A 60,948-nucleotide genomic window follows, 5' to 3' on the forward strand; every position below is an offset into this window, starting at 1 on the left:
GCCAGGAATTGAACCGACAACTTTCAGGCTACTGCACGCTAGCCCAGCTCCTTAACCACTACACTACCACCGCCCACTAGAAAAAGACTTGAGTGCCAGGTGGTAATATGGGTACAGTGTCAGGACCACCATGCCTATGTGGCAAGTGGTAGGTTAGCTCTCTATTTACGAATTGTTGACTACGCCATCTGAGGCCCTGCCCCTCAGAATCTTCAATGAATTGGACTATAATTAGTGATCTGAAGCCCAACCAGGCAACACAGGTTCGTGATCACAGGAAAACCAGAGGCGTGGTTCCAAAAATAAACTCTTTATTTACAAATAATAAAAAACATACATCAGACTTTTGCCACTACGACACTGAGACAAATGGCCTACAAAGCCTGGACACACATATACACACAGACAGTTACACACACATACACCAGAATATGCTTATTAGATTAATGGCTGAAGAAAGCTGGGGAAAGCCAGGGACAGGACTGAAGCTTACCCAGGGCTGGGAAGTATATCGAAGGAGAGGGTCTAAGACACACCACACGTGAACATGTCAAACCAAATGCTCAGATGCACCACAGCAGGAAAAGTGAAGGGACGCCACCACCTTGAGATAGCCCGCCACCCCAGTTGGCCTGCAGCTCCTGTCTCGCAAGAGAGAAAGATCATTGAATGAGCCACTAATCATAATACACAAAATACACAATGGGAAGAACATCTGCTCATACAGCAATAATGTCTTCTCGCACGTTGGCATGACTTCTGGTTAATGTCCATTTACAATTAGAAACAGGCATTCAGTGCACAATTACAGCTTCAATTGGCATTGAACCCGCAGGGCGTTCAAGGCCACTTTAACAGACATAACGCTGGATGGGAGCGTCCGTTGTACAGTTCTTCTCCCGTGTGTAAGTTAAAAGATATACAAACATACAATAAACAAAACATGTAAAAATCGACCATCACAACTTAGGTGAAAACAAAACAGCAGCGTTCGGAAACCCGGACCAAAGTAGCCTTGATGTTGCCGCTCCTTGTGTTACCACCAAGCTCTGCTACATGAAAAGATACAATTAAAACCCACGCAAGCTACATATTATTTTAAAGACAGTTAAAATTACATACCGATCAGATGAGGTTGGTTATGAGGCCCATGTTCTGCGATCGACAGCAGTCCTAAAACCCGAAAGTTTGTATTAACTATACTAGCCTACATCATACAGGGAAAGCTACTACGAATGCAATGCCACGATAACCTACAAGGAATGTCACTGGATGCATGCACAGCGGGCAGGAGGCCAAAAGAGCACAAGGGATCCCGCGGTGAAGACAGGAGTCAGGTGGACAACCAAAAGTATGCAGCTATGACGTCTCAATGCAAAGAGCCACTCGCAATGGCACTACAGGGTTAGGCAAGGGGCATGGACCTTGTCCTGTTACACCTACGATATGCCGCAGCCTCTTCTAAGTGTCTCCTAGCACTAGCATAGACAGAAGTCAGGTACTCTTGATGTTGCACCACCCAATCAGTCGGTGGACTGTCCATGTGGTCACCTCCAGTATTTCCAAGTAGGTGGTCGACTGGTAACTGTGGTTTCTGACCGAACATCAGCTCGTATGGGGAGTGCTGTGTGGACTGGTACACGGTGGTAGTATAGGCGAACAGGAGCTGAGGGAGCAACTGGGGCCATTTACGCTTCTTTTCAGGGGGTAAGGTCCTGAGCAAGTCATGAAGTGTCCTGTTGAAACATTCACATTGACCGTTACCCTCTGGATGATAAGTGGTGGCTCTAGTCTTCGTTATGCTGTAGATGTCACACCGGTGCTTCAACAGCTCCCCCTCAAAGCTGTGCGATCAGAGTTGATTCTCCTTGGCACGCCATACACATAGAACCATCTCTCAGTTAGAATCTTAGCTACGGTGGAAGCTCTCTGATCAGGGGTGGGAAAGGCCTGGGTAAACTTTGAGAAAACATTTGTGACTACCAGAACATTCTCTTGTCCTGTGCTAGCCCAATCCAAGAGAGTAAAGTCAATGGAGATTATCTACAAAGGCTTAGTGGCTAACCGATTTCCCAAGAAGGTTCTGGCTTGGGTTGTCTTGCTTTAACCACACAGTGCTCACACTCAGAACACTACTTTTGCACCTCATGCCACATCTGGGGCCAGTAGCACCTCTGGCATATCAAATCTGTGGTCCTGTCCACCCCCAGATGGCCATGGTTGTTGTGTAGGCTAGTGAGCACTTCGACTCGCAACACCTTTGGCAGTAAAAGCTGCAGCACTGGATCCCTGGAAGGAGGAGCCTGGATCGCTCGGTACAAGGTCCCATCCACTTCCTGTACCTGGGACCACTGCTTTTTCCACTGCGGACTTCCCTTGGTTCACTCCACTTGTCTTAATGGGTAGGTGGTCGTCCCTGTCACCAAAACCACAGTTATCTGGAAATATAGGGATCAGTCCCTTGCAGGACTTTCAGGTCTCTTTTGGTTCGACCAGGGATGGTGTCTACTTAACCAGATGTCTACTTAAGTCAAAGTACTGAAGTACTTAAGTTTTTAAAAGTACTTGAGTATCAAGAGTACAAGAGTAACCTACATTTTCTAAATATTGCATTACCACTGCCACAGTGCTTTCATTTATGTACAGAAACGTCCTACATGGAGTTATGAAAAATGTTAATGTTAACACCTTGGAGAATGTAAAATGAATTGGAAGTAAAATCAAGTCATTTTCATCTTTTTACCATGTTGCCAGGGATGGGCAGTATTTCTAATACATGTATTTAAAATATGTATTTCAAATACAAAATACTATTTTGTAATTGAAACACTTGAAGCGAAAACTATCATTAACTTGTTCAGAAAATTGAAATAGTCTGGCGAGGTGGGGCCACAGGTTGGCACATTCCCGGGATGGACCTGCTGCGTCTTCATCCATTGTTTCGTCCATGGTTTCGTCTCTTATCTAAATCTGACCATGGAGTTGACTTTGGGGGAAAGCTGAAGGTGATTGCTGATTGGCTGTCCCAATCAGTGGCGCCTGCACAATCCAATCACGTTTGAGAAGGAAACAACAAATTATGGGTTTCCGAGATTTTTCTTTTTTCCTTTTTTTTAGAAGAAGTAACGGGTAGAGGTGGAAAAAGTACGAAAATATTGTACTCAAGTAAAAGTACCAATACTTTGATGAAATATTACTCAAGTACAAGTTAAAATACCGATCTGAAAATGCACTCAAGTAAAAGTAAAAAGTAGTTTATTTAAAATGTACTTTAACAAAAATAAAAGTTTTTTTTTTTTTTTTTTTTTGGGGGGGGGGGGGGGGGGGCGTACCAGAACAACCAGTTTTACCAGAGACTTTCTAATGAGGAGATGCAGCACTCAAAAAATCCTCCATAGTAATGCATGGGGTTGGTTTGTCTACACATATCACAACCCTTCCGCGGCCAAACGTCGACATGTGAATACATTGAGCCAATCATGTGGTGTGTTGTGAATACATTGAGCCAATCATGTGGTGTGCTGTGAAGACATCGTGACAATCATCTGTTGTGATCTCGCCGCTGGAGCAAGATTGGTGTTGTGAAGCCTTACGCACACGCATTTCTGCCGAAATAGATGCCTGATAAGTGCTCAAAAAGCGGTGCAATATGGCCGCCGAGTGGAAGTACTTGCCTAAAAGGACTTTGGTCCTAGCTCAAGTTGCTGCAGCCAGCAGCTACGGCAGCCATGTTCATGCTCCCAGTGTGTAGCGCTGTAGCTGCAACAACTCCAGCTAGGTAAAACCGATTGTTTCAGTTTTGTTCATACCGACAGTACTCGGTGACGTTGAAAAATGTCAAAAATGTGAAAAATCACCGGAATTCTCCTTTAAGTTTGAGCAGTAATTGATTTTCAAAGTTAGTTGCAGTCATCCTTGGTCACTTTGCAGTGAACAGTAATCCAGCACAACTGAAAAGCCCCTCACAGGCAGCTGAGGCAGGCAGGCCAATGTTGAGTTGAGTTTTTTTATATTTGGAAACGAGCAGAAGGTTCAGCAGATTAAAGGCCATCCAACTGGCGGGGAAAGTGGGAAGTATAGGGCCCCAATAATAGGTAATCCACACATAAAAAATCCAAACAACTCCATAAGTAGAGTCATGTGTAATGAAGTGGAATAACACAGGGAAAAAGTATTGAACACACTAAGAAAAAGCACTAAGGCAAGGAAAGGGAAGGAATGAGCTGGAATCTGTAAGTAGTTAGAGAGTAGTTATCCTTTCTATCTGTGCAAATTAATATAAGCTTGGTTAGTAGCTTACATATTGATGGGCTATAAAAAGGTTTTTCATTACCAAGGTGTCACACAAGAAACATTTCATGATGGATAAAAGCAAAAAGCTCTCCCAAGACCTTTGCAACCTTATTGTTGCAAAACATATCAAGGAAACTGGTTACAGATGCATTTCAAAACTTCAGAATCTTCCAGTAAGCAGCATGGGAGCCATTATCTGCAAGTGGAAGGAACATCATTGCATCATCAACCGGCCATGCATAGGATCTCCTCGCAATATTTCTGACCAGGGAGTCAGAAGGATAGTCAATTCCAAGAGCCAAGGACCACTCAGAGAAAGCTCCAGAAAGACTTGAAGGCAGCCAATTCAATTCAATTCAATTAAACAGTTCTGGAAAAAACTAAAGATCAGGATTCACAAGAGGGACCCCTGGAATCTGTTTAGAACAATGGGCCAAAATCACACCTGATACTGCGACTAATACGTTTTGTCATACAGGAAATGTCTTGAAGCTGTCATTACAAGCAAAGGCTTTTCCACAAAGTATTGAAGAAATTTCACTAGGCATGTTCAATACTTTTTTCCTGTGTCATTCCACTTTTATTACACATAACTCTTATGTTTGGATTTTTTATATGTGTTGATATAATGTGTGGTGAAAATTTCAAATAGACTCACTGGAAGTTTAGGCTAATTACTGAAAAAACATTTAAGCGTTCAATACTTATTTCCACCTATATTTATTTTACCTGAATATTTTAACTTCCAAATTAAATGTCAAAATGAATGTCAGACGAAATTTAAAGTTTGACTGACTGGATTTTGAATACAACATAGTGAAAACTGTCTAAGGTCACTCACTCTTCCTTGCTAAAGAGCTAAATGGTTTAGTCCGCCTGCACGATTCATAAGGTAGTCTATCTTTTGTTTATTAAGTTGAGCATCGCTAGTAGGCCTAGTGGACCGCTAATTGTTGTGCTGCTGGTGCAATGCCTTTCTCCAAGAAAGCCAAGTCAGGTTACCAAAAACAAAGGCCATAACAGGAAAAAGAGAGAGACATTAAAATGAGGGGAAACAACTGGTAATAAACTTATTTCCAAAGAAAGGTGAGCACAAACGTCAAAACACGAAATTCCATGGTGTTTGCTTGAATATCTCCGCAATCATTAGTGCTAAAACGAACTGAGACAACTCATTGAAATAGCGGAAAATACATACACATGTAATCTGATGCATCTCGTGATCCAGCTCCATCTCCATCACTTTCAGAAAGACTGCATGGCGCCAGCTTGATTCATGTCCTGTTGTAGGCTAGCCTACATGCTGATCATTATCACTAGGCTAGTGGTTTAGGGAACAATTTCTTTTCTCTCCCTTTCTATTTTCGTTAGTCTTAACTTTTTTTTTTTTACTCAAGTAACGGATGCGATTTTTGATGTAGCGAAGTACAATACTTCACTCAAAATGTAATCAAGTAAAATTTAAAATACCGATTTTATAAACTACGTAAAAAATACAAAATACACAGAAAAACTACTCAATACAGTACCGTGAGTAAATGTATTTCGTTACTTTCCACCTCTGGTAACGGGTACTCACGGTTATGGATAGAAATGTAGTGGAGTAAAGAGTACAATATTTGCCTCTCAAATGTACTTGAGTAAAGTCATGAGTACTCCCCAAAAATGATACTCGAGTAAAGTACAGATCCCTCAAAATTATACTCAAGTACTGTACTCAAGTAAATGTACTCCGTTACTGTCCGGCTCTGACTGTTCCAAAGCGCCCAGTTTCGCTGACTGCAGGTATTGGAGGGAATTGTTGCCAGTGTACAGGGTGAACTTGTTGCCCAGGAGATACTCGCATTTTTTTTCCGTGATTGCCCACTTGACTGCAAGGAGTTTGAGTTTCATGGCACTATAATTTGACATGTTCCTCTCACTTGGCCGCTAGCAAAGGCTATTGGTCGCCGTAACCCATCCTTCTCCTGTGACAGAACTGCCCCCAATCCTGCATGGCTTGCATCCGTCTCTAGGATAAAGGGACGACTGAAATCGAAATAACCTAGGCCTGGCGCTTGAACAAGCCATTCTTTTAATGCTCTGAATCCAGAAAAAGTTCTGAAGGCAAACCTGAACGTGACTACATTCAATGTTAACTACCCAATATTCAGATGTCTGTAATTGAAATATGCAAATTAGTGTATAATTAATTAGACATTGTTAAATTACATCCATAAACATATATTTTCAGAAAACTTATTGTCTCTACATAAATAATCAACTAGTAAAGTTTCATAAGAATATCAAGGAGTTACATTTTTTACCCTATTCACCCGTTCTATGTTGCCTATGGAGGCCAGTTTTAGGCCGCAAATGCTAACTAGCAGGTTTAAAACTAAAAAATCAGCTAAGTAAATATGATATTCAGAATCAGCACCCAAACATTAGGCAAAATACCCTCTTTACCAGTGTTTTCTCACATTTGACCCCCAAGTGATAGTAGTCCCAGTCTTCATTATGCATTATATAAATGATGATGTCATCTAAGTGTGAAAATGGATCGTGAAAATTTGAAGACAAAAAAAATCTTGTTCCTTAGACTCTATACTAGCAAAATATGCAAAAAAAACATTTTTACAAGAAAATCCGACGGGATTACACAAGACACCGTATTACTTGTGCATTCTCCTCTTTGACTCACCCCACTGTTTTCCTGAGTTTAGATCAGTGGACTGAGATGGCAATGTCCAAAGCTTGTTTTTGTGTTCAGCAAACAATATTTATTTTGATCTGGACATTTGTTTTGGTTCATTGACCTGATGAATGATCCAATCATGACCAGCTTTTAGTAGCTTGACAGAGACTGACAGATTTCCATTGAAAATGTTCAGGTTTATCTTGGTGTTCATGATACCATGCACCGTAATTAGGTTCCTAAGGCCTTTGGGAATAAAAACAGCCCCACAATAGCACAGCCCCTCCACCATAATTCTCATTAGGCATGGGGTTCTTTTCAGTATAGCCATTCTTCTATGTACGCCAAACACACCTAAAGTGTTTCTAGCCAAAGAGTGCAATTTTCATTTCATCTGACAATAGACCATTGTCAGATGAAATGAAGGATTACTAGGGAGAAAAGGGAGAAATTTTGGATTACTAAACAAATCTGATTACATAGAGGCGATTAATAATACATTTTCATATATTATGTGTATGCTTTTCTATACATTCAATACTGTGCATCAACTTTGCTTTGTCTGTCATTTGCTCTCTCCATGTCACGACCTTCTAATAACTTTTGTCACGAGTTAAGGGTATTCTGCCTGAGGCAGTAATATTAGGAGTATCCGACAGGAAATGGACTATATGGCAAGAAAATGCTGAAGGATGTATATGTATTGTATTGACCAATTGTCTTACTTACTTGGAGAAGCCACATGACTTGCGTATGGCGTATGGATAACATGCTATGTCCAAGAAGTGTACATGCATTGTATTTCTGCATGTATGAGGAGTTTTGGAAAAGAACATTGTACTCATGTGATTTGTATTACAACAATGTAACTAACGTGTATAAGATAGGGCCTTGCCCTAGAGAACTTTGAGTAGTGTTACTGGAGCGTGCTGTTGCCAGTGACTTTGCTTCCGGTATCATGAATAAACCTGCAGCATATTCTCACACCTGAGTGTGCCTGGAGATTTTTGACCACACCATACTTCCAGACAAAGTCACTGTACCATTCAGTAACTCCTGCTGTTTACATTGGTAATTAAATGACAGTGAGGTCATTTGCAGTGAGGTCACTTTTAAAGATTTTTTGGGGTGACCCCAAGATGATACCTTGGTCTGTAACTACAGTGGTTCTTATGGAATTTTTACCATCCTACATACTGTACGTGAGGGCAAGATAAAAATGGGTCCTTGTCCAAGCATGTTTGCCCCATTTCCAGATAATTACAACCTTTTAATCATTGTTTTAACTGTAAATATAGGCATTTTCAACAAAGTACCTAGTTGTCATAGACATTCTCTGAATTACAAATGTCAACACACTTTCTTTTTATTTAAATGTAGTGCATTCTCTTGTCTTTCTGATGTTGAAAAATGACTAGAGGATTTAGCCTCTGTGCGACTTTATTTTCATACCATAGTGAGAAAGAAAGTCATGAAAGTTCACAGACACTCTGATTAACTTAAATAAATTGAAATTGCTTCTGGAAAATAGGAAAATGCTTCTGTTAGGTTTTGTATATAAGATTTTTCAGGGGTGCCAATAATTGTGAGCAACGTGTTTTAGGCCTAGTTAAAAATACTTATTTCTTTATGAGACTTTATGTCCTTTTTCTCAAAATAAATTTGCTTCCCTTCAAGGTTGGATTTTTCCTATTTTTTTTCATTGTGAGATTACAATAAATCACCAACAGATTGTTTTTTATACCGGATTTTAGTCAACTTTAGCAGAGGTGCCAATAATTCTGGAGGGTACTGTAGATGCACCATGTCAAATATTACTCCAATACAAGTGAAAGTTGCTAGATTTTTACTTAAGTTAAGTACAGAAGTACTTGCTTTTAAAAAAATACTTAAGTATTTTTCCTTTTTAATGTATTGAAATCTAATGTTTATTTGGTCATTAATAGGGTATCCATCCGTTGATTGGTCATGAGGTTCCTTACAACCAAAAAGACATTTTACCTATTTTCAGAACTTTGCAACTGTTCAAATGGATACAATAATATAATTTAAAATAATTACTCATTCTCTGTTCACAAATCTAAAACATTTTCACTGCCAAATACAAAACCAGATAACTCAATTATATTATTTATTGTTTAATAATGTAGGCTAAAGATGTATGGTGAATGTCAGGTGATTGTTTAATTTCATTCCAATTTAGCAATGATCATAGAGGATAGCCTGGTTAAGACCAGACCATTTCTCAAATCTTAATTGCTAATAGGTTCGTCTGGGTTCTCCCAGGCTACATGGAGGATGTTCTGATGAAGAACCTGTTGTCACCATCATTCCCACAGCCAATTCAGCCAAGTTCAAATTGAACTATTGTAAAAATGAACTTCAAGAAGGTGTATCGCATTATTGCATGTAAAGAAGCAAATATGGTTAAAAGTAACGTGTAGCCTACTTCATGCTCATATTTCAAATGTAGTGGAGTCAAAAGTAGAGTATTTGTCTTTCAAATGTAATGGAGTCAAAACCAGGGCCGGCTCTTGCCCATTGGCTGCCCTATGTGATGCTGAGATTTGACACATCCACAACCACATACATTCAATGTAATCATTCTAATATACATTATAGGTACTGTCACGCCCGGCTTTGCCGTGCTGGGTGTGCTCACTCCACCTTTGACAGAATATGTTTGGGCGGTCTCTCTCCCCCCAATCTGAAGGGGGAGCTGTCTGTGTTCAGTCCATCTGGTCTAGACAGCAGCTGATTGGCGGGACTGTTTTAAAACCATCTCCTGCCAGTAGTTCGCTCTCTGCCATGCACTCTGCCATGCACAGCTCTGCTTGGCTCTGCTCTGCGCAGTGCGTTTTCTGTCTGACTTGATGCACGTATTTATGTAAATTATGTTTTCATGGTATAAGTTAATGTTTTAATAAATTATTTTGGATTTACTGTAACTTGTCATTGCTACTGTGAGCCAGGTAGTCATGACAGTACACTATGTTGTATGTAGCCTATTATACTGTACATTTATATTTGATACATGAAGAGTTCAGATGCAAAACCCTCTAAATCCGTCTGACCACATTTCTTTTAAATGAGCATTTAAAATCCGGTTCCTATAGGTTTTTGCATAGAAATCGATATTTCAGACCAGGAAGAGAGTGTTATTTGGTGTGTTTTGAAGTTAAATTATTTGAATAACGTATACTATGTGAGGAGAGCATTCACTCACCATCTTTATCTCATTTTTGACGTAGGTGGCATTTAGAGGCTTTTGCATCTGAACCCTTCACATGAACTACAGGCAATAGAATGGTCTCAGAATTTTTTTTTCTGTAACTACCACATTAGAACATTGTACAAATAGTTAGACCATATGCATTTATAGCCCACTAACTACTTCTACTACTTACATTTCTGAAGTGCGGGCGGGCGCCTTGGTGGCCTATAGGTGGTCAGCCCCAGAGCCATATAAAGGTACCTTTATATGGCTCTGGTCGGCCCTAAGTAAAAGTCACAAGTTTCCATAAATATAAATAGGCTACTATAAAGTAGGGCCTACAGATAGGCCTACTCAAAAATCAATCAAGTAAATCAAATGTGCAGCAGAATATCAAAAGGATCATCAATATCAATCAGAATACTAGGCCTAAATAAATTTCCATTAACATTATGCCTGTGAGGCTACTAGTAACTAATCTACCGTAGCATTGTCGACTTGGATTGATATATCGTAGTCTACATAACATTATCTAGGCTAATATTAATTTTGCTTTTGACGTTTCATCACAACTTCAGCATCTGCCCTATTTCATTACAGAGAAACTCCTGTAGATGGCGTGCTAAACCTACCGGTATGTGTGCTTTGAATAAGAGAAGCCCGCTCTGTCTGCAGCTTGCAGATACTGCAGGACTGCAAAATTGTTATAACTTTCGGTTTCGGTTGCCCCATCGTCGTATGTGCGGCTTAGCTTCTTCGTAGATTTTGCATCTTTTCTCGGATTCTCAGTGTCATTTTTACAAGGTAAGTTGTAGCCTAGTCCTTGACCTTCTCATAATAGAACCTTTTGGAACCATCAGAATTAGAACTTTTGTCAAACGTGACGTGTTTCAGAGGCTTCTCTTCACAAAATGTTTGGGCAGCTAGCCCCACGACCTTGCTATCGAGCTAGGCTACCAAACCCCGTTTTGCCTGTGACATTTCTTTCTTTTTTGCTGCCACTTTTGTTCTAATAATTGTAAGTTAGGTCTATCTATACCCTTTTCAAAAGGGATTGAAAGTAGAAAACTAGCTATAGTCTATTTATGGCTATTTGAGCTACAGGGTTGTTTAAAAGGGGGGAACAATGAACGACAAAATGGTAACGCTAACGTTAGCCCTTAATGTTGTTGGGCTCTAATTTACAGGATAGATGCTAGCTTCTAGGCCTATGGCTGATTTCCTGTAGCTTAAAGTAGTTTGAGCCCAAGACGGGCAATGGTCTGTTATAGCTAAATCACCTGAACAACATTATTTTGTCAGACAAGAATTTATGACGTATTTAAACTTAATAACCTATATGTGACTTATTTTCATTACATATTAATTGAATAGCTTAGTCTTAGTGGGGTCTCAACGTTTGACTATAGTCACGTACACAGTGGCGTACATTATTTGAACATGGCATGAAAGTCAAACAAAGTTGAGGTGTTCCATGAATCATTTAATGGAAAGATGTGTTACCTGCAACAGCCTATCACATTCACAAACTTTTCAGACCGCAACCGCCATAACAGTGATTTGGGATCCCCCACTATCCCCGGATGTGGTAGAAGTAGCCTATATGTTACAAACGTTGCGCGCTATATTGCACACGGACTATTACGCCTATCACAACAAGCATAATACCACGTAGGCTGTTTTATTTATAAGTTTGCCGTTAATTTACACCCAGAATCCAACATTTTAGAGCAGCCGTAGCCTTCAAGAATCTTTTTTTTAGAGCGGAATATGAATAAATGGCCATTGCTTAAACAAAGTGGGCTTAACCATCGCCACTCAAACAAGCAGTAAAGCTAATTGTTCCATCAACACTTCAAGAGTCAATTTTAATCATGTGTAAAATACTAGAGTAGATGCCACTTTACTCTGAAGACAATAACAATCTTGGTAACCACGCCTCCACTCCAAATCTCTATTTTGGGTGCAATGTAACATTGATTACTTTCTCAATAAAAAAAATGTAATATAGTTGACATATGTAAAATGTAAGTACCTTTGGACCATTGTGTCTGCTAAATGTGAATATGGTTGCACTATCAAAGTTTTTATTTTGCTGTTTGCTGCCCATAGGATGAGATTTACCATCTTTTGAAGGAGATCTCCGTTTTCAACTTAGGGCCCTGTTGTTTGTGGTTACCGAGTACTATCAGTTGGAGAAAAAAAAAGGATTGGATAAAAACTCCCTCTCCCCACTTGTTATCATGCTGTCAATCAAACCGCTTAGTGGTAAATGGAAGTGAGGAGCAATAATAGAGCGGGAAAATAGAAGCAGGCAAGGTATATTGTGTGTGTGTGTGTTTGGGGGTGATTTGCCATCAGTTTGAAAATTGTTAGGTTACCTTCAGCATGTCTGAATTATGGTTTCATGTCTGTGACCATACTGTATTAGCCCAATACATGCTAGCTGCCCAATCCACTCGGCACATGGACAAAAGTGCTTACTTTGACATCTTATTAGTGTCAATAAGTTTTTTTTCTGCAGGGAAAGACAGGTAGCCTAAACGGCATTGCAACTCAATGGTAATAAACAAGCAACAAATCAGATGAGCAGTACGGCAGTACTCTTACTCAGAATTACAGTGTAATCACACTTCATTTACACCACACATGCTGTGTACAAAGTTGTGAAGATTTGAAGATTTGATAGCGGCTAACCAACTTCTAACCAACTTCTGGCAGTTATCAAATCTTTACATCTTCACACAGGTAAATCAAGCAAGAATACACTGTGATTGTTAGTAAGCATAGAAGTCCATGAGCTGAACAGATCGGCTAAGGATATTTCCCTCCCCAGACCTTTGAAAATACAGTAAGATGAAGAATCTTAAGATTAGGTATTTAGCATGTGTCTACAGGAAGCTTTAGCCTAGCCTAATCTTAGTGCTGGGCGGTATGACCAAAAATGTATATTACGGTATTTTTCAAAATTCTAACGGTTTCACGGTATATGACGGTATTTTTTTTCCATGCATAATCAGATGTTCACAGCATTTTCTACAGGTTGAGAGAGGAATTGCTGCAGTAGATTGACTAAGGATGGTCTATTTTACTGTCATGATGTAGAATAACTCCACACTAGTGGTAATGCAGGTTTGCATGGCTCCAGAAAATGATGCTGTTTACAAAGACCCACTCATGATTCTAATGAAGTGAGGAATCAGAATGCAGACAATTGCAGTCAAAATACAGAACTTTTACTGTGCAAATTTCACAAACATCTTGTATAAAACCAATAGAAAAAGTAGTGCAACTTGCAATAATTATACTTTTTTGAAAATTATACAATTGAAAATAAAACCTCTCTGCTAATATGCTTACTCTGTCAAATAGGCCTATCAGAAACATGCATTATTGTTATTGTGTGGTTTACATGATGTTAGTGGTAGGCTAACGTTAACTTTATGTAGATGTCTTGTTAGTCTGCCATGAGCTTCGGTTCGGTTTGCTAGGTAAAACATTACAAAAAAGTTTGTTTTGGTGCACTGATGACAGTCAGGATAATTTCTAACTAGCCAGCTAGTATTGTTCAGTTCATGTCTATAACATGCTTTACTTGCTACCTGAATAATTTCAGCGAATATTCTTAAGGTTAGATGAATGATAAACACATGAAGATAAACTTCAATGTGTTCAGTGGGTTGGTAACTAACGACATTGCCTACTAGCCAGCTAGTAACAGCTGTTGAACAATCTCAATAGAATTTTCGTGATGGTAAATCCCTTTCAATGCAGTATCCTAGTAACATTTTTCCTTAACTAAAGAAACAATTTAAGGTATTCTGTGCAACACCCTTAAATAAACCCCTTACCTAAGGAGAAATTAAGCCTTAAGGGTCATACTTCAGGGGAAAAACTTAAGGTGTTTTGTGCTTACCCTCACTACGCCTCGCAGTCGCACCATGCGTGCCTATCAAAAAAGTCCCGTCTGAAACACTGCCGCGCGGCATAGCGTTCCAAACGTTGTGTAATCAAATACAGCGGTATATTAAAAATTCATATCATAACGGAAATATACACCAGTATACGGTGTGAACCGGTATACCGCCCAGCACTACCTAATCTCTCTTTCATATTCTTGTAAGCCCTCTTGTGATTTTCACCTGCACAGCTGAGACCCTATACCTTGTTTTCCCATCAGCACAAGACTCAAGAAGGAGGTTGGCTAAGGACAGTGCAACACCTGTCAGATATCCAGTCTAACCTACAGCATCTGTCACGGTACCTACCTGCTTCATCTGTTTTGCATAACACACAGAATGTAGCCATCACTGTTATTAATGATTGCAGTGTTACATACACCACTATGGGTAGAGACTGCATTTTGTGTCCAGCAACCAAGTTTTTTGCGCTGACAGCGCCTTTGACCTGATTTTCAGTGCGCTTCAGTTAAGTGTTTATTGTTGCTAGGTCAAAAAGTTTTGATTGGTTTATCAAGAGAGAAGTGACATTGAAGAGCCCAGCGCTGTTCTAAAAGTTGAACAGATTTCAACTTTCAGCTTCCTGAGCACTGTGGGAAAAACACTGTTAGCGCCGAGGGCTTTTTTCCACCGAGTGTGCTGCGCAGTGTGAACACTGATAGATAGATAGATAGATAGATAGATAGATAGATAGATACTTTATTGATCCCCAAGGGGAAATTCAAGGTCTCAGTAGCATACAGACATCACACACAACATGCACTTACAGCAGAAATGATAAATATAAGTATAAACATATAACAAAACTCCACTGTACAATACAATACTGAGACAGTAGAAGATAAGTAGAAGAAAAACTAACAAAACTAAATACTAAATATACTATATAAATTAAATTAAAAAATCCCCAGTTTGCTTGAGGGTGATCAAGCATGAGACACTTGCAGTGACAGGGCCTGGTCTGTAGTTCTGTGTGCATGGTAGGGTGCTCAAGAGAGTGAGTGTCATGGTGAAGGTGCAAAAAGTAGTCCAACAGTAGTCCAACAATCCTTTATAGGATTTGTATAGAAAATAGCTGCCGTCGGCGCAAAAAAATGTGATTGGTGAATTCAATACAATACAATAAAAGTGTGAGTGATCAGTAGAAAATGGGTTTTCTCTCTAAAGAATATTATATTTTTAGCAATGACGTTGTGGATCTGAGATGTGTTGAATTATATAGTGGATGGTAGACACAGATGTGGTTTTAAAACCATAAGAAACTACACTACACTTCTCCAGCCCCAAAGAAGTGGCTGCAGGGAGTGAGGCTGTGATTAATCTCTTTGCATGTGTTTCTTTTCTCTTTTCACAGTATCACTGCTGGGCATGCAGGGATTTTGGCAGAATCATGCTGTGTCTTAAAGTGTTAGCGATTAATTTGTTACTGATCTTGATCAACCCATCATCTACAGGTAATTAAATATCTTAATGTTGTTTCTTGAATCCTTGGAGGCAATGCTATATAGTATGCTCTCCAACCTAGTTCAGTAGGCTGACCACAAAACAGCTATGCTCTTTACTCCTAAAGGAGAACTCCAGCCGTTTTCAACATAAGACCCTGTTGTTCAAGGTTACTTTAAGATTTCTTTAAGATTTGCTTTAGTTTCTTAAGGCATCTCAATATGTACCAGTGTTTCCGCTAGAAACACTGAAAAAAAAGGTTAGTATGAAAAAACAGGTCGGGTGTCACTCCCTGTTTTTTTTTTTTTAAATTCTAGTTGCTAATCACACCATTTAGCCTAACGTGACTTGAGAGGGACAGGATTCAGAAACTAAGACAGGCCCATCTTCTGTCTGACTCGCGTCACGCTAACCCATGCATTAATTACCACATGTCACTTGAACGCTTGAACATACCGGTAGTTCACGTTGACAATGGAGAAACGCTTAGCTTACTTCGTTTATGACAGAAATTAAGTTTTGTGCCAACATGTTGTAGAAACACAACCCACAACACTGCCTTTATTTGGTGCAAATCTCCTTTACTTTATAGTCTGCAATTCACATTAGGCCTACTGGGCCATCACCGCGAGTGCATACAAAATGTTTTGCAATTTACCTTCGTTACTACCAGCAGTCGTTGCTTTTTTACTGCGTCGATTCGCGATTGAGTGCGCATCTAATGTAACAGCGGTGTCTTCGCGGAGACATCCTCTCTCCAGTTTCATTTTTGCTGTTGTTGCAAGCGAGCTTAGGCCTATAGACTACGATACGGGAAATACTTTATACGATCAGTTTCAGAAATTAATGGGTTTTCCTTGGCCTGTGCTACACCTTTCCACCAAGTTGTGCGAAAATTTTAGTTTTTGCGATGTTGACAAACATGCATAGCACATGGAAGCTCTTGATAGTGCTATTTATGGAATAGAACTAGACAGGTACCTCGGATTAGCATTGCTGTTTATTCTTAAACTGCAATTTTCAGCAGCCAGTGGAGGGCATTTAGCCTACTATGCTTCCGGACAATATTTTGCGTCTCCCCTAATTCTTAAGCAGTGGCATGAAGAGGAAACACTGAGAAGAATGTTAATGTTTTAAATAGGCTACATCAATACAATATATAAGATGTGAAGTGAAACTGGACGGGCCATAATAACCTCTGACTAGTTTAGGCTACTTATTGTTAAATTGCATTGTGAGCGGCAGCCAGCAGGGGAGGATACGTCGCAGGATTATTTAAAAAGCAAATGTGCGTCTGCCCTGATTCTTATATGGTGGTATTAATTAAACCGTGGGGGGCCGTCATGCTGAAATAAACGTAGAGGAAACACTGTGTACACCCTAATATATGTCTCCAGAGAAAAGCCTAATAATTAGGGGTGGGCGATATGGCCAAAAATAATATCTCGATATTTTTTGTGATTTTGACGATAACGATAATTAGTCGATATCCTTTAAAATTGTAGAAGTCTGAATTACTTTACAGCTCATTATTTATTAATAGCATCAATGCAATAATAACCAATAACCTATCCTGTGACTTTTTAACCAAATCAACCAATGCATTGTCACTCTATGACACATTTCCAATTTTGCCCACTTGTGTGTGTGGCAATGACATGGTCTAGCCAGCTACATTAAAGAAGATGACTAGACCTAACAGTTTCCCAAGAGAAAGTCTGAAGCTGAAGTTCCTTTCAAAAACCTTTACTTAGGATTCACTGTAAAACTAAGCAGACCAACAGAGTACATCTAAGTTATTTCCTTCGATGTTTTGTTTAAAAGAAATCATGTAGGCTAGCATTCCAAGTTACAAAATAGAAACTTATGCGTTAGCTTATGGCTAATGTATATGAGAAATCCCATAGAGATGCTAACGGTTAGCATAATCGATACACGTAGATATTTAGAGCGAACTTCAGTCCATTTACAAAAGGGTTACATGAGAAGAGTTCTTTGTTTACAACTGACTATTAAAATACTCAAAGGCAAATGTTTTCTCTCCATATAATACCATGTAGGAAAAAATGTGACTGTCTCATTAATGCTACGTGAACAGAAGTAGCTGCACAAAATCCCAAGTAGGCTACGTCTGGATCTCGCTACACAAAATAAACATTAGGCCTGCATGTGACAACGTGGACCCACTAGCGATCATGTGACACTTGCTCTGCTGCAACGGGGCTTCTCTTGCATACACCTCCTGGATTTAGTGAATGTATGGGGTTTCAATGCGTAATTTTGAGTGTTTTTTCCCCATAAGTAATTTAAATACTCGATAATGTAAATTTGCACATCGTTAAAACAACAATCACGATATTATCGCAGACGATATATATCGCCCACCCCTACTAATAATTATTCCAAAATATATTCTTACAATATACTTATATTGCGCACACACACACACACACACACATCCATACACACACACATACACACACACAAACACACACATAAACACACCATAGGATGGCTCTGAACATGACCCCTGACCGTATTATTGCCACGCTGTATAAAAATATGGGTAAACCTAAATGTGCTGATGCACTTAAATGAAAAAAGTTAGACATGTCAGTGCTACCAAAGTAAAAAGTTAGTCTGGAAGCCGGTATTGGGGAAAGCATTGTAACGGGGTCTGCCTGTCCGTCTGTGTGTGTCACCGCTCACATAATAAGATGTGGTGTACCATTGTTTTTAAGGCCACCATAAAGGTTACCAGCAACATTAATTAACACAGGCTATTTCAATATGGAGAAGTAAACCGGTTACGGTGGGGCAGAGAAAACTATTTAGACTTTAGACTAGTTATGTTTGCCGTATATTTGCATGGTGCAGAAACTGTTTTGGTGACACACAGTTTGTGCTGCTGAGAGACTTTGTTCAGAATGCTAGAGCAGTGGTCCCCAAACTTTTTCTTCCGAGGGCCAGCTCACTATGCCTTGCTCTAAGAGAGGGCCAGAGACTCGGAGTATATCAGTAACCATAAATAGATTAGTGCTGTGAACAACAGCAGTCTACCTTAGTTGAATATTCCATTTAATCATAGGCTGTTGGTATTAAATGGTATTTAATACCATTGTTAGCTGTGTTTATATTGCCATCATGCCATATCAGTGTAAAATGTAGCTCAAATTAAATAATACTAATAAAAAGACTTTTGTATTCCCAAAAGTATTAGCAGGGAGTCCCAAAAGTATATTTTATTCAAAATATGTGAACTCTGAAATCTGTGTCTTTGCATACACAGCTCTCAAGTTGTAATATCCTACAAATAATTTAAAGTTGAGAATTTTATGAAGTGCTGAAGTGGTCTGAAATGACCACCATTCTAACTTTCACTCACCTGATGAGAACTTTGTGAACTCTTTGTATGAACATTTGAATGAGTGAATAAAAAATAGAAATAATTATCCCAGAAAGTCCCAGAAATATGACTTTTATTGTAGTTAGTTAGTTATTAACAATTCATTGATAAACTTTTAGAATACTTTGAGCACTGATGCAGTCAGCATAGCCCTCTTACATTGTTTGCAGTAGGCCTACATTTCATTCCGTTTTCGATGGCAAACACGAAACAGTGCCAAAACAACCACCAGTGGACAAAAGGAGTATTACATGTGTACTGTTAAGACTCGCCATAGAGAATGAATGGGGGAAATTGCGGAGGTTATAATTTGACGATGTCGTACTCCCGTGTGGGCCAGATTGCACACATTTTCAACACTATGGAATGTGAGGTAAAAATGGACATTCTAGTGAAGAGTTTTGATCAGCTGTGGGTTCAAAACGTATGGTCGTCAGGGTAACGTTTATAGAAACAAGTAGGTAGAAATGCAACTAATAGGAATATAAATAAATAGTTTAAACTAAATTGATAAATTGATCAACTTTAATCGTGTTAAGCCTTATGCAAATGGAGTGTTAATTCACCCCTCTGTAGAGAGTGCATTTGAAGATTTAATGCACATTTTACATTACATTACATTACATTACATTTGGCTGACGCTTTTTAACCAAAGCGACTAACAACATGGTAAACAGTACGTTTTGGAACAATTCTCACAATTTTAGGACAGTTTAAAAAAACATTAACACATTTAAAGTGTTCCCGTCATGATTTCTTATTCAAATAGTTAAAATGCGTATTAAAAAGGTGAATGGAAACCCAGCTAGTGTATTTGATCTATTTTATTTAAACTGTGCAACCAATCCGTGGTTCACCTGCATACCGAAACAGTCGGGGTGGTCCGTACACATCACAGTAGATCGCACCAAAGGCTGATCACAGAAATTGACATTGCATACTGTACATTTTTATCACAATCCTTTTTCATGGTAGGGAAAGGTAGCCCTACAAACAATTTATATAAAAGTGGAATTGGGTTGATCAACGAGCTTACAAGACACAAGGAGTGCAATTGGCACAAGTATGTGGCATAACAGATTATGTAGGTCTTTCAGGCTAATTCTGAGGGTGATCGTGTGGGGAAAGAAGCTATAATGGCTTTCAATAAATGGTATAATGTGCCACCTATTTTTCAAGGATACACTTAGTGACTGTCGTATTGAGGGTTAAGCTAAAGTCTCTTTATGTTTGAGTTAGTGTCATTGAATACAGTAAAGGTAAAAAAGCATGTAAGATTGTGGCCACAATGTGCAGCATCTGTGCTCTACAGAACTCTGTTAAATGTCACTTCTGTCAAATCTAACTATTTTGATGTGTGCACAAGAACATTTGGCATTTTGCCCAGCTGAGTGTTTCTAGTTCTTGGTGGAAGACTCTGTTGCATGTGTCAAAAATGTTTGTTGTCCCTCCCACTCTAGCCCCAGACATTTCAAACACAAATGTGTACGGCGCAAAAGGTAAGTCCATCGAATTGAAAGTGGAGAAGCAGCCCGGGGGAGCAAAAATCGTGTCCATTATCTGGAAGCATGGAAAGAATAAAGCTGCAGAATGGTTTGAGGAAGATCAGGAGCCTCCTATTAAATTTGGCATTTTCAACACATCATCTACGTCATTGGTCCCAGATAAATGGTTCCTGATCATCTCAGACCTGCAGTCAATATTCAATGGCGTGTATTCGGCTGAGGTGAACAACAAGGACCCAACTCAAAGTGTGACCCTTACTGTAATTGGTGAGACCTACGAAACAGTTTTTTTTTTAAATGGTTTTCTTGTTTATATCTTTAAGTTTATTGAAACTTATTATGCTGTAACAACAATACGATCCAGTGTTACAAACACACAGAGAACACACATAAAACACAAGGAGGCCCTTTTGTGAAATAAGTTTAATGTACCATACAAATATAAATCTGGACAAAAAGGGAGATTCATGGTCTAACAGGAGCCAAGGAGCAGGACCGGAGCACGCAATGCTTAACGTGTTTTTATTTGTGCAAACTGACTAACGTTTCGACGCCCATGCGTCTTCAGAGTCAAACAGTCAATGGCAATGATGTACAGTTTTTAAAAAAGTCAGATACTAACATCTTTCAAGGCATTGGTTACTGGCCTGGTGGGTGTGGTACATCAATTAACCAGTCCTGTGTAAGCACTCAGATGTAGACAGAAAAGGGAAAAAACAAACCACCAAAAGGAAACAAAAAAGGAAAATACATATACATGTGTATATATATATATATATATATATACATTCAACACCTTCAAAGAAGAAGTACATGTAGAAGTATAGAAAATAAATATACATACAGACTCAACATTTATACAGGTACCTCAAAGTGTGGATTAAAACAAGAGAGGCCAAGTTCCTCATTAAGACCATTAGGTTCTACTGTGTTCAGAGTGAAAATCCAGAAAGCCTCTCTTTGTAGTAGGGACCTCACTATGTCCCCTCCTCGTTGGGAGGGTAAGATTTTCTCAATCCCCCAAAATTTAAGGGACGCATTGGAGCCATGATTCGCTTGCACATAATGTCTCGCAATAGCATAGTCCATATTCCGGTTACGAATGGCTGCTTTGTGTTCTGCAATGCGTAGTTTCAGGGGGCGTATAGTTTGGCCCACATAGACCAAGCCACAAGGACATTTCAACATGTAAATCAAATGGGTGGTGTTACAATTAATAAATTAGTTGATGTTGTATTTTTTGCCTGACTGGGGATGGGAAAATTGCTTCGTGTCATAAGAATTCGAACAATGAGTACAATGTCTGCATCTGTAAAAACACAGAGGAGGAGCCGGCAACCACATAGGTTTTGGTGGAGGGCTCATGGTTGTGTGAACCAACCTGTCTCTAAGTGAGCGAGGACGTTTAAAAGTAATACACGGCGGTTCTGCGCATATGTCTTTAAGAGCTGGATCGCTCTGCAAGTCGTGCCAGTTTTTCTTAATGACATGCTTTATTTCTCCACCAATATGCGAGAATTCTGTGGAGAAACATAGTCTTTGCTTCGAGGCGCGTTTGGTTTTAACCAGGAGGTGTGCTCGTTGTGTCGATCTGGCTCGTACATACGCTGTGGAGATGTCGCTTTCAGCATAGCCCCTGCTGGACAAATCTGGACACTTTGACCATATTAATCTCCCCATCAGTCAGTCTGAGGTATTCATATGAGGCCATATTTCCCAATTTCATAAACCACTCCCTAAAACATTTTTTTATTCCAACAAACCAAACAATCTTTTATTTCAACGGCCTTATTCCAATGCCCTTTTTATTGGTCAAACAACAAATCCATTAATTGAGAAAATATGAAAAAATATTGTTAGTTGCAGCCTTAATGTTTATGGTTTTATCCTCCTTTGAACAGAGGCTGTTTCAAAGCCTGAAGTCACAAAAGAGTGCATCCCTGAATCTACCAACTGCACCCTAACCTGTAAAGGAACAGGTGATGGCCCCACACAGTACTCCTGGAATGATGAAGAGTGGAATGGGCCTGTTTTGACTGTGTTGAAGAGTGAGAATCAAGAAGTCCTCTACACCTGTAACTTCAGTAATCCAGTGAGCTGGAAGACCAACAGTGTCTCTGTGCCAAGGACAATTACAACTTATGAATCAACAAAAGGTCAGAGTTTCTTCTAGACAAATAATCTCAATTGAACATCAATAAGATTTCTTCATTTCAACCCCTAAGAAATAGCTTATTTTCTCAGCCCAGTTCGAGTAGTATGATTTGATTTCAGTTTTAAGGAACACATCAACATTTTGGGAAATTGCTTATTGCCTCGCCTCCCCCAGAGTTGGAATAAGATTATACCCTTCTCGCCTCTGTGCGTGTAGTAACTCAGTCTGACGCACCCACCGTTAGCCTAGCTTGGAGTAGTTCATTGAGATGGTTGGAACTAACTAGCCTATAGCTCTTAAAAGTGACAAAAGAGCTCCAACATTTTCCTATTTACATGTTGTCAATTGTATAGTTACAACATGTAAAAATACCAATGTAAAATGAGACAGCGATTTTCTTAGCATATACAAACTTGAAAGTATGTTCTCATTCAGGCAACACCTGTTCAAGTTCTGCTGTTACTTCTGCAAATCCCAAGTAGTTGGATTGCTTATCCTGGCAAATAAGCTAATTTCCCAAAATGTTGGTGTATTTCTTTAACATCTTAAAATACGGAATTTGCTCCCCCTAAAAGGGTTTCATGAGATCCGGTCAGAATTCAGAAAGTGACAAGACTGTTTCTTAAAGATGAACTGAACTGGAATTTGAAGTAAAAGTGATATAACAGATGAATTCTCATTGGTACAGTGATTAAAATGGATGAATTTATTGAAAGGGATAAAATTGTATGGTGAAAGTGTTGTTGTTACACGGGCGTAGCTACGTCGGGCATGGTAAGCTACTCTGCACTAGCACTAGCAGCCATAGCAGGTAATGAGTCTGAGGCTAGCTGACATGGCTGAGGAAACTAACATTAGGCCTAGCTGAGTTACATATTGGCCATAAGCCGTTTATCATAGGCAAGCCTACATCACAAAATCTCATACAAAATGAAACCAAACTAGTGTAACAAAGGCGAACACTTTAACAGGGGAAATTAATTGGGCATTAATCATTGTAGGCTACTGAACGCTATTTTGTCAACGAGCAGAAACACACACGACATTCAAACTATTGATAAGATGTGCATATGGAAACTGGTCTGTAACTTTGGACGAATAAATGGCATTGACTTGCCATATCCTAAAAAAAACGTTTCTTGCTTACTTTATCGCAAACTCAGCAATTGGCCAGCTTGTAGCCTTTTTCAATTCATAGGAGGGCGAGCCCCCAGTCTCTCCTGTGCCATGGAGCCTAAGTTTCAACTTCGAAAGCTTCCTTCACCGATGCCAGTCACGGGTCGCAATTACAAAGTCCGGGAAGGTTCGTTCAATCTTTTAAAGTTTTAAGTGCAGTAGCCCATCTGTCCCCTTTGGAATTGACCTGTCGCTAAGCCCCGCCCCCCATTGTTACCGTGTGAAAACTCGGACAAACAAACCAGACTTGAATAGAAATACATTGTGGACAATGGCAGCTGACAGTATATGAAAGCAGGCTTTGAGGACGTTTTGGTCGAAAAAGGATTTACTTTCCTCCAGAAGCTATCAAAAGGGACTTAATTATGCTATGGAGGGGTGTTTTCAAAACTTTAGAATACATACAAGGTGACAAGCAGTTGTGGCGAGTAGCCGTGCAAATCACCTGCAAAAACCACTGACGTTAATGCTAGCTAGCTAGCTAGTGGAAGATTGATACTAAGATATGTTGGGTTATGTTAATAGTTGATGTAGTAAGAATATAGTTGGTTAATGAGCATTTTCATCTTGGGATTTAACAGGGAACCTGTGCCCACGTTGTTGGCTTAGTAGCCTACATTATGTCGAGCTGTTGCAAACGCGAGAGACGTCCTGTAGGCTACTGTTGATGAAAATATACCCCGTTTTCTAGCATCTCGGGGTACCGGCTATCAGTATTACACGTCCCCCATGCAAAACGTTTGACCATGGTTATCCGTCTGGGTTTTTTGAGTTAATAAACTCCATAAATAACCATTAATTTGTTATTTTATGCCTGCTCCCTGTTGTTTCCTATGGAGTTGTCCGAGCTGATGTCCGAGTCCCCATGAGGCTGGACTGTCATTGGTTCATCAGCGTTCTAAGGGTGGCGCTTAGCGACAGGTCAATTATATCTCGATCGAAGTAGCCTCAGATGAGATCCAGTGTTAGATAGGCTACCATACGATCCAACCTATAGGAAAGGGCTAGCAGCTAAACACCTTGGAAACACTCTTATGTCAAACTCCACAAGCTAGCACTCAGACTATAGAGTATAAACCATGACTCCGACGATATCACAGATCGATAATAATTAATTTACTAGCTGGTAACTAAAACAAAGCGGGTCTGTAAACGGAATCCAATGTCCCTTTCTACTCACCCTGAAGGTAATTGTTCACCGTCTCAGGGCAGATTGTTGATGCAGAGGGAGTTCAACTCGAAAACAGTTGCTAATTCCTAGAGACCCATGCAATATCAACATCCACAAGGTAAAACTCTGCCAACTCTCCATTAACGTTAACCTAAAGTAAACGGCAAAACTCGTCAACTCGTCAACTCGTCAACTACGTTTTTAAAGGGACACCAGGCAAGCCTGATGCTTTTTCTCTACGGAACTCCCCCCACTCGGTCTGAAGCTCTTTTCCTTTTCTTCGCGTCTTCCGTCAAGGGTTTTCGCTGCTTCTTCGCCGGCTCTGCCATTATACACACGTTTGCAACAATCTCTAGCGTTTCATTAGCCTGCCTCTGTGCTGTAAACTGATCCTGCTTCGGTCGGCGGGTAGGATACACCAAACTTGCAAGTGGGATATTCTTCCTACAGGCTGTAGGGTCGGGCGAGAGAGCCTTCATTCGCCCCGTAATGAGTCATTTAACCATATACCGACTTACGAAGATGATTAATTAACACGAAAACGTTGCCTGGTGTCCCTTTAAGAGTTTCAAGGGAGGGAGAGAGAGAGAGAGCCCGTGTGAGTTGCTGTTACGAGTGTCAGTAGTCCAGGCCATGTTAGCCTACATTGCTGTGACAATGCGTGTTATATAGCTTATACGTAACGTTATATGCACCATAGCCTTCGCATAGGCCTAATGTAGTGGTGATGGCCGAGTATACAGTTGTGTGGAGGACGTACAGTAGGCAATGTGTGTGTGTGTGTGTGGGAGGGAGGGAGACAGAGAGACAGCGTGCGTGTTGCTGTCACAAGTGTCCTTCGTCCGTTTTCTACATGGCCTGTAGGCTAGGCCTACAGTATGCTGTGCCGCTATACATTGCGCAAAATGTATACCCCCGAAATAAACACATACATAAATAAACATATTTTTTCCGTCACTTTGGCTTCCTCGAACATTATTGTTATTATTATTATTATTATTATTATTAACTTTATTTGTTATAGAGGGACAGCGTACACTAATTGACATTTTACAAAGAAAATGTAAATGCACCCAATTATAGCCAAAAGGCTAGTTTCCATTGGTAGTCCCCCTGCCAGAAGGAGCATGGCAAAATTACCTATTAATTAAAAGAATAAATTACAGCAAAAAAGCAAACAAAACAAAAATAAAACAAAAATTTTCCCTACGTTTCGCCACTGCTTTGCAACAGATGGATTCCGGAGCAGTGTCCATGGTTCGGCAGCGCCCACAGTCATTTTCACCCAAATAATCCTACTGAAGGTTGAGCTGGAGCCTGAAACCGATCGTCCCCCATCTAGTGGTAGTCAGACACTACAGGCCTGTCCCTCACAGGCTCAAATGTGTGCTATGAAAAATACTGATTTTCGTGTATATATAATATGCTGCAGCTGTTGCCTATAGAACTTCTCAGGTCCTACCATGCCAGTGACGTCATTAATTGTCATAATCAACACATTATCAACGTTGAGTCTTTCAGTTCAGTTCATCTTTAAGGGTTTACATGTTCCAATGGCTGCAGTCTTGTTAATCAGTCCATTTTCTTGCCTTGTAGGTGGCATAATCGCTGCTGCTGTTGTTATTATTTTTATTTTATTGTTGGTCTTGGCTGTGGCATTTTTGTGCAAAAGGAACATTGGTATGTATCCATAAAACATTTGATTCATATTGATATGCATCTAATATGTTTTATTTGAAGGATTGCATGACAAGAAATTCCAGGGTCAACATACAGTAGATTACGCCCTTTTATTATTAATTGTATTTTACAGTAATAAGTACAATATGTAAATACAGTTCCTCAATATGTGATGCTTGACAAACTAAAGTTCACTTCCTCTTGAACTTTAAAGTTGCTTTTGTAATTACATGTTCAAAAATATAAATCAGAACAGTAATACCTACTGACCAGGCGTTAATGGGAAGCAATATTTTGCAGAGAAATTGTACAAATGTCATTGTTCAATCGTTAATAATGGTGTTTTACTGTGGATGTTGTCATGCATGCATGATTACAGTACGTCCATGTTGGGGCCAACACAGAGGATACAGAATAAACTACGAACCAGCTAATAAAGATGGTAAGGGAATTTTCAAATAATTAGCTACATTACTATATATGCGTTGCATTTTGATTTTTTTGTCCTTCTCAATATACAAATAAGATAGATAGATAGATAGATAGATACTTTATTGATCCCCAAGGGGAAATTCAAGGTCCCAGTAGCTTATGACATCACACACAACAACATAAAAAGGATGATGAAAAAACAAATGAACAGTAAAAGACACTAAAGATACTAAAACAAGGATCCACATGAATGTACTGTGCTGTATAAGCATAATTGATCCACATGATCATAATGTAATGTATAAGCATGAGGCACTTGCAGTGACAGGGCAAGGACTGACCCTGTGATTCAATATGCCGTGGTAAGGGGCTCAGTAAGGTGTGTGTCATGGTGGTAGTGCAAATAAGTGCAACAGTGCAGGGTTAAAGTCTAGCGACCAGCAATAAATATGGACAATATAAGAGACCAGTATTAAATATGGACAATATAATACAAAATTTAAGCATAGTAATATAACAGTTATAGTATAATTATATGGACAAAATGGAGGAAAATGTAAACATAGTAATATAAGAATTATAGCAGCAGTGCCAGGATAGCTTTGCAGTCATAGGATATCAGCCATTGGTCAAGTATGATGTGATGTTAGACCACAGTCCAGACTGGGAGATGGAGGAAGGGATGTACATATGGGCTAATATAGCCAGTAAACAGTGTAAACTCAATTTAATTTGCAATAATGTCACGTTTTTACATGGCATAGGCCTATATGTATAAGTTAGCTAAACTGCTAGAATGAGCAACAAAAAACAAGCATCTTTAGAGCATTTCTTTGGAAGGGGTAGGGGGAAAAAAAGACCCACTGATGATGGTAGTGAGCCAGATACCTCAAAGAAAAAGAAGGGGTCATTCAGTAGGAAATATGAAGAGTCATATTTAAAATATGGTTTCGCAGAGACCAGTGATTCGCATGCACCAAGTCCTTTATGTGTGGTATGTGGCAATAAGTTGTCAAACGAAGCAATGAAACTATCAAAGCTAATTTCACATCTAGAGTCCAAGCATCCTACACTTAAAGACAAACACCTTGAGTTCTTTGAGTGTAAGAAACGCGAGCAAGAAGGACAAAAACTAGTGCTTAAAGCAACCACATCGGTGTACGTGGCTGCGCTAAAAGCCTCATACTTAGTGGCTAGTCGGATTGCTAAATCTAAGAATTCAAGTTGATGAGTCAACTGATGTTGAAAATAAGGCAATGCTGCTGGTGTTTGTCCGGTACATATTTGAGGAGGATGTTCAGGAGGATTTGTTGTGTGTGCTGTCACTTCCAACGAACACCACAGCTGCAGAACTATTCCGGGCTTTGGATGGTTATGTGTCTGGAAAATTAGACTGGTCTTTTTGTATTGGCGTATGCACTGATGGGGCTGCAGCCATGACCGGACGGCTGTCCGGTTTCACTGCAAGGGTTAGAGACGTTGCACCTGACTGCGAGCCCACACACTGTGTCATTCATAGGGAAATGCTGGCTAGTCGAAAACTGCCGCCCGAGTTGAATGGGGTATTAACCCTTTAGGCGCCAGAGGTTTTTTTCCGAAACGATCAATTTTGACATCTTCATTTCAAAAGGCTATATCTTAAAAGTGATAAGAGATAGACTTTCTGTAAATTAGAGAAATATTAAGGATGACCCAAAGTTTATGTAGAGATTAAATGTTTATATCTAATTTGCATATTATGACATCATATGGTGGCGGCCATCTTGGATTATAGAATTTTCATGAAAAGTCGCATGTTTGAATGATAAAATGCACCACTTCTTTCCCCCCAAAATGTCCCTCACCTTCTGTATGCTATATTGCACAATACTGAATGCTCAGTTAAATAGTAAGTAGTGAACAAACTGTGTAAATCATTACTAATAAATGGCAGAAACAAACCAAATGCATGTAGCGGTAATAGCGACTGGCCTTTTGCTGTAGAGATTTTCCATTTACTACATACAGTAGGCACTCTGATTCCATGTATGGGGCACATATATATTATTCAGATGACACACAAACACAAGTAGACAAGACCTGTTTAGTTCAAAAGCTCATTTGCCACGGCAAGGCACAGATCAGGAGAGATGACGAGACAAGACAAGAGACAATGTTAGTATTTTTTTTCTTTTTGTTGTTTTTGTTGGGTTTTTTTCTTAGCTGACAAAGACACACACATCACAAGGACATGAACACACAAAAAGGAACACATAGTGTATGTCCTAAATGATCAGGGAAATAGATAGCAAATCAACAGTGTAGGCCTAAATCATTACTAATAAATGGCTGACATTTTTTTTTTTATGTAGCAGGCCTTTTGCTGTAGAGATAATGACTCCCTATCCCTATCCATACAGGGCCGGCATTCCCATCATCTTGTGATAGACTTTGCATGACCTAATGTGTGTGTGTGTGTGTGTGTGTGTGGGAGAGGGAGAGAGCGTGTCACCACCTCCACCATGCGAGCAGCATGGCCAGATCTGCCTCGCGCGCGCCGAGTGGAGAGAATTTGCGCAGCTCGGACTAGGCCTACTGTCATTCTCATTGCGACTCCCCACACTGCCACTACGTTCCCCCCTAACTGTCCTATGAGCACTTCGACCTCGTCTAACATACCCAGTGGCATTAGACAAAGGCTCCACCACGTTACTGTCGCCGCGATTGTGGAGAGGCACACAGAAGACAGAAGCTAGCGCTATGGACATTAGGCTACCTCCAGCCTCGTTCGCCACACCACTAACACCCTGCTAACTTCCCAATGAACACTCCGAACCCGTGAAACATTATTCCCACCAGTGACATTGGGCAAACGATTCAAAGTTTGTGCTTGGTGTAAGCTAAACTATGGAGTAAACTCTCACTTTGTCCAGCTGCATCATTGCAAGGCAGGGACGCATCTGAAGCCTCACTAAACGAATCACCGTCATTTTCTGAAGGCAGATATTCCCCTTCAGAATCAGGGTCCGTGAATAGAAGACCCAACACTTCATTTCAGGTAAACTTTTTTGATGCCATTAGACGATAATCTAATGCAAATACTCGCTGACGTTGACAATATCGCTCTGATAAAATAGCTCACATGCACACTAGCTCCGGGATTGCACGCACTGATTCACTGCAGCTGTAGCGCGAAAGTTTTGTTTAAAGCATGACTTTTTTCCGACTCGGGGATGACGTATGACATGTCTGCCATCTAGTGGAGTGGAGGTCGAACGAAATATGACACCCTATTTGACTAAATCGGCCGTTTTATTCAGTACCGCATCTTGTCGACTAAAGTCGACTGTGGCGCCTAGAGGGTTAAATGATGTAGTTAAAATAATCAACCACATTAAAGCACACGCACTCAACTCTCGCTTATTTGAGCAGCTCTGTAAAGAAATGGATGCAGAGCACAAACGCCTTCTCTTGCACACAGAGGTCAGATGGCTGTCAAGGGACAGGTCACTGGCCAGAGTGTTTGAGTTGTGAGAGCCGCTGCAGAGATTTCTTACAGAAAAAAAGTCACCGTTAGCTGCACATTTTAGTGATGAGGACTGGGTGTCAAAACTCGCTTACCTGTGTGACATATTCGGGTTGCTTGATGACCTCAACCTGTCACTCCAGGGGAGAATGACGACTGTCTTTAAACTGGCAGATAAAGTTGCTGCATTTAAAGCCAAACTTGATTTGTGGGGACGACGAGTGGACCGGGGTGTATTTTATATGTTCCAAACAGTAGTGGGGGTTTTGGGAGAGACTGAGGCCCTTTCTCTCGCAGCTGGTGCGCGATCACCTTGTTGCGCTTTCAAATGAGTTTGAGCATTACTTCCCATCCTCTAAAGATCCACGGGCAAACCAATGAGTGGGTCCGCAACCCATTGGTCAATATCCCGAATAGTCCTAACTTGTCAGCGCAGGAGGAAGAGCAGTTGATCGAAATTGCAAATGACGGTGGTCTTAAGAGTGTGTTTGAGGAAACCTCTCTGGCGGGTTTTTGGATCAAAACCAAAGCAGAATATCCCGAGATAGCCGTAAAAGCGCTGAAAACGTTGCTACCATTTCTTTCAAGACTTTGCTTAACTAAGAATTGCGCAATCGACTGGACATTTCAAACACACTGAGGGTGTCACTGTCTTCCATCACCCCCAGGTGGAACCTTCTTGTTGTAGGGAAACAAACACAGGGCTCCCACTGATTATTCGTAATGCACGTTAAATGACCATGTTTCCCATATTTTGTTAAGCATGTTCACACTTGATAATAGATGTAGCTTCAAGTTTCATAGTTCATAGTTCATATTGTTCAATTTTCACTTCTTCAAGTTCACGTTTTTCACATTTTTAAGAGTTTGTTACCTTCACTATTCATACATAACTGGAGCTAGTAGGAGCTAGCTTTTCAAGTAATGCACAACACATATGGACATGGAACCCCTAACCCCCCGCCGGCCCGTGATAAAGAAATGGGAATCAAACCGGTCCATGGTACATAAAAGGTTGGGGACCCCTGTTGTAGAGTGCTTCAGTGTTGACTGACCAGTCCAGTTTATTGTCCAGATGTATCCCCAGATACTTGTAAATGTTTACCACCTCCACATTGACCCCCTCAATAGTGACTAGCAGCAGAGCGGGCTTAGACCGCTGGAAATCCAGCACCATCCCCTTGGTCTTCGCAGTGTTGAGTTGTAGTTGGTTAAGTTTGCACCATTGCACAAAGTCCTCCACTAGGCTCCTGTATTCCTCCTCCTGCCCATCCCTGTTACACCCCACAATTGCATTATCGTCTGAAAACTTGTGCATGTGGCATGACTCTGTGTTGTAGCAGAAGTCAGATGTGTACAGGGTGAACAGGACTGGAGAGAGCACTGTTCCCTGTGGAACTCCAGTGCTGCTGATCACGGTGTCGGAGAGGCAGCTCGTGAAAGTTAAGGAAGGAACATATATTACTACTGACATTGGGTGGCGTGTTCCTTTAACTGTAACATGACCGGGATTGCACCATCTGTTGTATGTATATACTGTATCACCAGTCCACCTCCCTTCTTTTTGGCTGAAAGTTTATTGTCTCTGTTAGTTTATTGTAACATTGCAGCTAGTTAGCCACTTCTCTGTGAGGCAAATCAGGCTACATTCCCTGTAAAGCTTCTAATTTGCCAGTTTGTCAGTTTTGAGTGAGTTCACGCTCCCCATCACTACCGATGGAATTGAGGGCTTGTATCTCCACTTCTTCTCCCGTCGCCTCGTCCCGCTAACAGCCCCGAAAGCACCACAATTCATGGGATGTTAACGTGAACACCACCGGCATGCTTTCGTAGTGCAAGCAGCTGATTCCTTGTATAAACAAGTTTGCTACCGCCAGAACATTGTGATAACTGATCCATATCCATAGGATAGAATAAAAAACACTCCTTACAGTGTGTAATCCGGAGTAAAGAAATAAAGAAAGTAAACAAAAAATAAGATGTAAGATGTATTAAGATGTTTTTTCATAGCATAATACAGTATGTGTAGTCTACTGGTCATTACATCTTCAAATATAGCTAGTGCTACCTGGCAGCTTCAGAGATGTGCTGCTACTTTTGTGAGAAGCACGCTCATGTGAGCTGGAAATCAGTCCGAGTGTATGTCATTGACATGTCCGTTAAATCAACGAGAACTTTTGGTCTAATAGCACCAAGCTAGAAAACTTTTTAATGGTGGACTACATTCACGCTGCTGTCACTAAAGTGCATTTGGCAGCTAGCCTGACGAGCCAGACCCACATTAAAATGTAGGGTCTGAGCACTTACCGTTCGCAGTGCTCAGTCCGAGGGTAGGGATAATCGGTTGTCTTTCAAATTCCCTCTGCACGTAATAGGACAGCACTATGAGTCCCATGCGTTTTCCCACCAGCGGAGCTAGTTGGCTAGTTCAAACTTTTGCCAACTTAAAAAAAGCTTAACTCGTGTCACACTGTTCGCCAGCAGCAACATCCATCTTCTTTGTTTTCAAGTAGCAGGGAATTCAAGCCAACCCGTTGCAACTCTGACATCAATCATTATGTTAAGCCCGCCTAACGACTCTATACACGATTTGATTGGCCTGATAGAAGTTTAATTTTTCAAGCTCACAAGCCAACGGAGAGTTGCTAGACTAGCCAAATGTAATTTGCTGCCGCTAGGGTGCGTCTAGATTTCTAGGCTATTCGGCAGTGGCAATGAAACAATATTTGCTGCTGCTATGATTAAAACTTTGTACCAATCCAAGATTCATTTTGCATCTCGAAACATGTGGGGTGGTCCGTACAGATCACAGGGATGGGCAACTCATTCAACACGGCCCGCAGCCAAAGTGTATCCCAATTAGCAATCAGATCAGAGATGTATAGAAGCTTCCAGAATCACAAATCAGAGACCAAGGATACCTGGGTTCCACAACCATAAAGGCACCCATCCAGAAACCAGAGAGTGAGAAGGAGTGCAGAGAAGTACCTGCGCACCCATTACTCTCATTTGAATTACTCGTGAACCCGTGATTGCATACAGTATATATGGCAAGCATGTCAGATGAAAGAGGAGACACAGGGCTATCATTTGATACAAAGTACACTCCAGTCCTTCTGGGTTATAAAACAGACAAAGTGACAGCAAAATAATAACTTCATATAGCTCGACTTACCCCACGTTTTTGTGTGTTTTTGTGGCAAAGCATGTTCATAATCCAGTTTTGAGATGCTAGCAAATTCCTGAATGGCATCCAATTCAAGGCTCACATTGCATCCCAATTTGTTCGACAAAGAAACACCTTTTTTGCCTTTACTTTGTTCATGGCAATGCGGTAAAAAGTTGTTGTAGAGAATCATCATGAGTGCACAAACAGGCTAACACACAAACTCGGGTCAAGTCAGGTCAGATCAGTTTGTGTCACAGATATGGAGCGCAGAAAGGTCATTTTTCATCACTAAGTATTATTTTAAAATCAATGCAAGTATTATATGAAATGGTGGCAGATCTGGGTAGCCTAGACTGTGCTGAAAAACATATAGCATGTGTAAATGGCCAAAAATAGAGTAGGGCTCATAGGCATAAATAAAAAATGGCAAATGGCATTTCTATAAGGCACACACCACATATTTTTCACATTTGCTCAGCGCCAGAGAATCCCTCCACCATGTCAATGATATTGCCAGATTCAGGACAGTCTGCCCTACACACACATGAAAGAGCTGCCAACTTGCAGTGGTGAGATACATGTCAAAATATACAGATTTCTATAATACGCTTTTTGTATTTTTATTATTTAAAAATCAAAATGAAATAAATGCAAGTATTAATACATGAAATTGTGGCAGATCTGGGTAGCCTAGACTCCGCTGAAAAAAAATAAAAATAATGTGTGTATGGCACTTAAAATGACCAGGATAAATGCTTCTTACCAAAGGTAGTGAAAATGCCCTTAAAAAAGTCTAGGGGCTCTGGGCTGTATTTTGGGCACCAGCGCATGGCGTAAAGTTCGTTTTTCACTCGCGCAAAGTTGAATTTGGTATTTTGCACGTTTATTTTTTAAAGATTGTGCCAAGGGGTGTGGCAATTAACAACCTAGGGAGGGGCCTAGCGCATTGTCTAAAAATCGCTATCATACACCACCTAAACCTGGTCAGAAGTCAATGGCGAGTTGTTCATATGCTATTTTAAGAGTGCATGTCAACAGTCATATTGGCAGGTGCACGCACCATCCTTCTATCATTCATGAACGCACACCAGCGCACGTCCATGCAAAGCATTACAAATTACACGATTACAATGGGAAACATAATTAGAATAAAGATATTACGAAATACTGTACATCTCATGATGAGTAGTTATTCACCATCATTTGCAAATTGGTAATGACGGTTAAAAGTGATTAGGGGAGAGGCGAGAGACACATGGAGTACAGCTGAAGACGCACTGTCACGAGATATAAGCACAGGGTTCCCGCGGGTCTTAAAAAGTCTAAAATTCAGAACTTTAAATTTAAGGCCTTAAAACTTCTAAAAAAAGGCCAGATTTTCATTCCGAGGTCTTAGAATTCATTTAGTCAGGTCTAAAAAATATTTTACCATCGTTCATTTCCAGAAATGCTGGCCGCAGAAAGTTATTACAAAGTAGCAAAAAAGTATTGAGTCGTAGCTTGCAAAGCAGAGCTCTGGCGTCTTTGCTACCATTGTAACAAAACCAGCAGAATGCTCAGAACATTGGTTCAGTGTGTTGTAGTTCTTTCTGGGGGATATTGGTGTTGGTACGTACTGTAGCCTACGCAGTGATAAATCTACAAATCCCGTGATAAATGCAATACCTGCCCGCAAAATAGCCTACGTCTGCGTCTCCTCAGAATTTGTTAAAGTTCGGCTACGTGTGGAAAATGGGAAAGTGTAGGCCTACTTTCAACGAGACATGGCTAGATCCAGTGATGCGATGCCGCGTTACTCTATTTTGACCACTTTTTTTGGTAACGAGTCTAACGCGCTACTATTTCTAGCAATCAGATTAAAGTTACTTATCCAAGTCACTGTGTGTTAGGCCTACTATTTTTGTCATTTACCTTAGTAAAAGATATATTCTTTGCTTTTTTCTTGTCTCGGGGATTAACGCTCACGTTTTCAGCATGATGACTCACGTGTAATACCACGCAGCAACACAAACATAAACAACAATAGAGGGAGGAGAGAGATGCACATTTTAGCTATACAGTCATTATTTATGACCGCCGCGCAGCGAAGCGGCGGTCATATAGGTTTAGTCAGATTTATTTTATTTTTTAATTTTTTTTTTATTTTTCGCATGCCCAAATTTCCGTCAATGATTCCCGGGACACTGAAAGACCGGGGTACACGAAACTTGGTGGGCATGTAACCCCACATGGATAGCATGGAACCATCGTTTTTCGTTTTGATCTGTAGCCCCCCCGCTGGACTGCACCCCCCGAAAGGAGGGTAGGGCAGACACAGTTTTCTGTGAATATCTTGAGAACCGTAAGGTTTAGGAGGACCATTTTTTTTTTGTTGTTGATCTCAAGGGGCCATGTCAACCCATTCCATAACCACTCATCTCATGTATAGCGCCACCTAGTTAAACACAAAAAAGTAAAAATGAGGTGTTATAATTGAAGGTATCTGTGACCTAACATAGTCAAAACTGCACGAAATTGGAAGTGTAGGATCATTATGACACCCTCTGTATGCACGCCAAGTTTTGTGGAATTCCGTTCATGGGGGGCCACACAATAAATTAATTTATGTTACTATACCCCAACTGGCCTGTAGGTGGCCGGAGACAGTTTTCTGTGAATATCTCGAGAACCGTAGGGCCTAGGAGGTCCACCTTTTTTATGTATGTTGGTCTTAAGGGGGCATGTCAACCCATCCCATTACCACTTATTTCATGAAGAGCGCCACCTAGTTAAAAATTAAAAAGCAAAAAATTAGGTGTTTTCATCACAATATCTCTGGCTGACAAGGTCAAAACTGCACGAAATAGAAAGTGTAGGATCATTATGACACCCTCCGAATGCATGCCAAGTTTTGTGTACTTTCGTTTATGGGGGGCCTTACAATAAAATAATTTATGTGTACATTTAGTGACGTACACCAACAAGGATTCCCGGGACACTGAAAGACTGGGGTACACAAAACTTGGTTGGCATGTACCCCCACATGGATAGCATGGAACCGTCATTTTTCGTTTTGATCTGTAGCCCCCACGCTGAACTGGACCCCCCGAAAGGAGGGTAGGGCAGACACAGTTCTCTGTGAATATCTTGAGAACTGTAGGGCCTAGGATGACCATTTTTTTCCGTATGTTTGCCTCCAGGGGTCATGTTAACCCATTTCATGTGCACACATGTGCACAAACAGATACACACACACACACTCACATACATTCACAGTAATCATACGTATGACACATACTCACACAGTAGACATATGCTTGCATGCACAGGCACAGGCACATACGCAGGCACACACACAAGCACGCACACACACACACACACACACACACACACACACACACACACACACATAACATAAACATGTACATGCACACATGCACACAATTCAAGAATTTCTCAGAATTATGAACAGGCAAGATGGAGGTGGGGTTGTATAAAATGAATTTTACATGTGAAATCTATGAACTAATCATGTTTTGGTACTTGTTGTCTAGCAGATACCAGTGAGAATTGAGTGTGGATAATGCAATTTAGTGAGACAGAATCATATAGGCCTTTCAACGTGATTTATTTTTGTGGAAAAAATGTGCTGGACTGGGCGGCGGTCATATTTTGTACCGCTCGGCGGTACATCTAGTCTCCCGAAGTTCTGGGAGTCTCCCGATAGCGGCTTCCTGACGCCCGCAAATTAGATAAAATCTCCCGGAATCTAGAACGAACAAGAGCGTGTAAGCCAGACCGGGAATTCAAATCGCGTGTGCATCTGAGTTTAGTGCGCACACGACGGAGAGGGAGAGTGAGAGGGGTGGTGTGTGTGTGCCTGAAGCGCATCCAAGACAGAGAGCATCCTGTCCTGTTTTGCTAAATCAACCAATCAATTTTCAGTGTAGGTGGGCTTTTATCTTTTTTCTCCCGAACTAAATTAATCAGTTCAGTGTATTTAGGAACAGGAATGTCATGGCAGAGTCAGTGGCCCCCAAAAAAGAACATTTAAGACCCATTTCACATCAGACTACACAAAAGTGTACCCTTGTCTCATAAAAGTAAAACATAATGATAGTCTTGCACACTGCACTATTTGTAGCATTGCCCATGGCTGCAAAAGACTTGTTGAGGTGATTTTAACAAGTGCCATTTAATTTACTATTATTCAGGCCTATACTAGATGGCTAGTTGCCAAGGCTACATGAAAAGCCTTTTCTTTGCAAACACCGCGCTCTCCCGTTTGTTCTCTTTTTGAAAATGAAAAACCCAAACTACCAAAATCTACATATTCTATCATCACAATTTCTATCTATAGGCCTTCCTTGTTTGGTGTACTGACTAGACATTTTTGAACAAACATTTGAATTTCAGTATCTAAGTAGGCTAAAGGGCTACCTCCCTAAAATTACTTTTTTTCAGGTTGGGATGTCTGCTATACATTGTTGACATTACTGTTAAAATGCATTTCCAATAAAGTGAGTATTGGCAAAACCGGTTGTCATTTTTATGTTGAGGCGGTGGGGGGTGTTGTCGGCAGCTGCTGAAAGTAACTAATAAAGTAACTTGTAATCTAACTCAGTTACTTTACTGATTACTTGATTTTAAAAACTAAGTTACTTTTTAAAGGAGTAATAAGATTACTTTTTCAAGGTAACTGTGGCAACACTGGCTAGATCACAGCGATGTCTGCTGTTGGTTACAAGTGGTACCCAGCTCCGGGTACGAGGCTCGCTGCAAACTTTGCAAAAAAACTATTCAATTAGGGACTCTGGGTGTGAAGGCGCTGGAGTCACAAGCCAGAGCATGCAGAGAAACATAAACAGTTTGCATTTTGCGGCTAGCTTATCAGCACTAGCATCATCATTCGCTAACATCATTCGAAAGCTCCGGTTTCGCTCTTGCAATTGACGTCTGTGCGACTTGTGCGAGATAAGTACTTCGTGAGCAATTCAACAGAGAATAATGGAAGTGAATTTGGACTCATATTAATACTATATATTTTTAGGAGGGCTTTTGATCATCTTTGGGTGGTTTCAGCTCCCCCAAAATACTGTAAGCCTAACGATGTCCTTGACAAGGCTCATACACACCCACCCACACACATTCTCATGAAAACCCACACACACGCACACAAGTGCAGAGTGTCCACCCAAAACACACTTTCATACCCAGTTTCAACTCGTCTCATTTTTGACTTCCTTGCTGAAATCTATTCTATTTGAGGGCTAGTTTGTTTTAGATTATTTTCATTTTGGGCTTAAGGTTTAGGGCATTTGGTACGTGACACAGATATTTTTCCTTGAGTATACTACAAGTGAGCAATGTAAAAATCAGTTGGGTTGTAGACGTTGGGTGTGGAAGATTACTAGTTTGATTGCTTTATCTGTAAATTAAATTAATGCTTTTTCAACGACTTTTCAATGATTTTTTCAGAATTTCTTTGATTTGAATATTTTTTGGTAATCCGTCGTGTAGGTCTTAAATTTCAATCTTTATGGTCTTAAAATGTCTTAAAAAGGTCTTAATTTGACTTATTGAAACCTGCAAGAACCCTGTAAGCAACTCCTCTGCAGGATAAATGTTGTTTTGCTCAGTCATTTGAACAATATTAGGGGGTGTTGCTTTTTCCAGTCTACAGTATGTTTTCGATGGTAACCCATTCTCAGTCACTAGTAAAAGTAACTTACTGTGGGTAACTGTTTTGTCTTTTACTGACACAACAGTAAAGTTAGTTTCACTTTGCCAATGAGTTCAAATAATAGACGAGTGCAAATGCATGAAGGCTATTCTATGCTAGGTTTTAGTAAAGCATGGTTTAGTGGAATGACTGTTCCATACGGTCTCGCAAACCGCCTCTTCAAATGCGCCGCTGACTGTCAAAATACCGATGCATTCTTTGACGTTGCGCTGTTAAAGGGAATGACAGATGCTATTCCAATTGGTTTAAATTATGTTACTCCCCAAACACACCCATGACTGATTAAGAAACCTAGGAACGCTTGTTGCGCCATCTGCCCGACGTTTGATAACAAAAACACTGCCTATGTAGACTGGACATCCTACTAAATTTGAATAAGCTTTTGACTAGTGACCATGTGCTTTAGACTGTCATAATATGACCCAATATATGCTTCATATTTTCAGGAACAATCCAACAACGTGGAGAGAACATTGACATTTCTAATGAATTGTATTGTGTATGTTTTCGGACCAACAGCCCAGAGTGGAGGAGACCAGTCTGTTGTGAATATGGATGAAGCTGGGTCATCTAAGGGCCTGACAACTAACGGACAAGGTATGCATCCTGAACTGTGTGTGTGTGTGTGTGGGGGTGGGTGGGAGAGGGGGTTCTGTAGAGATCACAGGGATGGAAATTGGCCGTACACAACCTCATTCAACACAGCCCACAGCATCATTCAAAACGGCCCAGAAGGCACATAAGATTTATGAATCTTTATGCGTTGGTAATGCAGACCATCAATTGTCAAATCCTGGTGAATCATGATGAGTGTTTTACAATGAATGCACTGGCATGTCCATTAATTGTAACGTTTGACCTCAAAGTCACTGTCTGGAGGCAAATTTCAAAACCAAAGGCCTAAGTCTACAAGAGCAATACACAGGTGGTTGTGTGAAGGAAAGCCTCTCAACTAACCAAAGAAACATCAAGCAAATCACAAACTGGAAAAAGGGACATTTGTTGAAAATTGTATTGTGCATGTTTGCAGAACCAAAAGAACAGAATGTAGAAGACGAGTCTGCTAGGAAGCTACATGATGGACCTCGGCCAACTGAGGGCCCGACAACCAACGGACCAGGTATGCAGTCATTCCCCAGTGAGAATGGTAGTCATAAATTAAATGTCATAATTCCTATGTGATTCATCTTACTTAAAGAAGCCCTATGCAGGTCTGGTTATTCCTTCGCTGTTTCTGGGTTTTCGCCTGATTTGGGCTCGCATTTTTCACGACATAGCTCCCCCTGCCGCTTCGGTAGCAAGTGACTGCTATGCTAAACCCCCACGAGAAACCAAGCTAAAACATACAGGGCTCACAATAAAACGGTCGAGCAAACACATTGTTCAAGAGACTATCAAATCACATTACAAAAACGAAGTTCACCCAAAGGTAGGCTACTTACAATTTCAACAGCAACAAAGCCAAGTCGGAGTGGTCTCTCTGTCCAGCCTTGTCACGCTCATCAATTCATTGCTCTACCATGGGTGTTTATGGACTTACGAACTGAATCAGTAAGGAGAACATTAGCTATTTATTGCTGACGTAGTACAGTTATTTTTTACATTGACGGTATTCAAATCTAATTTTTCATTATTGTTAAATATTATGATGGGAGAGTATTATTAAAAATGTTACAAGTATGCAAATTCATATGTTTACGGGCATTTAGGTTTTATTGTGTTGTTTTGTTGTAAAGACATGCAAGGCATTCTGGGCCATGTAATAAACAGTGGTCGGCAGTGGTCGTTCCATACGCATTAATATGAATAGGTGTTTCTGTAAACCTAGGGACAATAAAAAACTATTTCTGTTACAAAAACGAGCTGGTAATTGCTCATTGAAGAGGGAACTATGATAAAAAGATTGTTTTCCTAAAAGTATGGAGTTGACGAAAGAATAAGCAGGAAATGTCACGTTAATGTTAAATACATCTGAACGCTAGGTGGCAACGTTGTATTACATTTCACTAAATACGGTGGAATTAGTGTGAGCTTCACAAGTAAGGAAGGTGCAAATATTATGTAATTTATCATGGAAAATTATTGGAAATGTTATTTCTTGTTTATTCTAATTGCAAACCACACACATCCATTCGTAATCACGCGTACATTTTTAATACCTGGAAGACTCTCATTTTGTTTATTTGATGTTGCCTAGCAACCCTGGGAACAGCCTTCAGAGCAAAGATTCTAGAACAGAGCTTCAGAGAGACACGTTTTGAGTTTGTGGCCAAGTGCCTAAAATATCGGTTTCCATGTGTATGTGCTGGATGGTGTGCGTCCTTTATGAAAGTAAGTGTTTTATAGAGTTACAGACATAATGAGTCATGTTGTAGTGGTCAACATAAATGTGCCCCTTCTGTTATTAGAATGCTAAGCGGAGACTTAACATGCTAAGCAGAGATTTAACATCATTCATTTCTTGTGTGGCTAGAAGCTAGCTAGCTATGTCATAGGAAGGAGATGTTGCTGTATGGCAGCGTTTCTCAAACTGTGGGTCGCGGAGACATGCCAGGTGGGGCGCGAACTGACGTGAAAAACAGGAGTTTTTTTTTTTATTTGTAGCCTAGGCCCAGGTAGCACCCGATGCGCAATGGACGCACTGTGTTATTCATAGGGAAGCGCTCGTGTCAAGGCAGCTTAGTTAGTCCCGACCTACATGAGATTCTGAACGTTGTTGTGAAAGTGATGAATTTCATCAAAACCCGGCCCCAAAAAGCGCGTCTATTCTCCACACTTTGCGAAGAGATGGTAGCTGACCAAAAGGCTGTTCTGTTTCACAGCGAGGCAAGGTGGCTTTCCCGAGGTAAAGTGCTGTCGCGCGTGTTAGCGATATATTTGATATATCTTAGCGATACATTTGAGTTAAATGTCCAGTTACAAGGCAAAGACAAGCACCTACCTCACCTAGCAAATTAGATTACTGCATTCACCAAAAAACTTGAGGTATGGGACAGGCGCCTCGATTATGCCTTTGAGATTTCTGAGCGAAAACGCTGAAACGTCTGATTCGGGAGCCACTCTTGTGATCCCATGTGTTAAACAGTAGGCCTACATCACATCCCTGCAAAGTTTATTTCAAAAATATTTCCCAACCAGCAGTGCTCAGTATGACTGGATTATGGATCCATTTAATGCAGCATGTTGGTATTTCATAAGTATATATACTTAATTTCATTGAATATATTGTTCAATGCTGTAAAATGGCCAGCTGATTTTAACTCTGTTGAAGAGGATATATTTAGAACTTGTCATTATTTCAATAAATTTGACCATTTTAAGCTTGACCTACCACTTTCTTAGAGCGATGAGGGACAGGTGGGGCTCGAGAATGCCCCCTTGATCAAAGTGGGGAATGAAAGAAAACGTTTGAGAACCACTGCTCTAAGGAGTGACTCAGAAAGTCACACAGACAACTGTCTCACTCTCACTTACAGTGGGCAGTGCTTCGACTTGGCCAGCTTCACTCGCGGTCCGCGCGTGGAATCACGCGGTATCACGCGACTTTAATTTGTATTTTCCCAGTGTGACGCTGCAACAACCCAAACAACCGGTAGATGGCTCAAGTGAGCAGGGTGTCTCGTAAAAAGAAATGGTGCCTGGAAAACCCTACACAGACTTCACTACAAACTTTAGCAGACTGGTTTAGAAATACTTTAATAGCCAGAAATATGCCTGCCCTGCCCTAATAAAGAAATATTTGGTTAACTGCGAGTGAATCCCGTTTGCAGCCGTAGAAGAAACGCAGGACAAATTAAACATTCTGGTTTTCTCCGAGTGCAACGATGATAGACAGACATCATTTGGACAAAATATAGAGCATATTAACCTCCGTTGCTCAGCCAAATGCCTTCCTGTTACATCCTGTTATCACGGAGTTGCAGGCGATAAACGATTTTTGATGGTCACAAGTTTACTTCATTAGCGGTTTATTTTTTTGATTATTAAAGAGTGTTTTTCATTTAAAGGTTTGACTTCGTGCTTATTCAGTAGAGCATTTAGTGCTCTTCCCAATCCCAGACGTTCACATTGCATGTTTGTTTGTAATGGATGCAATCGCGAGATACGCTTGTCATAGGCGCCGATACCGTGGATGCTCCGTCTCTCGGACACCCACTGAAAACATCGAGCACCCACATGTGACAGCTTACAGTCCTGGCTAAATTTACATTCATTTAAAATCAAACATTGCAGTTTATGTTAAATTCAGCATCTCTCATATTGTGATTGGATATGTTGCTGTCAATTCCCTACTTCATATACTAACCACCAATGAGAGCGTCTCTCGTATGAAAATTCCTGACACTTCCCACCTGAAGAATTAATTAACGCAAGGCTTTGTCGGGTCTTCAGCCCCGAATGTATAAAATGTATATAGCCCTGAATATCATTTTAAAAGTAGTCTGACAAAGCTTATTGTTTTGTGACACAGCTAAACACTGGTACCTCATAGAACGTCTATAACATAGCCTAGGTGGTTGCAACTCACAAAAGTAAGCAGATAGAAAGAACTCACGCAAATCTAGCCTACAACACGCAGACAGCTTTATGCGCAGGGGAGAGAGCGCACGCACTGTGCTTTATGATTGTTGCCTTCTGATGGTATCTTGCTAATTCACTGAACTGCATTAGGTGACACAAATGGTATTGCCTTTATCTTATAACTCCTTGTCTGAGCGACTACCAGGCCTATGGTTTTTAAAAGTCAGATGTTCCCTGACAAAGACATTCGAAAATTAAGAATGTTTATTGACTTGAAAAATACACTAATTTTTGCAAACTCCCTTCATTCAACCCTTGAAGACATCGCGGTCTGGTGCGCTATGTAGATCGTTTCTCGTACCATTTAATTTCTCAGAATTTAGGTCTACTAGGCCTACAATAACGTCATCACCAAATACATCTTTTATTTTTAGTTGATCAACCACAAAGAGTAGCATAGGCCTACTGTGCACAGTGCACAGGGAATCAGGATGGAGAGAGTCACGCGTGTGTTGCTTTTGCGGGATCGAATCCAGTTTAATGCTAGTTTTAAAAACATATATTTTTTACATGTCTTTTGTCCGAGTGGCTGTAATGTAGCCGAGCGCTCATGGCGTATGAAAAGCGACTTCAAACCGCCTAAAACAAACTTGTTTGTGAATGTCTGACAACTGCTGCAGCGCATGCACGCGCAAGGAAACCAGTAGGTGGAGAAACCAGAAGGCACACAACCGGAACGATTTTAAGGCTATTTCGCATAGGCTACTCAATGGTGCTATTTCACATGCATTATAGCGACCCCCACTCACCGGGGTTAGTGGAAGGTGTTAATAGACGATTGGCATAGCCTACAGTGGACTAGGGCTGTCAAAATTGCTCAAAAATGACGTTCGAATATCACATGTATTCGAATATATTGGAATATCTAGGCTATATTATTTGCGCATTATGTCAGTGATGCGTATCATGTCATCTGTTTTTAACTTTTTGTATGGTTATTGCTTGACAGGGGGGATCCCAAGCAGCTTTCAGCCATAAGGCATTTCCTAATTCACCTGACACTGATATTCAAAATGTTGAAACTATTTTCGGCATAGCCTATAAGCAGTTTAATTAAATGTAATGTTAGTTGTAAACAAACGGGCTACTTGGTGAGGCTTGGCCTCACAGATGCGCTCGTGCCTTAAATGGCAATACAAATCTTCACGATAGGCCTATTAACTGACTGCCCGATTCACGTTGGCTGGGGGGCAGGGGGGCCATCAGACATTTGTTCCCAAGGGTCTATGAATTGTTAACCCGGCCCTGCCCCCAACGAACGCAACTTTCCACCTCTGAGATAGCTGAAAAGAAGTCTAGAGGACTCCTGACTCACTAGACCTACTTACTGTAGGCTGCGCAAACCACAAGCCTGCATTCGAGGCAGGCCTTCTGTTGAATAATTTTATATAAATCCTGCGCTAACAGTAATCCTCCTACCCCCGTTACCACAGCTGTGGATAGTGTGGCATGCTCACGCTTTATGTCTCCTTCTTGCAAACTAGGCCTATAGCCCAACCATTTACGTCTTCAAAAAATAACAACTTGCCAGATATGCCTTCATAAATTTGGGCTTCATTCAGCATTTTGTTCTTCCACTGGAAATGACTCTTCTACATTTGCTGCCTGCTGCATCCTTTCTGTTTGTATTGTTTACAAAATGTTTGACGTCTTGAGTTAATGCATTAAACATTGTTTGCTGGTACCAGCCACAAATAGCCTACAGATTCTTGCGTGCGTTCTCTCCAAAATGTGCCCGTTCTATAGGCTATCCAAGTGCATAATTCTGCGGCATAAAGCAGATGTATTTGTGTATTGTACAGAAAAATAAAAATAACCTGTCAAGCAGTCAATTGACTACATTGCAGTCAATAAGTAGTGCAAATTATGAAACCAAAACGTGGGTCATAGTTGTCTAAGCCTCTGCTCTGAGGCCAAACCCAGACGCATTGATATCTGCAATAGTTTTTTTTTTTTTTGGCGAAACAAGCTCACAGCTGAACAAGTCATACTGAAGGGAGAGGCAACTGGCATGTGATCTCCCCACGGCCCAATGGATGTACAAGTTTTCTCCTGTGCCTACGATATTTTTTGTGTTTTGTCAAGTTGCAAAATGCTATTCGTTTGAACGAATTTTTATGATAGTACCCTATACAAAAAGTACTTCATACTATCTTAATTGCTTTATACTCAATACTTGACCAATGGCTATTGCATCTGTCTATTGAAAGTGAGAATGTGGCATGTGATATACTGTGTAGGCTTCATAAAATAAAATAAACAGATTGCTAATGGCCTACAAGCTGATCTGGGGGGCGTTTCCCGTACAACTACGGAGGTTAGCTTTTTACTAACAGGATGCATCGTTCAACTAACCAACATGTAAGTTACGACTGTTTCCCAAAACTGTCGTACTTACATAGTACTGTAAGTTTGGACCATGATAGTTTCCAAACTTCAGTAGTCTGGACTAAGGTGGTTAATGACATTTAGTAGGACGTGAACGGGCACCTGCACATACTTCTGTGGCGCATTGCGTTAAGGCCGGCAGATGACAGCCGCCGTTGCACAGCAGTTACCAGTCCCCTGTCCAAGAGTTCGAATCTGGGTTAAGACGTTGACAACAATATTGACATCGTTGTTTACCTAAGTTTATCTTTTGTGCAGATCATATTATCAAAATCAGAATCAGCCTTCTTGGCTTGGTTTGCGTAAACTAACAAGGACCCCCCCCCCCTCCATGAAAATCAAAGGCTACATATTCTCATCTGACAAAAAGTGCGCACCACCTTATTATTATCTGAAAGTGTGTGACTTTTACTTACGTGCACATGGCTGCAAATTGACTTTTAATTTATGTATTTTCTGCCTGGGGGATTTTAAAATATGGATGTATGGTGGTTAGAAGTGTAAATATCAATTAGAAACCTAAATATATTTATAATTATTAATTTGCAAACAAATAACTGGCGTCAGTGACGTCTTTGACATGAAGATCCCTGGAACTATGCTTCTAGCATTCTACCACAGGTTGAGAGGTGTAGTTGTAACTACACAACTTTACGATAGTGGTTGCGAACGTTCGTTGCTACTATGGTTTTGGGAAACACTAACGTAGTGGAACGATGCATTGGACTATGTAAGTTCCAAATATGAATGCAATTCTGCGGCATAAAGCAGATGTATTTGTTTATTGTACAGAAAAATAAAAATGACATGTCAAGCAGTCAATTGACTACATTGCAGTCAAGAAGTAGGGCAAATTAATTTACGAAACCAAAACGTGGGTCATAGTTGTCTAAGCCTCTATTGCATAGCCTGTTAAAAACGTAGCCAGATAGTATTAAATCGGCAACAACATTGTTTTCTGCAGAAGCCTACCCAAGGCTACAGATTAATTCTGAACAGTTATTTCTCTGCTGGCTCAATTATCACACCACTGTTTTGATTTGCGTAGTTGCGTTAACCCCAACACTGACAATAATAGACAGCAAATTTCGATTTCGATTTTCGTTACCACCGTGTAGTCAAGCCTTAAGCCATACCCAAGTAGCCTAAATCGAGGTAATGTTTAATTATGCATGATTTATTTTGTTATTGAATTCGTAGGCTGGGATTACTCTCGGCAACAATTATGTTTAATGGTAGATTCTGCTTTTTCAGAAGGGACCGCAGGCAGAGCGATGTACAGTGGTAGAGCGACGCACAGTGGCTGAAAGTGGTACTAAAGCTTCACGCAGCTTCACGCCGCGTAATGCGCGAATGAAGTGGTCATTTGAAAGCGATGCCCACTGTATAGCTGTCTCACTCCCAGGGTACTAAGCTACACAATAACATAATGGGAATTTGTTGTCTAGCTCATTGGTTCCTTATACTTTATATAGCTTAGGAAAGCTAACAGCTTTCTATAAGGATCTAGTTTGTTAACTACCACAGTCAAAGAAAAGGAAAAGAGCTTCAGACCGAGCGAGGGGGAGTTTCGTAGAGAAAAAGCATCAGGCTTGCCTGGTGTCCCTTTAAAAAGTGGTTCCCTAGAAAAGAAGTTTGAGAAACACTGCTGTATGGGATTTATGTTGCTTAGCGTAACGCCATGGTCATTTGATATGAGATGCTTGCACTCGTAACTTCGTCACTCGTAACTTTAGGACTCCTATTTTTTTTTACTAAGAGTAATTCAGGAAGCATTTTAGCCCTAAAAGTAGCGCCCGAGTCTGTGACAGCTTAAAAGAAGTCGCGAGGGCTCCTAACTCACTAAGACCGATTCACAAACAATTTTTTGTGGTGGCATTTTACGTCGCAATGTTTTGAAATGCGTCTAGAAGCTACAGGAGCTTCTAGATCAATAGGCTCTCAAAACAATCCCAAACAGACATAAGGTCTTTATAGAGCAAATCCATATAGATTATTTGTCAAATAAACCAGTAAAACAGAATTAGGGGATGGAATATATAACATTCACACTCATAGCTCATATTTTTAAAATAAATAACTGAAAAAGTATCCTGACAAACAAGCAGCATTTTAATGCCTTAGTCATATTTCATAATTTCACATTTTTCTCTTAGTTACCTTAGTTAGCCCAGTTTGAGAGGTGCAAGACGTGTGACATTATTTATTTTTGCAGTCAATCACTGCTGTTGTTTTATTTTATTGATTTGATCTTAGTCATAGAAGCAAAATTCGAAGGCAGGCCACAGGTAAAATCCAACGAACCAAATTCACCCCGCAAGCCAATAGTTGAATAGAGCTTTTGAGGTATTGCCACTGTTCCAAAACTAAAAGGCACTGTTAGAATGCTTGGATCCAGCCAGGTTCAGCATAGCGTATGTCACTTTCTGCTCACGTTGGTGACCGGACCAGGGCAAGCACACTTTTGCAGTTCCCGCCGGAAATGCAGTCTAGTTGTGTTCTAAAGTTAGTTTTGTTTTGTTGATGAATCCTTCTCTAGGCCAACAAGTACGCATTGCTGTATAGGCCTCTGAAGTTCACCTACTAAAAAGCTGCCATCTTTAAGATCCGGTATCTTGAGATTTTTCCTATGGGAAAATAACATAGGGGTTTTGAATTATTGCACCTGTTAAACTCTTGCGTTGACGAAGAAGTCTGAAATGCAGACGTTTTGCTCAGCATACTTTTGTCCTCTGCCTTCAAGTGGCTCCTGTGATCTTCGGTACGTTAAGACAGCAAAGTTAGATTTTTGCTACCCCAGAGCTAACTTGCAATGCAACTTGCCATAGGTAGATAGCTTCAATTAACACCTGGATCTGCTTATATGGGCAAAGATGGCAGCTTTGGTTCCTTTTTGTAGGCGAACTTCAGAGGTCTATTACTGGGAGTTTAATTAAGCTATGTAAGGGATAATGGACTAGCTTAGAAATCTAGACGCGCCCTTAGCGGCAGCAAATTAGATTTGCTGCCAGGGCTAGTCTAGCAACTCTCCGTTGGCTTGCTTTTTTGCATGTCCAAATTTCCGTCAAGGATTCCCGGGACACTGAAACACCGGGGTAGACGAAACTTGGTGGGCATGTAACCCCATATGGATAGCATGGAACCATCGTTTTTCGTTTTGATCTGTAGCCCCCCCCCCCCCCCCCCCCCGCTGGACTGCACCCCCCGAAAAGAGGGTAGGGCAGACACAGTTTTCTGTGAATATCTCGAGAACCGTAGGGTTTAGGAGGACCATTGTTTTTTTTGTATGTTGATCTCAAAGGGCCATGTCAACCCATTCCATAACCACTCATTTCATGTATAGCGCCACCTAGTTAAACACAAACAAGTAAAAATGAGGTGTTGTAATCGCAGGTATCTGTGACCTAACATAGTCAAAACTGCATGAAATTGGAAGTGTAGGATCATTATGACACCCTCTGAATGCACGCAATGTTTTGTGGAATTCCGTTCATAGGGGGCCACACAATAAATTAATTTATGTTACTATACACCAACTGGCCTGTAGGTGGTCGGAGACAGTTTTCTGTGAATATCTCGAGAACCGTAGGGCCTAGGAGGTCCACCTTTTTTTTGTATGTTGGTCTTAAGGGGGCATGTCAACCCATCCCATTACCACTTATTTCATGTATAGCGCCACCTAGTTAAAAATTAAAAAGCAAGAAATTAGGTGTTTTCATCACAATATCTCTGGCTGACATGGTCAAAACTGCACGAAATTGAAAGTGTAGGATCATTATGACACCCTCCGAATGCATGCCAAGTTTTGTGAACTTTCGTTCATGGGGGGCCTTACAATAAAATAATTTATGTGTACATTTAGTGACCGTACACCAACAAGGATTCCCGGGACACTGAAAGACCGGGGTACACGAAACTTGGTGGGCATGTAACCCCACATGGATAGCATGGAACCATCTTTTTTCGTTTTGATCTGTAGCCCCCCCCCGCTGTACTGGACCCCCCGAAAGGAAAGCAGACACAGTTTTCTGTGAATATCTTGAGAACCGTAGGGCCTAGGATGACCAACTTTTTCCGTATGTTTGCCTCCAGGGGTCATGTTAACCCATTCCATGTGCACACATGTGCATAAACAGATACACACGCACACACATACAGTACATTCACAGTAATCATACGTATGACACATACTCACACAGTAGACATATGTACGCATGCATGCACATGCACAAACACACATACGCAGGCAAACACACAAGCACGCACACACACACACACACACACACATAAACATAAACGTGTACACGCACACATGCACACAATTCAAGAATTTCTCAGAATTATGAACAGGCAAGAAGGGGGTGGGGTTGTATAAAATTAATTTTACATGTGAAATCTATGAACTAATCATGTTTTGGTACTTGTTGTCTAGCAGATACCAGTGAGAATTGAGTGTGGATAATGCAATTTAGTGAGACAGTTAGAATCATATAGGCCTTTCAGCGTGATTTATTTTTGTGGAAAAAATGTGCTGGACTGGGCGGCGGTCATATTTTGTACCGCTCTGCGGTACATCTAGTTTCAACCGTAACCGCATAGCAAAACTTATCATCCATCCGCCATCCATCCGCACCAGCATTTTTTGACCAATTTTCAAAACCGCACCCGCCCGCCATCCGCTGGTTGTTTTAATGTATATGGGTGATGCGGTCCTGCTGACGTGAGGCTAGAAAGCTCTTGCCTGTTCTAGAAAGACTGATCCAATGCAGCAAATATATTAAAAGGCTAAAGTCCTACATTGGCTATGTTGTAGCCTATCCCCAGAATATCAGCAGCAAACTCAGTCTCTGTCACGCAAAACAGTCTCCAAATAAAACGCACATCGGCCTGTAGCCTACAATTTTATAATTTTAATAAAAAACGCAATTTGGCACATCATTTCAACATGCTGCAAAGTCTGCCGCCACAAATTGAATCCAATTCTGTAGGGAAACACTGAATGGTCAGTATTTGCAAGGCCACTTTCCTTATTGTGAAGTACTGATGTTTGTTAACATGGTTACACCAAAAGTCGTCTGTACGATCAGAGTGCTGTTTTAAAGCAAAGGATGACTGCAAATCCACTAGTTCCATCTGAAACATTCTTTCATCAACACAACATACCTTTTGTGTTTTTGCACACAATTCTGCATCAGGTGCAAGACAGAAAGGGTCACGAGCAAACAGCAGTATCTCATTGGGGATGCTGAAATGTTGAAATCTTTGTGTAAAGTTCACAGTCAGTTTTGCCATGAAGTCTGTCATGACGTGTGTGATGTGCGCTCCTGATGTTGTGGCCATGAAATCATGGAGTTGTGGAAAGTGCATACATTTTGAGTCCTCCAAGTCTGTTGTGAAGATCGTTAGCTTGGTCTTGAAGGCACACAGTCTCTCGACCAACCCCGCAATAGACTGTTCACGGCCCTGTAGTTGGCAATTCAAAGTATTCAGGTGTCCAAAAATGTCACATAAAAAGTGGATCTCTGCCAAAAACTTCTCATCCGTCATCTTCTGCAATAGCGACGATGCCCGTGCTTGTTGAGAGGCTTTCAGGAAAGTCAAAATCTCCTGGCAAAGTTCGCAGAACCGGTTCAGTGCTTTTCATTTGCTGAGCCATCGGACGTCGTTGTGGAGGAGCAGATCCGAGTGTTCAGCATCAGTATCAACAAGAAGCAGGCGAAAGAGGCGATGTTGTAAGCTCGATGTTGAGAATATGAAATTAATGATGCTCATGGCTGTATCCATGGTGTTTTTAAGATCGCCACCGAGTTGGGCACATAACACAGACTGATTAATTAAACAGTGTAAAAACTGCATCTGTGGGGCAATGGCTGATAGCCTACCTATGAGTCCATGAACTCTCCCGATCATAGCTGGTGCGCCATCGGTTACTAACAAGCTAACTTTTCCTAACTCCAACTCACATTCATGAAACAATGATGCAATCTTTTGAAATATAATTTCTCCAGTTGTGCGGCCCTCCAATGGAAGTAGCCCCAGGAGTTCTTCGCGGAAACGAGTGCCATCAAAAAATCTACATCCGTGTTATCAGTCGACTCGTCAACAGCAATAGACATACAGTCCGCTTTTTTAAGATTTCCCAAAAGCTTTTTGGAGACGCCTTCAGCAAGCAACTCCACTCTACGTAGAGTCGACGTGTCTGATAGAGGGACTTTCTTGCTGAAAATACACTTTCTTTCATTTTTTCATCAGTTATCACCTCATCAATGACAGCTAGCATACAGTCCCTCACCGTCTCTGACTCAGTGAAGGGTCGTTTTTTACAGCTTAGGGTCCAGGCCACTCGCAGTGATGCTGCCATCGCCCTTTCCTGGGCTGTACAAAAGCGTCCAAGAGCCGCTCGACTGTTTTTAAGTGATTCTACCAGTCCTTTTACCCGTTTCCTCCGTTCCTCCGAGCCCTCTGGAAAGTTTGTAGAAAAGGAGCCGTGATTTGAAGAGAAGTGTCTCTTGACATTACTCTTTCATCACAGCTATAGATTCGTTGCACAATAAGCATGTAGGTCTGGTACTTCAGGGCTCTACAGTGCACCCATTTCACTCGCACATGCGAGTAAATATGATGGCGTGCGAGTGCAAAAAAATATTTAGGCGCACTGGTGCGAATGACTTCTAACTATGTCAATGTCTGTCTACAAAATACACCGCAACATCGAGAAACATTACTGTGCAAACCATAGAATCACGTCGCGAATGCAGCATAAAAACTACACCTCCCATCAACGTTAGCAGTTTCGCGTTGTGACTCGCTAGTAGTTGCTTCTATCAAATCCAAGAGCGCGCAGAAAAAGCGGAAAGTTAGACTAGCCAGCCAAGATGCAAAGATTGAAGAAATTAGTTCTTCTATCCACCGAATTCATCGGATATAGGAGGAACAGGATGAGATTCTGAGAATGCAGTGAGAGAAGGAAAGGTAACCTAACATGCCTTTTAGCCTAGTTGACGTATTGGCTGCAATATGCAAAATATAGCTGTAGCGAACAGGCACAAAAGTAGCCTCCCGTAATACTCCCATTTTATTCAAAGGTAGAACGCTGACAATCCAGGCTTCCACGCATGCTTGTTTGTTTACACCGAATACAAGCTGAAGTGCAAAACGAAAGTTTGCCTACCTAACGTTTGCCTCCTGCCCCCATCAATGCAGATATTTAAAAATAAAAAATAAAGGATAAAAAAGATTATATCCTTGATAGCCTATGTTGGGTTTGTGGAAGAGAAAATGGACTGTTTTAGTAGTAGTATTAGGCAGTATGCAGTCAGATAGGTCACCATGGGCATATTTGGATTAGCTACAGATGGATTCACAAATAAATAAATTAGCCTACATTTGGCAGGATACTTGATATACAGGCTAAATGCAAATATGACAATGTATTATATTATTTTACATTAACAAAATGTAGGAAAATAGAACAGACTAAAAATAAAGTAGGCACTGATCTTTAAAATCCTGTTTCCTGTAGCCTAAATGTTGTCAGTCATTCTTAATATTTGCAATTGGTGCACTGGCATGTTTAACTGTTAGCTGCAGTATAATGGTAGATTATGTGTAAGTTAAGTACAGAAGTGACTGTGCGCCCAAATTTTTGTCTGTGCTCCTAAATTTTTTAACTTGGGCGCACAAGTGCTCCTGGAAAAAAATGTGAGTGTAGAGCCCTGTACTTGTTGGGCCGCAGAACATTTTAAGTGGGCCGCTAGTTGAATAGGCCTGGTGTAGAGAAATGACTTAATGGCCCCTATTTTGCACCCTGGCGCATGGCGTAAAACTCATTTTCCACCCAGCGCAAAGTTTATTTTCTTACTTTGCACGTAAACAATGTGCCCAGGGTTGTGGTAATTAACAACCCAGGGAGTGACCTAGCGCATTGTCTAAAAATCGTTATCTTACACTACCTAAAACGCATTACGCCACTGACCAAGAGAAACCTGGACAGAAGTCTATGGCGAGTTGTTTATATGTTATTTTAAAAGTGCATTGTCAACAGTCATATTGGCAGGTGCACAGCGCACCATCCTTCTATCATCCATGAACACAAGTCCATGCAAAACATTAGAAATTACACGATTACAATAGGAAACATAATTAGAATAAAGATATTACGAAATACATCTCACGATAACTAGTTATTCACCATCATTTGCAAATTGGTAATGACTGTTAAAAGTGATTAGGGGAGAGGCGAGAAACACATATGGAGTACAGCGGAAGACACACTGTCACGAGATATAAGCAACTCCTCTGCAGGATAAATGTTGTTTTGCTCAGTCATTTGAATAATATTAGGGGGTGTTGCTTTTTCCAGTCTACAGTATGTTTTCGATGGTAACCCATTCTCAGTCACTAGTGAAAGTTACTGTGGATATCATCAGGGATCACATTCAGAGTGATTTTGAGAATGATAAACTATTCACATTTTCACTTGTGCTCGTGATGGCTGAGAATTGCATTGTGTATGTTTTCAGAACCAACAGCCCAGAGTGGAGGAGACCAGTCTGTTGTGAATATGGATGAAGCTGGGTCATCTGAGGACCTGACAACTAACGGACAAGGTATGCAGTCATTCCCCAGAGAGAGTGGTAGTCATAATTCAAATGTCATAGTTCCCATGTGATTAATTACTCTATATGTGCTAATTATGGCACATTCCATTTGTTTCCTAAGTGACTTAGAGCTGGTGGGTGACGTCATGTCTGTGTTAAAAACCCGAACTGTTTGCGTTACAGTTGTCAACAAGTCGTGCTACCGTTTAACAATTGATTGTTTTTAGCTATTGCTATAAGATATTCTGAAATATGTCAGTTTGTAATGAAGCTTTACACAAACAAACATCACAGCAATATAGCGACTGATAGAGGTTAGACAAATTGTTTCAATTAAATTTTCAATTTAATGTCACCCAAATCAGACAGAACTGCTAATACACAGAGCATATCTACGGTTCGCGTTTACTGTTAATGGGGTCATTCCATGCCAAATCAACAGATGCCTCCCACCTGACCATCTTGGATTTGCTTCATACTTTATGTCAATAATGCTATAATACCCAACAACTACTGTGCAAAAGTTTAGGCTTGTATCTACTTTATTTTCTGAGATATGGAGGCTTAAAAAACAGTCATTAGTCTGATAAAATGCTGTTTTTTAAAATCGCAAAGTTCCTTGGGTCATTACGTTTGAACAATTCATGCTAGATGCTTGAGGGAATATTGCACGACTGTAGATGTTTTCAAATGCAACGTTATTTGTTAAGTTATGGCATGTTGAATATGGCATTAAATTGAAAAAAATAGAGACTTTTGACCACTATATCTTCAAGCCGAACCACATCAGATCTTTTACATTTCTATATATGAAACACATATTGTAGTGCGTTTTTATTTATTTTTTAGCTAGAAATACTGTATGTCCGGAAGTATTCACAATCTATGATTTATGACACATTAAAAATGATAAAAAATAATTTCACATTTAAGTTTTATGTGTATTTCTCACATGTATGACAACGTCTTCCTTACAGACAATTATATCATTGAAAAGACTGTTATTATTGAGTTGGCAGCTTTACTCAAACTATATTAATGAAGGCATCAAAAATGGTTTACATGCCTATGGGTGTGTGTCTTTTTCCAAGGTTGCTGTGGACATTTGTTAACTTGTACCATGTGATGTTTTGTTTATATAGCCATGTGTTTCAGTTAATAGTGTCTCTGTCCCCACCCCTCACTAATTATGACCGCCACGCAGTAGAGGTCTGCACTCCTGAGGTAGACCTGTGGGTCCCGAAGCAAAAGAGTGAGGCGCGGGACAACTTTTGAAAGCTCTGAGAGGGAGAGGGCGGGATGAGAGAGGTGCGTTCGCGGGTGCGGGACAAACCGATGATTCACTGCACTCCCGCAAATTAAATATGTGCGTAAAATTCAATATGGAAATTATGACCGCCGCGTCATATAGGTTTAGTCAGATTTTTTTCGCATGGCCAATTTTCCTTCAAGGATTCCCGGGACACTGAAAGACCGGGGTGCACGAAACTTGGTGGGCATGTAGCCCCACAAGGATAGCATGGAACCATCGTTTTTCGTTTTGATCTGTAGCCCCCCCCCGCTGGACTGGACCCCCCGAAAGAGGGTAGGGCAGACACAATTTTCTGTGAATATCTCGAGAACCGTAGGGTTTAGGAGGACCTTTTTTTGTATGTTGATCTTAAGGGGCCATGTCAACCCATTCTATAAGCACTCATTTCATGTATAGCGCCACCTAGTTAAAAACAAAAAAGTAAAAATGAGGTGTTGTAATCGCAGGTATCTGTGACCTAGCATGGTCAAAACTGCACGAAATTGGAAGGGTAGGATCATTATGACACCCTCTGAATGCACGCCAAGTTTTGTGGAATTCTGTTCATGGGGGGCCACAATAAATTATTTTATGTTACTGTACACCAACTGGCCTGTAGGTGGCCGGACACAGTTTTTTGTGAATATCTCGAGAACCATAGGGCCTAGGAGGACTACCTTTTTTTGTATGTTGGTCTTAAAGCAACACCAAAACGTTTTTTGTACCTTAAAATAATGTTTCCAAAATCGTTTCAGTGGTTCATCAACTCATAACAGGGTGAACGGCACTTTCTGCATTCGCTTCGCAGCCCTCTATCGGCTATAACCGCACTATGTAAGTTTGCCGGATCGGCTAGCGGATCTGTAGTTCGATGGAATGAGACATAAGAAACTAAAGTTTGACTTGCATCTGATGTCGCAATACATTATACAGAGGAAAAGTTCTTTGGTGTTGCTTTAAGGGGCCATGTCAACCCATCCTATTACCACTTTTCATGTATAGCGCCACCTAGTTAAAAATTAAAAAGCAAAAAATTAGGTGTTTTAATCACAATATCTCTGGCTGACATGGTCAAAACTGCACGAAATTGAAAGTGTAGGATTATTATGACACCCTCCAAATGCATGCCAAGTTTCATGGACTTTTCATGGGGGGCCATACAATAAATTAATTTATCTGTACATTTAGTGACCGTACACCAGAGTTTTCTGTGAATATCTTGAGAACCGTAGGGCCTAGGATGACCCATTTTTGCATATGTTTGCCTCCAGGGGTCATGTTAACCCATTCCATATGTACACATGTGCATAAACAGATACACACGCACACACATTCACAGTAATCATACGTATGACACACACAGTAGACATATGTACGCATGCATGCACATGCACCACACATAAACATAAACATAATCATGTTTTGGTACTTGTTGTCTAGCAGATACCAGTGAGAATTGAGTGTGCATAATGCAATTCAGAGAGACAGTTAGAACCATATATGCCTTTCAGCGTGACTTATTTTTGTGGAAAAAATGTGCTGGACTGGTCGGCGGTCATATTTTGTACCGCTCTGCGGTACATCTAGTTAGCCTTGTCACTGCCTCACCTGTTTCTTGTTATGTTCATTAGGAGACACTTTGACATGTTGTGACCCATTTTCTCCAATCCAGATTTAGATATAAGGCCAGACAAGGCACACCATAATATGTTTGGTTTTTCAACACATGTAAGAAATATTGGTTAGTGTGAAGAGCCATTTTATATTTAAGTACACATTTAAGCCTCAGAAATGAGTATCAAGATATATTAACATAGCAAAGTAGGTGCTTTGAAACATAGACATGTGGGGTATACTACAAATCTCGATCCGTGGGTGTCAGGAATTTTGTTGGGTGGTCGACCTTGGACAGACATGCAGAGAAGCAATGAGTTCTGATAAGTCTTTACTTTCAAAAACACAGGATACAAGAAATGTAGTTCTTCAGTTCAGTGAAAGCTCCCAGAGTCCCAAAAACAAAAGTTCACAGCCAGCAGTCCAATGACAACAAAAAGTCTTCAGTCAAAAATCAAAGTTCCAACAAAAGGTATTTCAGCACAAAAATAGGCTTTTCAAATTCTCAAAAATGCAGGCAGAAGTCAAAATCAAAACAAGAGCTCAAGAATTAGCAGCACAGAAACCCGGGTACTCACACTGTGTCTCTCAGGAAAACTCAGCAAAGACAAAGGAAAAACCAGGATCTTAAATAGGCCGGTACATTAACCCCAATTATCCAATCCTCCAATCACAGAAGGGTTTCCATTAACCAAAGAAAGGGGAGCGAGTAAACAAAACACACAAAGGCAGAATGGCGACATCTTGTGGGCAGGTAAGTACATGGCAGGCACAAAAGTCTGTATGACTTCACAGTGGGTTAGCGAGGTATGTTCCGCTCAAAGCCACAAAAGTGGATCTGTTTTAGTGTCGCTATATCACCATGGTACCTTATGCTGTCAACCAAACCTGGTCGGGAGGAGGTTATGTGCTAAGTTATAGCTCAAATCGTGTAATCTACCGCACACTGACCAATCAATTGTTTTAAAAACGAAGTTATCTCACGTGTAGGATTCTGTCATATCATACAGGTGGAGCTCCGCCTGTACTAACATTTTGGATCTCGAATGCGCTTTAATAGTGCTGTGCGTGCAAATATCCCACTATGGACATGCATACCATACAACAACTGATGACAATTGATTTATTTGATGTTATAGGTGAGACACAAAAAATGACCGCAGTGTAGATTAAGCTATCGCTCATGAATGCGGAAGTAATTGTTTTTACATAGAGGCGGTCTTGTGCGTCTCCACGTTTCACGATGGACCAACGTCATCCCAACACAGAGAACGCGCACAGATCTGAGCTGAAAGCCTAGTTTGACAAATATATAACATAACTGCTATCGTAGTATCAACTATGATATAGTCATACATGGGGAATACACACATGAAAATTAAGTATGAAGTTATATGAAGTTATTTTTCATGTTTGAAGCTCTATAAATGAGATATTTTTATTCATTTTAGACATGCAATCTAGTTGGTAAGGAAGTACTTAACCAGTAGGATTATATAAATAAATTCAAAACTTCGGATGGGATTCATTGTGAAGATATTGTGGTCAAAACATGCTTACATTTTTCATAAATGCAATATTCAGCAAGTCATAGCTTGAGAAATATTCAACTGTGGGGTAATTATTTCAGAAGTCAATTAACAGTGTAGAATAGTCCCTTAAAATGTCAAGAATCGAGCATGAATCGTTCAAAAGTAAGTAGCTTTTAATACAGGTTGCATGGTGACTGTGACAGATGATGAGTTTTCTTATATGACACAGTGTTACGTAGGACCTCTCTGTTTCATGTTCTCACGTTAATGGACTGGAATTTGGTATCTGGTATGTTTTTTTTATGATCCAGCAAAAAGTGAAGGAGAGCAACAAGACAAGACTGCTGAGCATGAGCCATCTGAGGACCAGCCGACCAGGTATGCTGTCATTCTCCAGACAAAGAGTGGTAGTCATATTTTAAGTGTCATGTTTTCCAACCTACTGTATGCAGATTAAGCTATTGTTGAACCTATAAGCTGTGGTATATTCTAAATAGGATGTGAGGAATATGGAGACATTTTTTTGGAGCTTATTATGTCTTGTCTTGCAGCTGAGCCTTCTGGGAGTTCTGAACAGAAAGAGAGCTGAGGAGGAGGAACCGGACCAAAGCATGTCCCTGTGGATTAATCTCTGGATTTTAAATTCTACTTTGGTACTTATTTGGCTACTCAACCCAGTGATGACTGGACCAAAGTTTTACTGGACCAAAGGACTCTTTACACATTATGAACTGAGATATGAATGTGGTAAAGATACTGAAATGACTTGGCATACTCCCAGAACTAATATTTTTCTGACAAATCTGTATAAATCTAAATCACCAAAGAATATATACGTTTGTCCCTTTTTTGTTTGATGATTTTTGAAAATGAAGTCCCCAATTAGGTCTGATAAATGCTTTTACTAATGTTATTGAGACAGTCTACTCAGTGATAGGGAAATGCTAGCCAATGAAGACTATGAACTATGTTCCTCGAGCTCAGGAAACAATATCATCCAATAGTCAGCTCGAGAAACAATATCATCTCTTTGCTTTGCTCTGGCTGCTTCTAATGATACACATACACACACACACACACACACGGAGTTCAGAAGAATGAGCGATATCGTTATGTTATGATGTTATATATGAATGCTTTGACATGCTGTAATATTGTGTAGTTTTACTAATATTTTGATTCAAAATATGTATATATCTTCACCAAATCACCTAAAAGCTTAGTGTTCTTATTTCACTTTTTCATGAATCATTGTATTTGTGTAGGTTTTAATATTGTATGTGTGGTGTATGAATGAGACGACTGTATGTTGACAAAATGTTCTTTCAATGTCATTATTTATGCCAGTCGTATTTTTACATTTTTATTTGTACATTGTTGTGAGTGTGTGTGGGGGGGGGGGGGGGTAATCTTACAGTGTATCCAGATGCAGGTG

The 60,948-nt window shown here is 40.5% G+C and overlaps 1 protein-coding gene across 3 annotated transcripts; it reads left to right on the forward strand.

Annotated features, from left to right (window-relative positions):
- Nucleotides 1–10,839: 10,839 nt before the first annotated feature.
- LOC121696667 (CD48 antigen-like) lies at nt 10,840–60,723 on the forward strand. Of its 3 annotated transcripts, none has more exons than XM_042077842.1 (12): nt 10,840–10,988; nt 14,365–14,444; nt 15,498–15,597; nt 20,453–20,764; nt 22,399–22,653; nt 26,596–26,679; nt 27,059–27,121; nt 40,027–40,104; nt 40,538–40,627; nt 54,999–55,085; nt 59,825–59,891; nt 60,065–60,723. In XM_042077842.1, exons 3-12 carry the CDS (start codon nt 15,534–15,536, stop codon nt 60,066–60,068), a joined length of 1,104 nt encoding a protein of 367 aa, XP_041933776.1. In that variant the 5' UTR covers nt 10,840–10,988; nt 14,365–14,444; nt 15,498–15,533; the 3' UTR covers nt 60,069–60,723. The 3 variants fall into 3 exon arrangements, with proteins under 3 accessions (XP_041933776.1, XP_041933777.1, XP_041933778.1); XM_042077843.1 differs by having other exon boundaries at nt 55,008–55,085; XM_042077844.1 differs by lacking the exon at nt 40,027–40,104 and having other exon boundaries at nt 55,008–55,085.
- Nucleotides 60,724–60,948: the final 225 nt, after the last annotated feature.

Source organism: Alosa sapidissima, chromosome 2, assembly GCF_018492685.1.
Source record: "Alosa sapidissima isolate fAloSap1 chromosome 2, fAloSap1.pri, whole genome shotgun sequence".
NCBI lineage: Eukaryota > Metazoa > Chordata > Actinopteri > Clupeiformes > Clupeidae > Alosa > Alosa sapidissima.

What these genes read in the sequence shown, in the direction of transcription:
- LOC121696667 (XM_042077842.1), top strand. Translation starts at nt 15,534, where the DNA reads ATGCTGTGTCTTAAAGTGTTAGCGATTAATTTGTTACTGATCTTGATC. An exon ending in GATCAACCCATCATCTACAG is followed by an intron (nt 15,598 to 20,452) that starts GTAATTAAATAT and finishes CTCCCACTCTAG; the next exon opens with CCCCAGACATTTCAAACACA. An exon ending in CCTGACAACTAACGGACAAG is followed by an intron (nt 55,086 to 59,824) that starts GTATGCAGTCAT and finishes TTTATGATCCAG; the next exon opens with CAAAAAGTGAAGGAGAGCAA.